Source organism: Dendropsophus ebraccatus, chromosome 15 (genome assembly GCF_027789765.1).
Source record: "Dendropsophus ebraccatus isolate aDenEbr1 chromosome 15, aDenEbr1.pat, whole genome shotgun sequence".
In the NCBI taxonomy this organism is placed as follows: domain Eukaryota; kingdom Metazoa; phylum Chordata; class Amphibia; order Anura; family Hylidae; genus Dendropsophus; species Dendropsophus ebraccatus.
The window spans coordinates 70,127,672-70,186,874 of NC_091468.1; the positions used below are offsets into that span (position 1 = coordinate 70,127,672).

At 44.8% G+C, this 59,203-nt stretch overlaps 2 protein-coding genes across 4 annotated transcripts; one reads left to right on the forward strand and one right to left on the reverse strand.

Moving 5' to 3' along the window:
• Positions 1–10,962: 10,962 nt before the first annotated feature.
• Positions 10,963–17,803, reverse strand: SOD2 (superoxide dismutase 2). Its single transcript, XM_069954342.1, has 5 exons — positions 17,668–17,803; positions 15,084–15,277; positions 14,018–14,134; positions 11,735–11,914; positions 10,963–11,303 (listed from the first exon to the last, which is right to left on the reverse strand). The coding sequence occupies exons 1-5, from the start codon at positions 17,694–17,696 to the stop codon at positions 11,158–11,160; spliced, it is 666 nt and encodes a 221-aa protein (XP_069810443.1). The 5' UTR covers positions 17,697–17,803; the 3' UTR covers positions 10,963–11,157.
• A 4,958-nt stretch (positions 17,804–22,761) lies between these two features.
• TTL (tubulin tyrosine ligase) lies at positions 22,762–47,477 on the forward strand. Of its 3 annotated transcripts, XM_069954261.1 has the most exons (8): positions 22,762–22,834; positions 23,139–23,408; positions 37,460–37,538; positions 38,824–39,056; positions 41,131–41,266; positions 41,826–42,095; positions 44,099–44,242; positions 46,943–47,477. In XM_069954261.1, exons 2-8 carry the CDS (start codon positions 23,249–23,251, stop codon positions 47,055–47,057), a joined length of 1,137 nt encoding a protein of 378 aa, XP_069810362.1. In that variant the 5' UTR covers positions 22,762–22,834; positions 23,139–23,248; the 3' UTR covers positions 47,058–47,477. The 3 variants fall into 3 exon arrangements, 2 of the variants coding, with proteins under 2 accessions (XP_069810362.1, XP_069810361.1); XR_011360224.1 differs by lacking the exon at positions 22,762–22,834 and having other exon boundaries at positions 22,953–23,408; positions 44,119–44,242; positions 46,943–47,028; XM_069954260.1 differs by lacking the exon at positions 22,762–22,834 and having other exon boundaries at positions 22,954–23,408.
• The last annotated feature ends 11,726 nt before the right edge of the window (positions 47,478–59,203 follow it).

A 59,203-nucleotide genomic window follows, 5' to 3' on the forward strand; every position in this document is an offset into this window, starting at 1 on the left:
CCGACTCTCCCATACAATTGCTGTGCTTTAAAGTCCTGCCTCCTCTGGCTATCAATCATTTTGGAGAAGACAGAGGCCTGAAGACACAGCAGCTGGACAGGAGAGCCGGAGAAGAGGATGCCAGGATCACAGCAGCAGCTGGGAAGGTAAGTATACACTGCTGTGTGATCTGGAAATTGACAGAATGGATATATGTAGATATATCCAAGCTGTTAGAGATTAGAGATTTTAGTCAATAAATTCCAAGCTATACCAAATCTTTTTCAACATCTTCTACTAGAAACAGCCCCGTACTTATAGAGTTGCAATACTTATTGCAGCTAATTGTATATTATATATTAACATCAATAGATGAGAGAGAAAGGTTAGATGAGAGTGAGGAGTAAGTGGATGAGACTTCATCTGCAGTCATAGAAAGCGTTACAGAGACTGATTGTATTAATGGAAACTAGAGACTCATTGGAAGACACAACGGCCAGCAGCGCCGCAGCCCTCCCCATTATTCACTATTTCCAGTACTTCTATACAACCTCGCAGACAGGATATCCATCGAAATTGTAATATGGAAAGACAGAGAAGAAACGGATTCTGCAAACTCTCCTGGCAACTGCGAACAAAGCAAATTCAATTGCCAGTGCGAAAAATCCAGGATATGGAGACCTGTAAAGTGACTGGCGAAGCCGCTGAACAACCTGGAAAGGTCTATACACCCCCCCCCCCCCCCCCCCCCCCCGATTCAGAGAGGATCCTGTTTAGTCTGCTCCAGACTGTTCTAGTTAATGGATCCATTTTCTGCCGTCTTACTCTTTCTGGATGTGCGGAGGGATTCTGGAAGAAAACTACAATGTCATATGATCCCCAGACAATTACGGGAGCATAATTCCCTCGAATCCAACCAAAATTATTGATTTATTTTTCAAATCAACTGGTGTCGGAAAGTTATTTTGAGTCGTAAAATTACTTCTAGTTAAAAATCTCCAGTCTTCCAGTACCTATCAGCTGCTGTATGTCCTGCAGGAAGTGGTGTATTCTCTCCAGTCTGACACAGTGCTCTCTGCTGCCACCTCTGTCCATGTCAGGAACTGTCCAGAGCAGCAGCAAATCCCCATAGAAAACCTCTCCTGCTGTGGACAGTTCCTGACATGGACAGAGGTGGCAGCAGAGAGCACTGTGTCAGACTGGAGAGAATACATCACTTCCTGCAGGACATACAGCAGCTGATAAGTACCGGAAGACTGAAGATTTATAAATAGAAGTAAATAACAAATGTATATATAAAAAAAAATGTATATAACTTTCTGGAATCAGTTAATTTGAAAGATTATTTTTTTTTGCTGGAGTACCCCTTTAAATGCCCTACTTTATAAAGCCCAATACCCCTAACTATTTGTTAGTGCATTGGAAAAGAAACAAACAAAACAAATGCAGCAGATAAGTTCTAGGAAAGTATTGGACTTAGTTTACGTAAGCTGGGTTCACACTATGTATATTTGAGGCTGTATTTGTGAGGCTGTATAGCAACCAAAACCAGGAGTGGATTGAAAACACAGAAAGGCTCTGTTCACATAATGTTGTAATTGAGTGGATGGCCGCCATTTAATGGCAAATATTTGCTGTTATTTTAAAACAACGGCTGTTATATTGAAATAATGGCCGTTATTTACTGTTATATGGCGGCCATCCACTCAATTTCAACATTGTGTGAACAGATCCTTTCTGTGTTTTCAATCCACTCCTGGTTTTGGTTGCTATGAGGACCTGACATGAGGACCAAATACAGCCTCAAATATACATAGTGTGAACCCAGCCGTAGTACATGTGTAATGTGCCATCCATATCCATATCCATATCCATATCCAGTACATATCCATATACATATCCAGTACATATCCATATACATGTCCATATCCATATCCATATCCAGTACATATCCATATACATGTCCATATCCATATCCAGTATACATCCATATCCATATCCAGTACATATCCATATACATATCCATATCCAGTACATATCCATATATAGTACATATCCATATCCAGTACATATCCATATCCAGTACATATCCATATACATATCCATATCCAGTACATATCCATATATAGTACATATCCATATCCAGTACATATCCATATCCAGTACATATCCATATACATATCCATATCCAGTACATATCCATATCCAGTACACATCCATATCCAGTACATATCCATATCCAGTACATATCCATATCCATATCCAGTACACATCCATATCCATATCCAGTACATATCCATATACATATCCATATCCAGTACATATCCATATACATATCCATATCCAGTACATATCCATATCCAGTACATATCCATATCCAGTACACATCCATATCCATATCCAGTACATATCCATATACATATCCATATCCAGTACATATCCATATACATATCCATATCCAGTACATATCCATATCCAGTACATATCCATATCCAGTACATATCCATATCCATATCCAGTACACATCCATATCCATATCCAGTACATATCCATATACATATCCATATCCAGTACATATCCATATACATATCCATATCCAGTACATATCCATATACATATCCATATCCAGTACATATCCATATACATATCCATATCCAGTACATATCCATATCCATATCCAGTACATATCCATATACATATCCATATAATATACCTGGAATAAAAAAGCTGTTATGTGGACACATACATAGTACCACAGCGCTAATACAAGAACCCTAATCACATGGAATAAGGGTACTATTACACAAAGCGATTTTTTGGCGATTAACGATCTCAATCGACCGCTATGGCGAATGCCCTGAAATTATTCTCCCAATTACACGGAGCAATGATTGTTACTTATGATAGTCATTGCGTTCGTCTTGCCGTCACCACTGTGTTCGCCGCTACTGTGAACGACGTCTTATTACATGCAAATGATTTGCGAACGATCAACAATAAAAATAGGTCCAAATTCTATTAAATGACCAACGCTTTCTTGTTGGTCGTTTAATCGTTGTCTGCTATTACACTAAATGATCATTGTTTAAATCCGAACGATTTAACGATCTTTCGAACGATAATTGTTCCGTGTAATACCGCCCTAAGTCATGTCATATATATAAGAGCTAGCACATCAAAAATGATGATAAATGGTGAGGTGCACAATAATAATAAGGGCTAATTCACACGTCTGTTGTTCTGTCCGCAATTGCGGAAAGAACATGAAACCAACGTTATACTATGGCCCCGTTCACACGTCCATACATGTATACGGGGCCGTGACACGTGGCGCAAAAAAATGGACATGTTGTAATGCGGACTGTTTTTTTTGTGGCACAGATCTCCGACCACGGACTGCACTACGGGTGTGTGAACGTGGCCTTATATATCTTTATTGAATACATAAATACAAATATAGGGACACACAATTAGGCTGGGTTCGCACTGGTTTTTTTCTATCCGTTTTTACAAAAAAAAAAAAGTTGTAAAACTGATGCATTAGTTCTGATCTGTTTTTCCATTGATTTCCACTATAAAAGAGAAGGATCAAAACCCACGTTTTTTAACGTACACAAAAACATGATCGACCACATTTTGGTTTACGCCATAGAAGATGGATGCGTTTTGATCCTTTTTAAAAAAAAAAAGGATCAGAAAAACGGATCAAAACAGATGCACACAAATAAATATATTCATTTTTCCAAATGTTTATTCAAAGCATAGTGTGAATCCAGCCTTAAAAACGCTCCTAATACAAAGTACTATGGATTGTATGCACTGAAATCGCAACTGAGACTGAATACAACAAAACCTCATATTGGTTCCTTTTCGCACAATGTCCAACGGCCAGCACCATGTATAGCAGGGATGGGGAACCTGCCGGCCTCCAGCTATTGCAAAACTACAACTCCCATCATGCCCGGACACCCACAGCTCTATAGTTTTGCCACAGCTGGGGGGCTGAGGGTTCCCCATCCCTGATCTACAGTCTGTACAAGGGAAGCCATTGATGTGTGACTGGGCCTCTAGGTCGCTCCCTCAGATGTCATTTTCAAAGAGTTGGCACAAGAGCCGCTCCTATGTGGCCCTCACTCTCTGAATAATTCCTCTGTACACGGACGTCTTTAGAAGTTTGTGAGTCCCCGTCATTCAGGATCCCTCTAATAGTAATATAATTGTCAGGAAGCCTACTGACGGCCGCCCCCCCTCCTACTCCGCATACATGTTTATATAGAATTTGTATGGAAATATGAGGTCACATAATAGACGGTGCAGCGTTCTGCTGGAATTATGCTAAAGTCTATAGTATGGTATATACATCAGTATACGGCGACATACCCCAAATGGAACAAATGACATCTCTGTATATAGCTATAGAAGGATATATAGTGAATGATATATAATAAGAATGAATATAGCTATAGAAGGATATATAATAATACTGTATATAGCTATAGAAGGATATATAGTGAATGATATACACTCACCGGCCACTTTATTAGGTACACCTGTCCAACTGCACGTTACCACAATCTCCTGCAGTTCAAACCGAGCATCAGTATGGGGAAGAAAGGTGATGTGAGGCCTTTGAACGTGGCATGGTTGTTGGTGCCAGAAGGGCTGGTCTGAGTATTTCAGAAACTGCTGATCTACTGGGATTTTCACGCACAACCATCTCTAGGGTTTACAGAGAATGGTCCGAAAAAGAAAAATCATCCAGTGAGCGGCAGTTCTGTGGGCGGAAATGCCTTGTTGATGCCAGAGGTCAGAGGAGAATGGGCAGACTGGTTCGAGCTGATAGAAAGGCAACAGTGACTCCAATAGCCAACCGTTACAACCAAGGTAGGCCGAAGAGCATCTCTGAACGCACAGTACGGCCAACTTTGAGACAGATGGGCTACAGCAGCAGAAGACCACACCGGGTGCCACTCCGCTCAGCTAAGAACAGGAAACTGAGGCTACAATTTGCACAAGCTCATCGAAATTGGACAGTAGAAGATTGGAAAAACGTTGCCTGGTCTGATGAGTCTCGATTTCTGCTGCGACATTCGGATGGTAGGGTCAGAATTTGGCGTCAACAACATGAAAGCATGGATCCATCCTGCCTTGTATCAACGGTTCAGGCTGCTGGTGGTGTCATGGTGTGGGGAATATTTTCTTGGCACTCTTTGGGCCCCTTGGTACCAATTGAGCATGGTTGCAACGCCACAGCCTACCTGAGTATTGTTGCTGACCATGTCCATCCCTTTATGACCACAATGGACCCAACATCTGATGGCTACTTTCAGCAGGATAATGCGCCATGTCATAAAGCTAGAATCATCTCAGACTGGTTTCTTGAACATGACAATGAGGTCACTGTACTCCAATGGCCTCCACAGTCACCAGATCTCAATCCAATAGAGCATCTTTGGGATGTGGTGGAACGGGAGATTGGCATCATGGATGTGCAGCCGACAAATCTGCGGCAACTGTGTGATGTCATCATGTCACTATGGACCAAAATCTCTGAGGAAGCTTCCAGCACCTTGTTGTATCTATGCCACCAAGAATTGGGGCAGTTCTGAAGGCAAAAGGGGGTCCAACCCGTTACTAGCATGGTGTACCTAATAAAGTGGCCGCTGAGTGTATAATAAAAATGTAAACAGCTATAGAAGGATATATAGTGAATGACATATAATTAGAATGTATATAGCTATAGAAGGATATATAGTGAATGATATATAATAAGAATGTATATAGCTATAGAAGGATATATAATAATAATGGCTAAGATAAGTTAAGTATATGTTCTTATCCATTTAATATCTGACATGGCCGTTGTTTTAAAATAACAGCAATTATTTACCATAAAATGACGGCCATCCACTCAATCTCAACAGTGTGTGAATGTAGCCTTTCTGTGTTTTCAATCCACTCCTTGTTTTGGTTGCAAAATACTGACCAAAATACTGTGTGTGAACATAGCCTTAAAAATGATACAAGAATGAGATTTGAACCAAAGAAAGGACTGCTGGTGGTCTCTAGACATGTGATTCACTCCTAGACCACAGCTCAAAAACATTTGGACTCTAAAAACTATAGAAACTATATCTGACTGTTTCTTTCGGACATAACCTGACAACAAAGGACTGATCTGCAATCAGAGACACTGGCTGACAGCTGAGCGAGCAGGAGGCCGGGCATCATTGATTATTCATGAAGATGGAAGAGGAAGGAGCGGTGAGGCGGCCAGAGTTTAGCACAAACAACTTCTGTTTGACTCCTCATTACAGTAGGAGACCTGAGATTGGGCATAATTGGTTGGTGTAGGAACATGTTACTGGTTGGTGTACTGGCAAATTATCGGTCGGTGTAGTGACACATTATCAGTCAGTGTAGTGGCACATTATCGGTCAGTGTAGTGACGCATTATCGGCTGGTGTAGTGACACATTGGTTGGTGTAGGAACATGTTACTGGTTGGTGTACTGACACATTATCGGTCGGTGTAGTGACACATTACTGGTCAGTGTTGGTGCACAGACACTTTTGTGACTTTTGTAAATTAACCTGGCATCTAATGCCAATATTTTCCATTTTAGTGAACACTTTACAGTGGAGTTAAATGACAATATTTCTGGCAACTATACATAAAAGTACAATAGATGTGAGACAGTGGCCCCCACGGGCAGAAGGTGCCTGGTGGGATGGAAGGTGAGAATGATCCATCCAGACACAGGTAATCTCCTGTCAGAGCAGATGTCTATCCCCAGGCCATTCATTTATTCTGATGGTGAATACATGATCGCACTATTCAGGGCTGTCACTTCCAGGATCTCACATTCTGTATCAACAAGTTTACAGTGACAACTTTTCTCACCTTGAGATTAAGGAATTTAACTTCAGAGGACCTTCTTTAAAAAAAAAAAAAAAGAAAAAAAAAAGCTGAACAGGTTGATGTATCACTTACATTGTTCTGTGCAGCTGATCCAGACATCTCCTCCTGCTGCTGATTGGCAGTTATCTATTCATGCTGTGTATAGGCAGTAAACTGTCAATCAGCAGCTGGAGGGCGGGGGGAGGGGTGTGGCAAGAATCCTATTCTCCTGCATATTAGGAGAACGGCTGAACAGATTGATGTAAGTAATACACCGATCTGTTCAGCATTTTTTTCACTAGTTTAGGCTGCTCTCATTTAAGGCAACAGAAAGCTAGTGACAGATTCCCTTTAAGCTTATATTCTGGACATTTCATTTCTTACCGTATAAAGGATTTCTTGGTGGTCTCTCCACTCATAAATGCATGTCATAGTTGGTGGACAGTGCCGTATGGGCAGGGCTTCACAGTCCCCATGCCCCATCTTCCCACCCACATCAGCACTGTGGGCCCTACCCCTAAGTGACGCCATCAATGCCTGGGCCCCTCTGTAACTTTATCAGAATGTGCCAACCTGGAGCCCTAGGCCCCACCCCCTCTGTGATGTCATCAGAACTGGCCAGATCAGCTGAAGAGGGACGTTCACTGCATGTGGGCTAAACACACGTCATTCTTCTCCACATTAAGATGCCTTGCAGGAAAAGTTGGGCGAATGTGGAGAACAACGTGTGGTGTTTAGCCCACATGTAGTGAACTTACTGAAATCCTTATTCAGCTCCATCCAGTTCTTACAACGTTGCGGAGGGGGCGGAGCCTGCAGTGTTGATGTGGATGGGGAGATAGGGAGTCAAAAGTAGCCAAAGTTGGGGTCCCACTGCCTCAGGAGCTTCTCAATACATCAGTTAATGGCAGGAGCGCTGCCGGAATTATTTGTCCTGACCTAACCCCCATTTCAATCCAACTGGCTCCTTAGGGTAGCGTTGTCTGATGAAAAGAGAATGGCCGTGACCGTAGTTTTGCTTCAAAAAAACATTTTTTTTTTTTTAAACCTGCCCATTAAAAGTAAACTTCATCAGTACAAAAATCTTTCACCATTATAAAATTTTGTGGAAATAAAAAAAAAAAAAAGGAAAAGAAAAAATGAGCTAATGGACGGCGTGTAGTGGCATCGGTCTGCCTTAGAGCGACATAAAAATTCTCAACTCCATAGCAACGAGCGTCCCTGTAAATTTTGCCTGAATGTTGGCTGTTACATACACAAATGAGTTCAAAGCTGGTAACTTCACTGGCGAGGAATTTTAAATATTTGTCCTAGTGAAGCTATTACGGTATATACTCTGGTAACTCGGGATGAAAGGAAAACAGAAGTTCCTTTGACTTAGTAACGGATATGGCCACTTTATTTTACACCTCAGAGAAAACCTGCGGCAAAGAAGTTTCAGTGGGTTTATAGCGCCACCTGGTGGCCGTACAAGCTTAGTGCTTCATTACGTTAGACTAATGCAATCTTGTAGTGGCTCTAATAATTAAAATAGACGTGAGCTAATCGGGAGCACAGCTCTGAGGGCGGCCAATGGCCACATGAGAAAACACAAGTATTATAAGTGGCTATTGGGGGCCTTATTAGAGGTTATGCCCTTGGTGTTACCTTTATGAGTATTGCCATTTCCCTGTGTAGTATAGTTTTACGCATGTTTGTACAGTAGAGAAAACACATATGCTCATTTTAAGTTTAGCTAAGGGTAAGGATTAGATGTGGAGGAAGGGAGAGTTATCGGGAATTGTAGAACTTTGTTTCCCAATATAGATCCAGTGTAAGATAAGAGTCCCTTAAAGGGTAGGTGTTAACAAAATGAGAAGGTTATATTTAACATTAAAAACATCCAAACTATTTTTTTTTTTAGGAATTTTTGGTGACTTTTTTTCCCCCTAATTTTCTATTTGTCTATCAGGATTATATAATAATCCTGAGTTTTCATTCTCAACACTGAGGCGAAAGGCCCTATTACATGAAGCGATTATTGGCCGTATTCGGCCGATAACAGTCTTGTGTAATAGAAGACAGTGATCAGCCGACATGAACGATACCGGCTGATTGTTGTCTTTCAACATGTTGAAAAACAAACGACTGTGATAGCAACGATCTGCTGCCGTCACCCTGGGGAATAGGAGCGGCAGCAGCAGACCATCACTATCTTCCATGGGCTGCCCAGATCTAGCGATCACCTGGGCCGCCCCCCTGCTCGCTGCCAAGGTGCGTAATAGTGGTGGTAGTGTGTATTAGAAAATTGGGGTTAAGGGGTTATCCAGCGTTTGAAAAACATGGCTGCTTGAAGGGTCTCTTCTCCCTGGATAACCCCTCTGAGTGATGATCAGACTGGATCAACATTCAAAACAGGAGTTTTATATAACAGTATTGTATCTTAGTAATTTTTTTAAACAGTCCTGTAGAACAAGTGACTATAATTAACCATATGCCAGGGTCCATGCCAGGGTTTCAGATCTTTTATACTTTGCAGTTTTTAAGCACAGGGACTGCCTAGAATTAGGTATACAGCTGTGGGCTATGGAGTGGCCGGGAAGATTAAAGGGGTTGTCCAGTAAACTTTTTCTTTCAAATCAGCTGGTTTCAGATAGTTATATAGATTTGTAATTTACTTCTATTTAAAAATTTCCAGTCTTCCTGCAGGACATACAGCAGCTGATAAGTACTGGAAGTGGTGTATTCTCTCCAGTCTGACACAGTGCTCTCTGCTGCTACCTCTGTCCATGTCAGGAACTGTCCAGAGCAGGAGAGGTTTTCTATGGGGTTTTTATAGCAGAAATTAGACACATGCAAGTTTTATACAGGGATATATGGATTGTGGATGGTAATAGAACTGCACATAGAGTAAGGGGGAATGACGCTATCTATTTAAAGGAGACCTGTCACCCCCCGTGCCAGGGTGACAGGCTCCCGACCCCCAACCTAGATCCCCTTATACTGACCTCATCCCGCTCCCGGGACGGAGATATCTCAGTCAGAAGCCGGCACGCGCTATGGAGATAGGTCCGGCGTCCATAGAGAATGAATGGAGCCGTGCGCGCGCTGCAGAGATGAGATGAGGCTCCATTCATTCTCTATGGACGCCGGACTTATCTCCACAGTGCGCGGGCCGGCTTCTGACCAGGATATCTCCCGTCCCGGGACCGGCTCTGGGAGTGGGACTCGGCGAGGTGAGTATAAGGGGATCTAGCTGGGGGTCGGGAGCCTGTCACCCAGGAACGGGGGGTGACAGGTCCTCTTTAAAGTATCTGCAGCGTAAAGAAGAACAAGGAGTCCATGAAGCGATATATTCTCCAAAGACCCCTGATCTCAACATGATTAAATGGGTTATACAGATTTACAAAAACATGGCGGCTTTCTTCCAGAAACAGCACCATTCTTGTCCATAGTCTGGGTGCGGTTTTGCAGCTTTGTGCTATTAAAAGTGAGTGGAGCTGAACTGCAATACATACACAACAGCGGCACTGTTTTTGCAAGAAAAAAACTGTGGTTCTTCTAATCCTGGACAAAACCTTTAAAGTGTCCCTTGTCGTTATAACTTTTAAAATCTAAATCAGGGAATGTGACATAAAATAAGTTCTCTTCCTGTCAATCATCCCCGACGAACGCGCTGACAGGCAGAGAGCGGTGACTAGACACGGGCAGGGAGCTGTCCAGATGACTACCTGCCCGCCTCTGTCTGACGCGGGCCTGGGGAATAAAGCTGCCGCTGAGGCAGCTGTGGCCGGTACGTGCAGTGAGCTGCACAGCAGCTTTATACAGTGATGCAGGGAACCAAATCAGCCCAGATTGGTTCCCTTTAAGGCACAGACTTCTATGGCAGACTTCACAGACTCCTTGTTCGCTAGCCTGTCTGTGCCGTCACTGCAGAGATCCCACCTGTAACATGGCGGAGTGTGGAGAGGCATGTGACCTTTACACACACACACCGGTGCGGTGAAGGCGGCAAAGTATTGTGCGATCACATGCCCCCGCACATGCGGCCATGTCGTGTTGCCCAATAAAAGTAACAAGCATACATTGGAGCAACATTCCACATCTAATGGCGGCCACTTTTATTATTAGCAGAAATCAAGCAAAACTCTTGACGTCTCCAGAAATGTAACAGGTGCTGTCAGTGCTCTGAATGAGAAGGCTTATATGTTCATGTAAGAATTACCAAACGTCTACAGGAGCCCAGCACCTACAATCGTAATGGGTTCTAAGTGCTGATCAAGGACGGAGCGGAGAAGTTCATTTCTTACAGGCTCGATATCTTTCCGTTACATTCTCCCAGTTGATAACGTTCCAGATTGCTTTCATATAGTCGGGTCTAACGTTCTTGTACTGCAGGTAGTAAGCGTGCTCCCAAACATCGATACCCAGAAGAGGGACGAGACCTGGAAACGAAAAACAGAAGGCAGCTGTCAGTGGACAATAAAGGATAGATTTCTACAGAAGAAAGCCAAAACTAACCATACACAATGCTATAGCATAGGAGTACAGTGACAGGTGACACCAGTATATAGATACCACAGACAGGAGTACAGTGACAGGTGACACCAGTATATAGATACCACAGACAGGAGTACATTGTCAGGTGACACCAGTATATAGATAATACAGACAGGAGTACAGTGACAGGTGACACCAGTATATAGATGAAGAACGACCTCTATAAAAGAGCATGTTTCAGTACCTGACTCTGAACAGTATAAAAATAATATTATATAATTATATATATATCTAGGTGATGTGGCCCCCTTAAAACACTAGGTAATGTTTTCATGACACAGTCTCTTTAAGATGACAACTATCTGTAAGGTCTCACCTGTTGTTCCTTGGAGAGGGTCCTGATTGGCACAGGCAGCAACCTGTAGGCGATTGGATTCTTTATTGTAACCCAGCCAGCCCCATCCTGATCCCTGGACTCCCACTGACACAGTGGACAGCTTCTCCTTAAACTTCTCAAAGGAGCCAAAGTCTCGCTTTATTGCCTCCAACAGGTCACCTGATGTAAACATAATTGTTTATTTATTGGCAGAAAGTCATATAAAACTTAAAGAGGATGTACTATCAGGTACATTATCTTTAATATGATCGAGCGATAGAACGGCGCCGTCACGGGGAAGTCTGTGCTGCGGTCCATTTTTTGAACCGCTGCCGGGTTTCCGTATATAGCGCCGTTCTATCCACGGGTATCGGGCCAGGGCTGAAGCACAGGAGGCGAGCCGGCCCGCCCCCATTTGGAGGCCCGGTAACCGTGGATAGAACAACTCCGTACACGGGAACCAGGCCGCGGTTCAAAAAATGGACCGCGGCACTGGCTTCCACGTGACAGCGCCGTTCTATCTCTGGGTTATATTAAAGAGAATGTACTTGATGGTACAGCTTCTTTAAAAAGTAACTGTCATGATGGCCCGCTGCCAGATCAGTGGCGAGTTCCTCTGTTCATCCGAATGTTTCGGTCTCCATAAATACAAATACGCAATGAGACCGAAGAGCACACGGCCACCACTGGATCCAATGGGGGGGAAATCTCACAAATTACAGTTCCTGTACGTGTGAACGCACCCTCAATGCGTGTTAGTATCTATGAAAACCCAAACTTCCGGATAAACATAAGAACTCTGCGCTGATCCGGCAGCAGGCTATCATGACAGGTACACTTTAAAGAAGTTGTCCACCCAAAACTAAATTGTCCCCCCGGCAATCTCCAGATCGGGCCTCCAACTTCTTTGTTATGAATACAGCTGCAGGTACTGCACGTGACCCATGGATCTATTCACTCCTATGGAGCCACTGAAAAGAGGCGAGTGCTGTACTGGCGGCTCCCAAAGAAATTTAGGAATGAATAGAGCAGCTGGTCACGTGCCGTATCCGTGGCTTTATTCATAACAAAGAAGCCGGGGGGCCAAACAGAGATTGGCGAGGGGTACGGAGATCAGACCCCCTGCAATCTTACTTGTCCTCTATCCTGTAAATCGGGGACAAGTTAATTTTGGTTGGACAACCAGTTTAAGGGCCCTATTCCACCGGACGATTATCGTTCAGATTATCGTTAAATCGTTTGAATCTAAACGATATCCGTTCGGTTGAAATGCAGTTAACGATCGAACGAAAAATCGTTGATTGCTTTATAAGACCTGGACCTATTTTTATCGTTGCTCGTTCGCAAATCGTTCACATTGAATAAGACGTCGTTCGGTCGTTCGCAGTAGATACGAAAGCAATAGCGAAGAAAAAACTATCGCAAATACGATCATAAGTAACGATTATTGTTCCAAGGAAATGAGTGAACGTTTTCAGGTCTTTCGCAATAGCGGTAGTTAACGATTATGCAAACGATAATCGTCCGGTAGAATAGGGCCCTTAGGCTGTGGTCCAACATACTTGGAAATCAATGCATCTGAAACCAAGCATCAAAACGGTGGAAGTCTAGTGCGGTGTCCGTGCAGCCACTGGACAATTCAGAGGGGGTTGTGGTTTCAGATGCATGCATTTGCAGCCTTAAAGTGTCACTGTCTGTTTTGTTTTTTTGCAGAAATCAATAGTCCAGGCGATTTTAAGGGACTCTGTAACTGGGTTTATTAGGCAAATATGCCATTATCTGCATTCAAAAAGACTTTCCCCAGGTCTCCCCCCCCCTCTCCTTCACTGCTCATTATCAGGAAATCTTGACTATTATACATCAGTCGAGCCCTGTGTAACCTATGGAGAGGGGAGGGGGAGGAGGGAGATTAGTCGCCAGCAGAGAACAAAGGATTACACAGCGGGAGCTGTGTGAAAGCTGGTATTCAGAGGTCAGATAGGTCAGGTGCTTACTTCAGATGAGATAGCCCGGTGATGTAGCTGTAAATTAACTCTTTGTTGTCCTGTTTTCGTGCCTCATCTCCCTCCACCCCTCCCCTCTCCATAGAAAACCATGACGACAGGGGGGAGAGTTTCAAACTACTTTTTCATGATAAAAATGCATTTTTCGGCTAATAAACCAATTACAAAGTTTCTTAAAATCGCTTGGACTATTGATTTCTGCAAAAAATTTTAAAGGGCAGTGACAATTTAAGTCTATATGGAGACAATACTTTTACATGGTACAAACACACATACTGACCTTGAGGTTCTCCACCGCCATTGGGAGAAAGATTTGTCCAGAAAATTGTATGATTTACATGTCCCCCACCGTTAAATTTAATAGCAGGCTGAAGAGCCACCTGAGCAGTCACATCCCCTGCAAATGAATTACAACAGGTTATGCTTTTAGGAAGCACATCAGAACTGGTCAATCTAAGCTGTGGTATGTAATCAATCCCAATAAAGAAAAAACTGGTAAAAAAACAAAAAAAAAATTCTGATATAAGATCAGAAGTCTCTTCTCCCAATATTGTGAATGCTAACCATAATGAAAGGCAAGAAGAGATGGCCGCTATAGTATTTTAGGGCCTGTTACACCAGGGATGGGGAATCTTCAGGCTTCTAGCTAGTGCAAAAAACAGAATTCACATCCTGCCTGCACAGCCAAAGGTAAGAGGTCACCATATTGGACTATAGATGACAGATGCCACTATATGGTATGTTTTTACCATATATCTTAGCAGCTTTCCATGACTAATCCATTAAACAGACGCCATCTTCGCCTAGTAGCAGGATATAATGGCAGCCATTCAACAAATAAATCATGGAAAAGCTGACAAGGTATCTGTTACATGGATTCCATATTAGTCGATGCATAAGGGAGGCCACTGTTAGGATCCTCTTACATGATGTGACAAGGGGCTGTGCAAGAATAGAAATGAGTGCCGATCATCAAGATCAGCTCTCGTTTGCAGTGCCTTTACCCGGCATAATTTATCGAGAAGCCAGGCCGCACAAACAATGCCTGTATCATTTGTGAAACCATTTAAAGAAGGTAAAATGACAGCACAGGTGTACATATATCTGTGCTGCCACTTTCCATACACCAACACATCAGCAATGTATACTTACCATCAGCACAGTAGCCATGTTTTTCTAACGCTGGCTAAACCCTTTAAGTGGAGGCCATAAACGTAATGCAAACACACCAAATACAAACTGAAAAACAATGCAACTGCAGCCATACCAACATGATGGAGGCTGTGATGGAGGATAGAGAATGACCCCCAGAGGGTGGTTGCCTGGATCACACAGGAGTCTCTTACCTTTTGCCAGGGCCTCAGCATATTTCTCCTCGGCCACGTTTAGGTTGTTCACATACGTGGCATGATGCTTGCTGTGGTGGAGCTGCATGATCTCCGCACTGATATGGGGCTGCAGCGCTCCATAATCATAAGGCAAGTCGGGCAAGGAATGCTTCTGTCTGGAGGCCAAAGCCGGTGCAAGTCTAAGGCTTGTCCTATATAGAAGAAACACTGGTCAGTATTACATTATCTCATCATAAAGACAAACCCATTCTGCTGTATGAGGCTGAGATACAAGTCAGATACACTGCACCAAACATTCCCAAACATCATTAAAGCTTATACATATAATGGTGTAACCAATCTCTAGTGTACAATCTGCTGACTGCATCTCAATACTTGTGTAGGGGGTACTCCGGCAAAAAATTCTATTTTTCAAATCAACAGAAAGTAATATAGATTTGTAAATTACTTCCATCTCCAGACTGACACAGTGCTCTCTGCTGCCACCTCTGTCCATGTCAGGAACTGTCCAGAGCAGGAGAGGTTTTCTATGGGGATTTGCTGCTGCTCTGGACAGTTCCTGACATGGACAGAGGTGGCAGCAGAGAGCACTGTGTCAGACTGGAAAGAATACAGCACTTCCTGCAGGACATACAGCAGCTGATAAGTACTGGAAGACTGGAGATTTTTAAATAGAAGTAATTTACAAATCTATATAACTTTCTGGTACTAGCTGATTTAAAATAAAAATAAAAAGTCAGCCAGAGTTCCCCTTTAATCATTGCTAGGACTGTAGCGTATATTACTAGGGAGGAATGTCTATTATGTTGACTGGTGGAAAGGTTTTTAAACAATCACTGCTTACCTCTCATCGTGCCAGTGAAGTCACAGGCTCCAGGATTCCCTCCAAAAGGCATTTTTCCCCCATGAGTTCCGATGACGTCACCACTAGTAGGAAAATGCCCTCAGCCAATCAGTGACTGCAGCGATGTCCCGGGCCGTCCAGCAACTAGGTCACATATCCTGTCACAATGAGCCTTCTGGATCAGTGACGAGATCCACTGCTAATCTGGGAGTTCAGGTCTCCATGAATAAGGAAAAGCAATGAGACGGTAATGCATGTGACGTCCTGAGGGTCCAATGGGGGTCATGGGGGTTCGTGGAGACCTGAACGTCTGGATAAACATCGAGATCCACTGCTAATCCAGAAGCTTCCCACTGTGACAGGAACACTTTAAGATACTGATACGATACGTTGTGGTTTAAAGTGAATGTACCATCAGTCCTGGGCTGAAGCACTGGAGGCGGGCTGACCCCCCCCCCCAGCCCCTCTATAATACAGCTCCATTGATTCTAATGGTTCAGTGTCAAAGAGGGGTGGGGGTCTCCTCCCGCTGGGGGTTCATCGGCCCGCCTCCAGTGCTTTAGCCCAGGACATTCCCCTTAAAGAAGTTATCATGGCGGTCTGGGCCTCACCTGTAATAACTGGAGGTAACTGAACTGTAATCACCTATGGTCTGTGTAAGACCGGCATCTATATGTATTTATACGGTCAGTGTGGGTGCGGTATTGGTCTGTGTATGGCGGTGTTATTCAGTCACTATGTGGTTGTATTATTTGGCCCTTATATCAGTATTATTATTGGCAATATTGGTCCTGGATGTAACCAGAGACAGTAGGATGTCATATGTATGATGTCATACTGTGTTTCCCCGAAAATTAGACAGCGTCCTGCATTAATTTTAGCTCCCAAAGATGTACTCGATCTTATTTTCAGGGTTTCCTTGAAATGAATTCACATATCACATGCACAGCAGGGACAGAGCGTACGATATGGCGACTTCCAACTACCAGGGGGAGCTCACCACAGCACACTCGTACAGCACAGCAGGGACAGTGTATGGTATGGCGGCGTATGATATGGTGGCTTCTAGCCACAGCACACTCGTACAGCACAGCAGGGACAGTGTATGGTATGGCGGCGTATGATATGGTGGCTTCTAGCCACAGCACACTCGTACAGCACAGCAGGGACAATGTATGGTATGGCGGCATATGATATGGTGGCTTCTAGCCACAGCACACTCGTACAGCACAGCAGGGACAATGTATGGTATGGCAGCTTCTGGCAACCAGGGGGAGCTCACCACAGCACACGGCAGGCTGAACCATTAGAATGGCAGCAAGCGATGGGCCTTTTGATTCCTTGCCCGCACATTTACAAGTGACGGCCACAGAAGGGAACATGGGGGTTGGTGGCAGGTGACAGTCTTCATGTCCTGCATGCAGCTGCTCGGCAATAGACAGAGACGGTAGGGGACAGCGGCGGCGGGCTACAAGGAATCCCAGCTGCATCTACACCTGCGTCTCTTTATCTATAATCACACATCAATATTGATCACCATAATGTTTGCTCTGACGTCTGTGATACACGGTCACCAGTGAGGACTATGACACCAGACATGAGGGGCGGAGGGACACAGTCCACACTTACATAACCTGCCGCTGCCCCTCACTACATACAACAAGCAGATAGGCGCCCACACCGTCTATGTGGGGGGCAGGTGGCGCACAGCTGTGGTCGGGCACGTGTAACACTCACCTGGCGCACACGCTAAGTCTACACAACATACTGATACGGCGCAAGGAGGCGACCGCAGCTCCTGTCACTGTCAGCGTGCACTGTCCGTCCTTGCCGAGGCTCCGCCCCCGTGCTCAGTAATGTAGTTCCGGGCCGCGCGCGAGCCACGCCCCTTTCCCTCGTACAGGTCTGTCTGAAGCTTTGCGCTTGCGCAGTGGTGTACATAGTATATAGTCCGTATAGCACGCGTGCGGATGCGTCAAACGTGCGGGATTGTACCGGCGTGACGTGCACAGATAACGGGGCAATGCGAGTGATGTGCTGTCTGTATACTGCAGCAGTGGTCGGGAGTTTAGGTTCCCCCCCCCCCTTTTCCTAGTCACTGCCTAGTTTGGCGTTGAGGATGGATTAGAAAGGTGTGAATAATGCCAAAAACAACAACAACCCATTGCGTTTTTTCTAAAAATAGTTTAGCAGTTATTAGGTAGGAAAATGTTCACAATGCAGCGTTTTTGGGCCAGTGTCATGCTCTTTTTCCTCCCATATACCTCATGTGTGATGGTTTCCTCCCGTATACCTCATGTGTGATGGTTTCCCCCCGTATACCCCATGTGTGATGGTTTCCTCCCGTATACCTCATGTGTGATGGTTTCCCCCCGTATACCCCATGTGTGCTGGTTTCCCCCCGTATACCCCATGTGTGCTGGTTTCCTCCCGTATACCCCATGTGTGATGGTTTCCCCCCGTATACCCCATGTGTGATGGTTTCCTTCCGTATACCCCATGTGTGATGGTTTTCCCCCCCGTATACCTCATGTGTGATGGTTTCCTCCCGTATACCCCGTGTGTGATGGTTTCCTCCCGTATACCCCATGTGTGATGGTTTCCCCCCGTATACCCCATGTGTGATGGTTTCCCCCCCCGTATACCCCATGTGTGATGGTTTCCCCCCCCGTATACCCCATGTGTGATGGTTTCCTCCCGTATACCTCATGTGTGATGGTTTCCTCCCGTATACCCCATGTGTGATGGTTTCCCCCCGTATACCTCATGTGTGATGGTTTCCCCCCGTATACCCCATGTGTGATGGTTTCCCCCCGTATACCCCATGTGTGATGGTTTCCCCCCCCGTATACCCCATGTGTGATGGTTTCCCCCCCCGTATACCCCATGTGTGATGGTTTCCTCCCGTATACCTCATGTGTGATGGTTTCCTCCCGTATACCCCATGTGTGATGGTTTCCCCCCCGTATACCTCATGTGTGATGGTTTCCTTCCGTATACCCTATGTGTGATGGTTTCCCCCCCCCGTATACCCCATGTGTGATGGTTTCCCCCCGTATACCCCATGTGTGATGGTTTCCTCCCGTATACCCCGTGTGTGATGGTTTCCTCCCGTATACCTCATGTGTGATGGTTTCCCCCCGTATACCCCGTGTGTGATGGTTTCCTCCCGTATACCTCGTGTGTGATGGTTTCCTCCCGTATACCTCATGTGTGATGATTTCCTCCCGTATACCTCATGTGTGATGGTTTCCCCCCGTATACCCCATGTGTGATGATTTCCTCCCGTATACCTCATGTGTGATGGTTTCCTCCCGTATACCCCATGTGTGATGGTTTCCCCCCGTATACCTCATGTGTGATGGTTTCCTCCCGTAGGTTGGGTCCACACCCCACGTGAATAAGTTCCGTCGGATTCTGTCGCCGGCTCGTGGCTCCGCCTCTCCACCCGTGCTTTAACCATCAATCTATGGTCCGGTGGATTCCGCTGAAAGAACGGACATGTCATTTCTTTCGTCAGATATCGGAATCTGGCCGGCCATAGAATGGTGTCTATGGAGACAGCGGAAAGATACGCTGCCGCGAACGATAACGGGCGACGGAATCCGCCAGAACTTATCCAGGCAGATTCCATAGTGTGAGCCCAGCCACAGACCTCGTGTGAAGGAGTTTCTGTTACTTGTGGTGATTTCTCTCACATTTCTCAGTAGAATCACATGACGCGGCTTTGGGAGATGCCACATACGCCGGGGTCACACTATGTTTCTTCAATGGAGTGTGAACACGGCCTACCAAAAAAGCAAAATCCGGTGCACACTAATACATCACATTTCCCCCGCCACATATAACGGGCTGCAGAAACGCAGTGTGAACGGAGCCTAACAGGTAAAGTCTTTGTCATTTTTTGGGTGTTGTAAAGCAGTAAAGTTGAAACTGGTCGGGACAGAGGGAAGGTGGGCTGACATTGTGGGCTCCCGAATGTGCCTGCGTTCCAACTCAAATAAAGTGATGTTCATCCGGCCGTTGTCTTTCCCTGTATGAACATGGCCTATGTCTGGTAATTTAAAGGAGAAGTCCGGCCATTTTAAAAATCCGTCAGGGGGGAATTTGATAGCAAGTACGAACTTACCTCTCCCCGTGCCTGTGATGAGTGGCGGGACCAGACTTGGGACCCCCGGAGCTCCGGTGCTGCACACATCCCAACTGATGGGCAGGGGTCACTCCGGTCACTGATTGGCTGGGCAGGCTGTCCATCAGACATCAGGACAGGCTCCCCCCCAAATCGTGTTGTCATCACAACTCTGGGAAATATGCCGTCCGGGGGGGTCCCGAGGCCAGTCCCGCCGCTCACCATAGACTACGCACTTGTTATCAAATTCTCTGCTGACAGATTTTCAAAATGGCCGGAAAAAATGACATCCCGTGTTAGCGCAAAACCAGGAGTGGATTGAAAACACAGAGAGGCTATGCTCACACACCGAGTGGATGGCAAATAATTACAGTTTTTAAAATACTGGTCACTATTTGTCCTTAAATGGGAGCAATAGCCTAAATCTGCATTGTGGGAACATAGCCTGGAAGTTGCATCCCTATTAGTGCTAACCTTTCCTAAAAAACTAGTGAGGTGTGAGCTGCTGCAGCCAGAAGAGGGCAGCACGGTGCAGCGACCAGGACACAGAATATCTTCCTGCGTTACTGACAGGTGGCCGCCAGAGAGGAGCGAATTTACAGTAATAACAAAGTGAAGCTCTTCATTATCTCTGCAATCCGCTCATCAGCCGGCTGCCTTATAACCGACTGCCGCTCCTCCCCAGCTGCCTTTAACTGACTGATGCTCCTCTCCGGCTGACTTATAACTGACTGCCGCTCTACCCTGGCTGCCTTATAACTGATTGCCGCTCTACCCTGGCTGCCTTAAAACTGACTGCCGCTCCTACCTGGCTGCCTTATAACTGACTGACTGCTGCTTCTCTCCGGCTACCTTATAACTGACTGACGCTCCTCTTCGACTGCCACTCCGCACTGACTGTCGCTCCTCCCTGGCTGCCTTATAACTGACTGCCACTCCTACCTGGCTGACTTATAACTGATTGCCGCTCTACCCTGGCTGCCTTAAAACTGACTGCCGCTCCTACCTGGCTGCCTTATAACTGACTGACTGCTGCTTCTCTCCGGCTGCCTTATAACTGATTGATGCTCCTCTCCGACTGCCACTCTGCAGTGACTGCCGCTCCTCCCTGGCTGCCTTATAACTGACTGCCACTCCTACCTGGCTGCCTTATAACTGACTGACTGATGATCCTCTCCGGCTGCCTTATAACTGACTGCCACTCCTTTCTGACTGCCACTCCTCTCCGGCTGCCTTATAACTGACTGCCACTCCTACCTGGCTGCCTTATAACTGACTGACTGATGCTCCTCTCCGGCTGCCTTATAACTGACTGCCGCTCCTCACTGACTGCCACTCCTCCCTGGCTGCCTTATAACTGACTGCCACTCCTACCTGGCTGCCTTATAACTGACTGATGCTCCTCTCCGGCTGCCTTATAACTGACTGCCGCTCCTTTCTGACTGCCACATAACTGACTGCCACTCCTCCCTGGCTGCCTTATAACTGACTGCCACTCCTCCCTGGCTGCCTTATAACTGACTGCCGTTCTTCCCTGGCTGCCTTATAACTGACTGACTGATGCTCCTCTCCGGCTGCCTTATAACTGACTGCCGCTCCTTTCTGACTGTTGCATAACTGACTGCCGCTCCTCCCTGGCTGCCTTATAACTGATTGACTGATGCTCCTCTCCGGCTGCCTTATAACTGACTGCCGCTCCTTTCTGACTGCCTTATAACTGACTGCCAGATAACTGACTGCCGCTCCTCCCTTGCTGCCTTATAACTGACTGTCGCTCTTCCCTGGCTGCCTTTATAACTGACTGACTGATGCTCCTCTCCGGCTGCCTTATAACTGACTGCTGCTCCTCCCTGGCTGCCTTATAATTGACTGCCGCTCCTCCCTGGCTGCCTTATAATTGACTGCCGCTCTGTGTCGCTCCTCCCCGGGGGCTGGGAAAAGCTGCATCCAGTCCTGGGAAACTTTTCCCAATTTCCCAGGACTAGTCCCATCTTTTCCAAGCACCCGGGGAGGAGCGTCAGTCAGTTATAGGGCAGCCGGGGAGGAGCGTCAGTCAGTGATAGGGCAGCCGGGGAGGAGCGTCAGTCAGTGATAGGGCAGCGACTGATGAGTGGATTGCAGATATAACAGCGTTCCTATAAATGGGGCCACATTATTGTCGGTGGGGCGGCTTACACTGTTTGCAAATGGTAACCAAGAGCCTCAGTATTTTTGTGGCATTTGTTTAGCATTTGGGGGGCTATTCTCATGTCTGTAGTGGTCTGTATCTTGCCATTGCGGTCAGCTGTTGCATTTTTGTGTTTGGTTTTTTTTAGCATTTTTATAAATTTGCTGATCTCTAGTTGCAGCGACTTCAGTCCAGACAGAGGCCAATGCGGAGCGGCTCAGTACAGTCCCGGCCCCAGAGCACGATAATAACGGCCGAAAACTTCTCCCAGAATGTTACACATAGCAACCAATCAGACGGCTTCTTTCATTTGTGGAGCGAGCGTCCATCTGGCACAGGGTGGACAGTCCCGGGCATGAGGATACATGTGGGAGAGGTTGCAGGATATTATGGAGGTTATGTATGTGTAACGGAGAAGGAGAGAAGTGTCTGGTGTGTCTGCCAGGCTGACAATAGCAGAGATCGGGGGAGGGGAGGCTGACTGCAGGGGGGGGGGGGGGGGGGGGGAGACTCAGCACAGTGAGGGATCATGGGACTTGTAGTCAGGAAATGCTGCTGAGACCAGAGGATCAATGGAGCAGAGGAAAAATATGACTGGGAGGAAAACTGTAAGAAGCCATGAATAGCTAGTTTATATATAGTATATACTCTAAGTATATATATATATATATATGTCCCTGCCATGCTGCCCGCCTCCCCTCCCATCAGCCTCTGACCTCATAGCTCAGCCTCCAGTCCCTGGGAGGGGTCAGCACAAAGCTGGATATAGAAGCTGTCTGGCAGCAGCTGCTTCTCCCTATCCGGTCTCCTCCTTATGATATTGATAAGTATCAGGTCAGACTAGATCCCCAGCAGCCGGGCGTTGCTGTCTTTCTCTCAATGATCTCTATGGATCTGTTCCTTATGTTGTAGCATGGTGCAGGCTGCATGGGATGCTGCAGGGGAGCACAACAATAGCGCACGCAGTTGATAGCCGGCTGTAGACGGAGGAGCCTGCACTTTGCTGTCCGCCCCGTGCTGGGATGATGTATACTTTTGTGGTGAGAGATGAGAACAGCACGGTATACGCCGAAGTGGCCAAGATCCTGCTGTCCACGGGACAATGGAAGCGACTGAAGAAGGACAATCCCAGGTTTAATCTCATGCTGGGGGAGAGGAACAGGCTGCCATTTGGGAGGTTGGGTAAGTCCCAGGAGACCATCGTCATCCTATCGTTATAATAATTCTTATTTATATAGCGCCAACAGATTCCGCAGCACTTTATGATTCCCGGCTTTGTATCCAATGATCGCAGTTAAAAACCTGAATGTGTGAACACACCCTGATGACAACGTACGCTGCGTTTCCATTCAGCGGTTATCACCAAAAGTGTCTGATACATGACGGTAATCCTCGTCCGTATCTGGATAGAAACAGTCATAGCAGAGAGTAATAGTAACAGTCATAGCGGAGAGAGTAATAGTAACAGTCATAGCGGAGAGAGTAATAGTAACAGTCATAGCGGAGAGAGTGATAGTAACAGTCATAGCGGAGAGAGTAATAGTAACAGTCGTAGCGGAGAGAGTAATAGTAACAGTCATAGCGGAGAGAGTAATAGTAACAGTCATAGCGGAGAGAGTAATAGTAACAGTCATAGCGGAGAGAGTGATAGTAACAGTCATAGCGGAGAGAGTAATAGTAACAGTCGTAGCGGAGAGAGTAATAGTAACAGTCATAGCGGAGAGAGTAATAGTAACAGTCATAGCGGAGAGAGTAATAGTAACAGTCGTAGCGGAGAGAGTAATAGTAACAGTCATAGCGGAGAGAGTAATAGTAACAGTCATAGCGGAGAGAGTGATAGTAACAGTCATAGCGGAGAGTAATAGTAACAGTCATAGCGGAGAGAGTAATAGTAACAGTCATAGCGGAGAGAGTAATAGTAACAGTCATAGCGGAGAGAGTAACAGTCATAGCGGAGAGAGTGATAGTAACAGTCATAGCGGAGAGAGTGATAGTAACAGTCATAGCGGAGAGAGTGATAGTAACAGTCATAGCGGAGAGTAATAGTAACAGTCATAGCGGAGAGAGTAATAGTAACAGTCATAGCGGAGAGAGTAATAGTAACAGTCATAGCGGAGAGAGTAATAGTAACAGTCATAGCGGAGAGAGTAATAGTAACAGTCATAGCGGAGAGAGTAATAGTAACAGTCATAGCGGAGAGAGTAATAGTAACAGTCATAGCGGAGAGTAATAGTAACAGTCATAGCGGAGAGTAATAGTAACAGTCATAGCGGAGAGGGTAATAGTAACAATGTGTTTGCTCAGACAATGGACCAAAAGTTACTGCAAACAAAACCAAACACAATAACTTCACAATGAATATTACGGAAGTTTTGTAGAATTCCAGCAGGGGTGGGGAACCTTGGCCCTCCAGCCCGTTTCAAAACTACAACTCCCATCATGCCTGGACATGTGAGATAAGCTTTAGCTTTGGCTGTCCAGGCATGATGGGAGTTGTAGTTTTGCAACAGCTGGAGGGCCAGTGTTCCCTACCCCTGCTGTACTATGTGCAGGGACTGCATTTGGGTGTTGCCTACTGCACCAGCGGGAGGATCTGATTCCATGCTGCAGCGCAGTCCTGTTACTTTTGACTATTCGGCCTATGGTCCTGGAGCTCCTCATCTCTGGTCTATAGAAAGGGCTCAGTCCAGGCTATTTATGAGACTGCAGCTGTCTAAGATGGACACGTGACAATATGTTGTGTATTCCGTATGGGATTGTGCGTCTAGTAACATTGAAAACATTTTCCATTGATTATAGGTGATTATAGGTATTATTAGGTGAACAACCATGGGATATTTTCATTTCACTGTAGTTTAAAGGGGCACTCCGGCAAAAAAAGAAAAATCAAATCAACTGGTGTCAGAAAGTTATATAGATTTGTAATTTACGTCTATTAAAAAAATCTCCAGTCTTCCAGTACTTCTCAGCTGCTGTATATCCTGCAGGAAGTGGTGTATTCTTTCCAGTCTGACACAGTGCTCTCTGCTGCCACCTCTGTCCATGTCAGGAACTGTCCAGAGCAGCAGCAAATCCCCATAGAAAACCTCTCCTGCTCTGGGCAGTTCCTGATATGGACAGAAGTGGCAGCAGAGAGCACTGTGTCAGATTGGAGAGAATACACCACTTCCTGCAGGACATACAGCAGCTGATAAGTACTGGAAGACTGGATTTTTAAACAGAAGTAAGTTACAAAACAATATAACTTTCTGGCACCAGTTGAAAATAGTTGGAGTACCCCTTTAAACATTGCTATCATTTATAAAAACTTTTGACCAGTCATCAGACATGTGACCTTCTGCCTTCCTGAGATACAGCCTGGGAGAAGCGCAGCAGCGTTATGCGTCATTCCCGGCTGTCAAGCAAATCCGTCTCTTTTACTTTATAATAGTTTATGAAGCCTACAGTCAGCTCTTCTTCCGGGCGCGGAGTAAAGCCCCCCCCCCCCCCCCCCCCAGCTGTAGCTCTGAATCAATGCGATCAATAACTCAATATTGTCTGATGACATGACAGAACTTATAGGAAATTACAATATAGCAAATACGCTGTGGGTTATAGGCCGTGTGCAGTTATTGATTTATTCTTCTTGTATAAGTGAACACAGCCTGAAATCTGCAGCATATACAGTGTGTGTGAACATGCTCCTAAACTACAGATCACAATAATACACGGATTATCATTTAAGGGGTATTCCTATCTCGTAAAGATGTCTTCCTGACCCCCTCAGGCATGTTGGGAAGCCAAAGATGGAGCAGAAGTCCTATTGACTAACGGGAGTACCACAAATGGCGTAGCCCCATAGCTTGAGTTAGGCCCTATTACACGAAGCGATTATCGGCCATTACGGAAGATAATCGCTTTGAGTAATAAAGCGATCAGCCGTCATGAACCATGGCGGCTGATCGTTGTCTATCAATATATTGAAAGACAAAGGACGTGGGGAACAACGATCTGCCGCCATCACTCCATGTAATAGGAGCAGTGTCAGCAGACCGCCGCTATCTCCTATGGGCTCCTCCTATGGGCTCAGCTTCCCGATCACCTCCAGGGGCCACACACAGGTCGTAGGGGGCCAGGAAGCCATCTTTACTGGATGAAAATACCCCTTAAAGTCCACTAAATGTAATGTAGAGGTGCGTCTTAAAGGAACACAAATATGCAAAAAATACTGCGGAGACACCATATTGCGTTTCTTAACGTTGGTGAGCGAGCCAGACCTTCTAACAACCAAGCCAGGTGGGGGGGTCTCAAGTCAAGGAAACCGCCTTCCAACAATCCACAGTCAAGAAGGACCTGACCTGGGAAATACCCCAGCATGGTATCCATCCACAGACGGCTGTTTCGGGGTATTTGTGCCTCATGGAGGAGCAGGATTTTGTAAGTAAGTGCATTCAAGAGAATGATGGTCGACCTCAGGGAGATCAACCATAACACCTTGGAGACACCATAACGTGTTTCCCGACGTCAGAATCACTGTCCCTGCAGTATTTTTTGCATATTTGATTTCCCAGGGGGCAATGTTCCTAGATTCAGTGACGTTCAGAAACGCGTGATGGTGTCTCTGCAGCGTTTTGGTTGATCTCCCTAAGGTCAACCATCATTCTTTTCTTAAAGGAACACGTCATGTCCTCTAAGCACAATGTACGGATGAGCTACCCACGGGAAAGCTCAGTGGTAACTGATGGGCTGTGCGGCGCCGCACTACACAGTGGATAGAGTTTGTCTCCGTACATTATATAGTGGTGGTGATGTATAACTGCAGCTCCTCTATCCTGTGGGTAGCTCATCAGAACATTTTGCCCATAAACCCCTTTAAATCCGTCTCCAGTTACATAGTCAATTATTTTTTCTTTGTAATTAACTGGTCCCAGAAAGTGCCAGAGATTTGTAATTTACTTTTATATAAATATCTCCAGTCTTCCAGTACCTATCAGCTGCTGTATGCCCTGCAGGAAGTGGTGTATTCTTTCCAGTGTGACACAGTGCTCTCTGTTGCCACCTCTGTCCATGTTTGGAACTGTCCAGAGCAGGAGAGATTTTCCTTTCCTGCTCTGGACAGTTCCTGACATGGACAGAGGTGGCAGCAGAGAGCACTGTGTCAGACTGGAAAGAATACACCACTTCCTGCAGGGCATACATCAGCTGATAAGTACTGGAAGAACTGGGTTTTATAAATAGAAGTAAATTGATTTAAAAGAAGAAAAAACATTTGGTGATCAACCCCTTTAAGAACTACAATAAATTTGGTTTGCATTAAACAGTGATAAAGCACCCCTAGTGTCTGTGGGACTATACTGTTACTTCTGTATGCCTCTGGCATTTCCTTTCTGCTGTAGTCACAAGGAATCAATCAGATTCAGATCAAATAAATCCTAGCATACTCTGTCATATGAAATATTCTCCTATAGAAGCGATTCCTGCCCCTAGGGAATCATATTTCTACAACTCTAAGCTGGAGGGACTGTGCGAGCTGGAGGGACTGTGCGAGCTGCAGGGACTGTGCGAGCTGGAGGGACTGTGCGAGCTGGAGGGACTGTGCGAGCTGCAGGGACTGTGCGAGCTGCAGGGACTGTGCGAGCTGCAGGGACTGTGCGAGCTGCAGGGACTGTGCGAGCTGCAGGGACTGTGCGAGCTGGAGGGACTGTGCGAGCTGGAGGGACTGTGCGAGCTGGAGGGACTGTGCGAGCTGCAGAGACTGTGCATCGCTCTACCATTCATGAGCTAAGGGTCATTTTCTAAGAATCCCCTAAGGTCTATGAGCTTTGCAGTGACATGTTATCCTGTGACTGTCCTCCATTCCCTGCTATTGTGGCCTGGTCATCAGGAGAAGTAAATGCAACTGTGTCTGAAAGTTATTTCTTGTTTCTTTGTCCTTTCTTACAGGTTTAAACAAATAAAATCTTTGTGAAAAACCAATACTCACATCCTCCCTGATCCCCCACTACATCTGTTCCCATAGTGCCTGGTCCTGTCTGGCAGGCACTTCCTTCCTCCTTTTATTTTGACAACCTGGAAACACCCACATCACATTTTTATATAGAAGTAAATTACAAATCTATATAACTTTCTGAAACCAGTTGATTTAAAAGACAACAAATTTCACCGGAGTACCCCTTTAAGTTATATGAGTTAAATCTTCCTATATAATGTCAGCTCTCTTGTCATGTAGAAAAAAGTCTTTTAGACGGCACTTCTGTGTCTAAGGATGGTGCTCGCAGTAAGAAAAAATTCCAACAGTATTATAAAAATTCATTCTCGGCACTCACCATCATGCTTCATAAATTTGAGTGTAGAAAAAGGTCATCAGAAAAAAAGAAATAAACAGTAACAGGACGTTTCGGCGTCAAGCCTTCCTCAAGCCTTTCTCAGTTGAGGAAGGCTTGACGCCGAAACGTCCTGTTGCCGTTTATTTCTTTATTTCTGATAAACTTTTTTCTACACTTAAATTTATGAAGCATGATGGTGAGTGCCGAGAATGAACTTTTAAAGCTCTCTTGTCATGTCTATATTAGTAAATATTTGTATTATCCGTGAAACAGCTATGCCCATCTTTTTAGAAACATAGGGCCTTTAAAATGGGTCATTTAACGCTCATTCGGCAGGGGAAAAACACCTAATCCTCAGCTGATCGTATCCTTTAAAATTTAGTGTCGCATATCTTCCTGTGTAAACAGAAGATGTGGGAGTGATACAAAAAGGGAGACTGACAGCAAGGACATGCATATGCCATCACATCAGCAGTGTATACTTACCATCAGAGCTACTGTGTGATCCGGCATCCTCACCTTCCTTCTGACAATGTGACAGATGTGCCCTGCTCCCGCCCTGCTCTCCGGCTGTATCTTTAGGCCAATCCTGCTCCTCCAAAGTGATTGACAGCCGGAAAAGTGGGGGCGGGTGATACAGTAGCCGAAGAGCAGGATGCATCTGTGACACTGTCAGGAAGAAGGTGAAGATGCCAGATCGCACAGCAGTGCTTATAGTAAGTATGATCTGCTGATTTGATGGAAACTGGAAGTGCAGATATATGCAAATCCTTGCTGTCAGTTTCCCTTCATTAAAAATGGCCGCACGAATGATACAGGCATCATCTGCATGTCCCAGCCGCTTGATAGATTGTTCCATGTAATGGCACTGAAAACGAATACTGATCCTGCTGATTGGCGCATGTTTGTGGCCGCAGGCAGCAGAGTAATCTGCGCATCTAAAAGGACCCTAAGGTTTTGCTACTGTAGGGGCACCTTACTTTGAATGGTACCGCCCAGTTGTCAATGTACACATGCATTTCCAGGGGGAACAACTGTACGGCACAATGCAGAGTTCTAGAAATGTGGGATGTAAGTATATACTACAAGAGACGTATCCAGACATCTGTCGCGTCCTTTATAACTTAATGGGGCCTTGTCACCGAAGCTAAAACGGACGTGATACAGCAGATAGTCATCCGGACTGGCGCTCAGCCACACGCTCACTGTATCTAATAATCCCAGGCATAAGGTCCCAGTGCGTCAGTGTCAAAGGTGCAGCGTTACTGTATATATTGTGTCTGATACTGAGGTATATACATCCGTTATATGTAGTGTCTGATACTGAGGTATATACATCCGTTATATATTGTCTGATACTGAGGTATATACATCCGTTATATGTAGTGTCTGATACTGAGGTATATACATCCGTTATATGTAGTGTCTGATACTGAGGTATATACATCCGTTATATGTTGTCTGATACTGAGGTATATACATCCGTTATATGTAGTGTCTGATACTGAGGTATATACATCCGTTATATGTAGTGTCTGATACTGAGGTATATACATCCGTTATATATGTGTGTCTGATACTGAGGTATATACATCCGTTATATATGTGTGTCTGATACTGAGGTATATACATCCGTTATATATTGTCTGATACTGAGGTATATACATCCGTTATATATTGTCTGATACTGAGGTATATACATTCGTTATTTGTTGTGTCTGATACTGAGGTATATACATCCGTTATATATTGTCTGATACTGAGGTATATACATCCGTTATTTGTTGTGTCTGATACTGAGGTATATACATCCGTTATATATTGTCTGATACTGAGGTATATACATCCGTTATATGTAGTGTCTGATACTGAGGTATATACATCCGTTATATATTGTCTGATACTGAGGTATATACATCCGTTATTTGTTGTGTCTGATACTGAGGTATATACATCCGTTATATATTGTCTGATACTGAGGTATATACATCCGTTATTTGTCGTGTCTGATACTGAGGTATATACATCCGTTATATGTTGTAAGGAGGTTGTATGGAGCCTTAATAGCATATTAAGTGTTTCTCAGCGCTTTGCTTTATTGTGTTTAATTGATGTTTTAGTCAACTAAAGGCTACAAAATTTATGGCTAGGATCCTATTTACCGTAAACTAGCAAATAACAGATGCCTATTGATGATCTGTTCACGTGTACAGAACGTCCCTAGCCTTGTTCTGTCTGGTTACACGGCCCTAACACCATTCGTTTCTTGTATAATAATGTTAGTGTATGTTATATTCTACGTGTAATGTATTCTAATATTGTAGAACATCAGTATGCTTAAAGGGGTTATCTGGCTAGGCATAATACTTGCTGAATCATCCCATGGACAATAACAATTCATTCCATACATGCCATTACCCTATCTGTGTCCTTACCACAGTTCTGAGCTGCTGCTTTCTGCTGAAGACACTGAAAACTATGTGTGGGCTGTTCAGTTTTGTCTCCCTCTCCTCCCCCTCCCTTCTGAGACAGCTGATGTAAACAACATCTCTGGTGGACTGTTTATACACTGTGTGAAGCTGGGAGGGTAATCTGAGGCTCAGTTTGTGACCTTTCTGTGATTAACCCTTTCTGCTATACAGTGCAGAGACAGCTGACCAGGGATGTTATTTACATGATCTGTCTCAGTAAGGAGGGGATTGAGAGCATAGATCGACTAACCAGCTCAGATACAGTTTTCTGTGTCTTCAGCAGAAAGCAGCAACTCAGAACTGTGGGAAGGAGACATAAAGTAATGAGACTGGCAGCAAGGACATGCATATGCCATCACATCAGCAGTGTATACTTACCATTAGAGCTACTGTGTGATCCGGCATCTTCACCTTCCTTCTGACAATGTGACAGATGTGCCCTGCTCTCCGGCTGTATCTTTAGGCCACTCCTGCTCCTCAGATACAGTTTTCTCTCCTCACCTTCACGACGGCACCACAGGAGTTAACTCTTGCCCTAGGGACAGGAAAAGCACACAGCGAGAGGTTAAAAGCCCCTCCCCTTCCCCTAGACACCAGTGCTTTTCCTGTCCCTGAAGGGCAGGCACGAGAGGTGTGGGGGATCCGTCGAAGGTGAGGAGATCCCCTGGAAGAAAAATTCCCCCTTACCAGAGGGATCGATCGGGTTTATCCCCTTCCTTCCCTGGAGGCAGCTGGTGGGGGTAGGGGGAGGCCCGCTCGCGCGCCATCCTCCGGTGACAGGACGAGCGGGGATTGCGGGGCTGCGGTCTCAGCTCTCCCCGTCGGCCACTCGTCCAGTTCGGGCTCCGGTGAGTGCGGCCTTCTCTGTGTACGCCGCGGCCTACTTCCGGTTACGACTAGTTCCACCGGAAGTGGGGCACGGAGTCCGACGTGCGTCCCCACGTGATGTAACGTGGCGCGCTGACGTCACACGCCGGAAGCGGATGCTCCGGCCGCCGAGAAACGCCGGGCGGTGCATTTAAAAGACAGGCTTCTCTCTGCGGGTCGCCCGTCCTGAGGTCTGCGTTCATGATGGATTCAGCGGCTTCATCTGCAGACATGCCTTCGCACCCGCCAGCGGCGGTAAGTGTGCCATTTTATGCTACACTGGGGGGTTGTGGTGCAATTCTGTTTTTCCACCTATATCAACCCTCTCTCTCTCTGGGTGCCCACCTGCTGATTCACTAGGTGTGGGGCTTCCTCCTTTCTCCTGCCATGATTCTAAAGTACTCTGTTCATGCCTAGGAGAAGGAAGCCACTCAGAAAGAGAAGGAGAAATCCAGACCTCCTCCCCCACCTGCAAGGAGATGTCTTAATTGCAACACAAGATTACCATCATCATTTAAACGGAATATCTGCACATCTTGTATAAATGAATTTATAAAGGAGGATAGATCATCTTTTCTGTCTGATATAAGGCAAATGATAAAAGATGAGATCAAAGGTTCTAATCCAGTCGCTCAGCCAGTGGCTATAGCTCCTGCCCCAGAACCAATAATAAATCCTCTCCCTCCTCCGCGGGTTGATCCTCCTGCTCCCCCGGCTGAAATCTCTCCTGCATTGGTGGTTCCAGGATGCTCGGGATCCTCAGTGTCTTCTATTACACCTAAAAGACACAGGTCTCCCTCTTCCTCCTCAATATCTGAAGTGGAATCTGGACAGGTTTCTGATTCTGGGGCTAGATCCGAGGCTTCGGACACCCAGGTATCAGGGAAAAAATATTTTTTTCCTTCTGAAAGGATTTCCCCGTTACTGAAAGCAGTCAGAACTGCGTTGAGTATCGAGGAAAAGGAGGAAGAGATCTCAGCCGCAGATAAATTATTTGCGGGTCTCAAAGCAAAAAAGAAATTAGGTTTCCCCATTCATAAAACTATAAAGGAACTAATTTCAGAGGAATGGAGAAAACCTGAGAAGAGGATGTCAGTTCCCTCAGATATTAGGCGTCGTCTTCCCTTCGATTCTGAGGAAACTGAGGAATGGGAGGTCCCCCTGGTGGATGCCCAGGTGGCTAAAGTCTCAAAGAAAACTATTATTTCCTTTGAAGACTCTACACAACTTCGCGATCCTATGGATCGGAAAGCAGAGAGCTTATTGAAAAAGTCATGGGAGACGGTGACTTTCTCAATCAAGAACAATATAGCCGCTACTTGTGTGGCGAGAGCTTCGCATGTTTGGGTCAATCAATTAGAAGAACACCTGAGGGATAATACCTCAAGAGATAAAATTATTGACTCCCTCCCTCTCCTAAAGGATGCCATTGGGTTCCTCAGCTGAAGCTATTCGGGTCGCTGCAAAAGATGGAGCCCTAATTAACTCGGCCCGAAGGGCCTTATGGCTAAAAGACTGGAAGGGAGATAATATCTCCAAATCCAAACTTTGCGGATTACCCTTTGAGGGTAAATACGTTTTTGGGTCAGCCTTAGATAAGCTTCTAGAAAAATCATCCGACAAGAAAAAGGCTCTCCCAGAGGAAAAGACCCAAAAGAAACAGGAGCAGACGCAACGTCCTAGATATCAGGACAAATATAAAGAGAAATCAAAAAGAGGCCGTTGGAGCTATTCCAAAGGGGGCAAGAATTCAAATATTTTTTTCAAGCCCCGCGATGGAAAGGACAAACAATGACATAGTTCCAGTCGGGGGGAGATTGTCCAAGTTTTGGGAGTCTTGGACAAAGATCACAAAAAATCAATGGATTATAGATGTAATCCGAGAAGGATACAGAATAGAATTTATCCATTCTCCTCCCGAAAAGTTCAGAATCTCCCAACAGTCCTCTCCATCACTTCAGTTGGAACTTACGCAAAGTGTAAAGAACTTGGTAAGCTCCAATGTAGTGATCCCGGTCCCAGTGAAGCAACTGGGGAGGGGACACTACTCGAATCTATTTTTAGTTACCAAACCCAACGGGACCTACAGGCTCATCATCAACCTAAAACCTGTAAACAAATATGTGAGATACAGGAGGTTCAAGATGGAGTCAATAAAGAGTACAACTCCACTAATCCCAACAGGCGCCATGATGGCGTCAATCGACTTAAAAGACGCGTACTACCATGTCCCGATACATCCATCCTCCCAAAAATATCTGAGGTTTGCCATCAAGATGGACGGGAGAGTACAACACTTTCAGTTTTGTGCCCTTCCTTTCGGGATCTCGTCAGCTCCACGAATATTCACCTGCATCATGAGCGAGATAATTTCCTATCTACATCTGCAGGGTATCAACGTGATTGCCTACCTAGACGATCTTCTTCTAGTGGCAAACTCTTCACGGAAACTTCTAGAAGACCTATCTCTTACCAGGAACCTCCTTCTCTCTCTGGGATGGTTCCTGAACGACAAAAAATCAGACCTCAACCCAGGTACAGAAAAGATCTTCCTGGGAATTCTGCTAAACTCAGAGAAACAGATGTCTTTTCTCCCATCAGAAAAAGAGGTCGCCATCAGGGAAAAGATGAGATTATTCCGCAGGAAGGGAGCATGTCGTATCAGGGAAGCCATGTCAATTCTAGGGTCAATGACCGCATGCATTCCAGCAGTACCATGGTGCCAGGCACACTCCAGACCTCTGCAATTCCAGATTCTCTCATCTTGGAACAAACAGAAGTGGGGATTAGACAAGATAATGAGAATTCCGCTATCAGTGCGTCAGTCCCTGAACTGGTGGTTAGACCCAGTCAATCTGAGGAAGGGTGTTCATTGGAACCCTGTTCCAAAGAAGATTCTCACCACAGACGCAAGCATGTCAGGGTGGGGTGCGAAAGTGGACTCCTTTCTATACCAGGGCACTTGGTCTCAGGAAACAGCCGAAAGATCATCCAACTACAGGGAACTCCTGGCGGTATGGATGTCTTTGCAACAGGCAAAAGATACCTTGCAGAAATCTCATCTTCATGTCCTCTCGGACAATATAACAGTAGTTGCGCACCTAAGACACCAAGGGAGCGCGAAACAAAACTCCCTCCGATATATCTCGGACAAGATATTCCGGTGGGCGGAAAACAACCTCCTCTCAATTACAGCTACTCATCTCCGGGGAATAGAAAATTCCCAAGCAGATTATTTGAGCAGGCATGTCCTATTGCCAGGGGAATGGAGGCTGAAGGATTCAGTCTTCAAAATGATTACGGAGGAGTGGGGCTCACCACAGGTGGACCTCTTTGCGAACCACAGGAACAAGAAGACAAGGAACTTCTTCTCCCTTCAACCAATTGGGGAACCATTAGGAATAGATGCATTAGCTCACCCCTGGACATTCAACCTGGCCTATGGGTTCCCACCTGTTCCCTTGATACCCAAGGTACTACAGAAGATCTTAAAGGAAGAGGTGACAGTAATGTTAATAGTCCCATTCTGGCCGAAAAGAGCCTGGTTTGGGATGCTGAAGAAGATGGCCCTGGAACCTCCTCTGCTTCTGCCGTCAGATCCGGACCTCCTACATCAGGGTCCACTTCTCCACCCAGGTCTTGCGAATTTAAAACTTTCAGCATGGATCCTGAACGGGAGATGCTTAGAAGCAAGGGGCTCTCAGATTCAGTAATTTCTACCATCCAGAATAGCAGGAAATCAGTGACCTCAAAAATCTATTTGAAGATTTGGAAAGTTTTTAATTCCTGGTGCCCGACTAAGCCACCTTTTCCTGCTGATCCCAACATTCCGCTTATTCTGGATTTTCTTCAGGCAGGCCTAAACAAAGGCTTAAAACCAGCCACCCTCAAAGTGCAGATTTCTGCTCTTTCAGCAGTCTACGACTCCAACATTGCTGACAATAGATGGGTGAAAAGGTTTATGAGGAGTGCAGTCAGACAGAATCCTCCCATTAAAAATTTACTTCCCCCCTGGGACTTAAATATTGTACTTGAAGGTCTAACTCAACGTCCCTTCGAGCCATTATCAGAGTGTGATCTAAAATTTCTATCATACAAGGTCGCTTTTCTTGTAGCAATTGTGTCAGCAAGACGAGTAGGAGAGATGCAGGCATTTACTATAAGAGAACCCTACTGCCTGATCCAGGAAGACAGAATTGTTCTAAAAACAGATCCAAATTTCTTACCAAAGGTAGTAACATCCTTTCACAGATCTCAAGACGTTGTTCTTCCCTCCTTTTGTCCTTCTCCAAAAACTGACCTGGAACAAAAGTTCCATTCCCTTGATGTAAGAAGGGCAGTCTTACATTACCTCAAAGTATGCGAACCTTGGAGGAAAGATCAATCACTCTTTATTCAGTTCCAGGGAAAAAACAAAGGCAAAAAAGTGTCAAAAAGCGTACTAGGCCGCTGGATAAAGAACGCTATAAGTGAAGCCTATAATCTTCAGAATTTACCATCCCCATTGATGGTTAAAGCCCATTCCACCAGGGCTATAGCAACAACATGGGCAGAGAAGGCATGTGTATCTATTGAACAGATCTGCAGAGCAGCCACCTGGTCTACTCCACATACCTTCACAAGACACTACCGGCTACAGCTACAACGCAACGAAGACCTTGCGTTTGGTAGAAAAGTTCTACAAGCTGTGGTCCCTCCCTAAGGTAATTGTTGGTATTACTCCTGTGGTGCCGTCGTGAAGGTGAGGAGAGAAAGACGTATTAGTCTTACCGGTAAGACGGTTTCTCCGAAACCTTCACGACGGCACCAACATCCCCCCCGGTATTGTATGTTTTTATTAATGTACGATACTCACGTGGTGCTAACATTTGGGTTATAATGCACTGGTGTCTAGGGGAAGGGGAGGGGCTTTTAACCTCTCGCTGTGTGCTTTTCCTGTCCCTAGGGCAAGAGTTAACTCCTGTGGTGCCGTCGTGAAGGTTTCGGAGAAACCGTCTTACCGGTAAGACTAATACGTCTTTCTGTGTCTTCAGCAGAAAGCAGCAGCTCAGAACTGGGGGAAGGAGACAGATAAAGAAATGAATTGTTAGTCTCCAGGAGGAGAAGGGAGGGTGATTATACATATATTTTACCTATCCGGATATCCCCTTTAATAATTATATTCAGTATCATAATGTGATAATGTCCTGGAGTAATAAGCTATCATTTTATTATCATTTTATCATATTAATCAAAATACGAATTATATATTTTTTTATTATTGTTATAAAATTTTCTTAGAATCAGCTTCAGAATAAGGCAGAAACTCTCAGTGGGACGGCCATGGGGTTCCTGAGCGCCTATAAATCTACTTCAATAATAAAGATTTACAATACAATCTACAATAATAAAGATCCTATTTTTATAATGGTGACACATAAAAGGTGGAATCCTTTCCATAGGACCTGGGATCATGTGACCATATTTTATAGAGATTGTGCTTTTTATTGGCACTTTGCAGCATTGCACAATGGGGGTCATCAGCCGATGGGTGCGGTGGGTGTGAGGACTTGTGACCCCATAACCTTATTTCTGTGTTGTTTTTCTGCAGGTCACGAGCCTGGCATTATACAGCTGGTAAATTACTATCGTGGGGCTGATAAACTTTGTCGTAAGGCTTCGTTGGTTAAGTAAGTGGCTTCCATTTGCCCATTTAGAATTTTTGAAGGAAATTGCTCCTAAATATATTCTCAGACGTTGTTTAGATCTGTATTAGATGATATCGGCGTCTAACCTGCTGATATCTCCCTATAGCGCATGGAGCACTCAGAATGAGGGTAAATTTCCTGCCTTCATCTTCAGCACCGTTTCCATTCAGTTAACGCTTATGCTAATTAGGCATTATGGTGCTCTGGAGGCGGGATTACCACCCCGGTGCACCTATCCACTCCCGGCCGGCCCACCCCTTCTAATGTAAATCAGAAGCGCAGGCCGGCTTTAGGGCGGATCGGTGCACTGAGGGGCGGTAGTCCCGCCTCCAGAGCACCATAAGGTTTAATTAGCATAAGGATTAAACTGCTAGCTCCACAGGAACTACACTGAGGATGAAGGTAAGAAGCTTCCCCTCATCCTCAAAATACTGAGCAAAAGTACTGTGTGTGAACATGGCCTAAATGTGAGTTTGTACCCCCCCCCCCCCCCCCAAATACTACAGGTACTGTTCGCTAGCTGACATAAGTCTTTCATATTGCAGGGTTCAAATTGCTCCTGGTGTCATCATTGGGGTGTAAAAATGCTTTTTTAATTTGGAGGAGGAAGGGGGGGGTCTGCAGTGTCATTGCCCTAGGTCTGTGACGCCTCTCTGGCCTTCCTCCCCATCCTTCCTTTCTTTGGTGACAATGCCGCTTTAGGTTCATACGTTAGGTTGTGAACGTCTAAACATAACCCAGACAATGAATAGCGGCCGCAGAAAACTGATTAGCACGGAACTTACGTTGTGTGAACATAGCCTTAGAGTCCTTTTACAAATACAGATAAATCGCTTAAGCTCTTGTTTAGCAAATGACGAGCGATAACTATTTCGTTTAAACGTCAGGCGTTTAAACGAGAAGATAAATCAATATGAAAAGTCGTTAATGCGATCGTAATTGCGTCTCTATATATTCTGTAAATGTTTGAATCTATATACTGTGAACAATGAATATTCATACTGAAACAATTGTGAAGGATTAATGAGGATTTCAAGGTCAGCACAAAAGATGCGATCAACAACATATGAACAAATTTTTCGCTCGTCGTTTTGATCGTTGCCGCGATTTTGCCTGGAAGATTATTGCTTAAATTTTGAGCGATTTAATGATTCCTTGCATGATAATCAGCCCATGTAAAAGGCTCTTAGAAATCAGACCGTGTGCGTGAGTTTGGGCCTGTGTGTGTGGCCCCAGCCTCATAGTGTTTTATTATCTTATTTTACAGATTAATCAAAACCAGCCCTGAGCTCTCCGGCTCCTGTACGTGGTTCCCAGAATCGTATGTTATTTACCCAACCAATCAGAAGTCTCCTGTGGCAAAAGTAAGAAATGGTCTCCAAGATCTTATTAACAGCACCCGCACAGATGAGCGAGAGGAGTTTCTAGAATCGTTCAATGGACGGAAGGAGAGCGGGAAAGGAAATGTCTGGATAGCAAAATCCTCATCGGGAGCCAAAGGTTGGTCCAGCCTCACAGAGGCCACCACTCCATCTTCTTTATCATTAGTAGTAGCCTGGTATTCACAAAGGTTCTTGTACAGGGTTTCTGTATTTAGTAAAATGTAGATTCATTTTTTTAATTACTAGCCTTCAGTATTTTTTAAATTTCCTTTCATTGCCCTGTGTATGTAGTGTGTTTTTTTTGTTTTGTTTTTTTTATCATGTCTTTTATTGTTTGTTTTTTGCTGAACAGCACATTTTTCTACTTGCAGGCAGCCTCAGATACTATTTTCATGGTGTCTTCCTGTAGTAAGCCCCCCTGTAGTTTACCTCCTCTATATATAATCCCGTTGGAGGTAAGCCACCCATACCCTGTAGTTAATATCTCCTGGACATTTACATAAGTCCCCCTTTCACCCATGTACTAAGATCCTTCCCTTTTGAAAAGAGGAAATAAAAAAATAACAAACAGACATACTCGCCTTGCTCCTGGTCATTCCCCCCCATATCTCTTGTTCCTCCAACTCAGGGAGATGGGGGAGGGAGTGGCCTCTTGTGGCCAGAGGCAGAATACTATCTGCAGCCCTAAGACTGACAGGGCCAGAAGCCAATGGCTCCCCTCTCTGTCAGGGCACTGTATTTAAATATACAGGCTCATTAGAAGCCCTTATAATTAAAAGCATAGGCACAGCAGAATGATGGAGCATATAGTTTTCTGCTGTTAAAGATGTCCGGTCTTAGGCTCTTTTTTTTTTTTCCTTAAAGGGAACCAATCACGCCGAAATTGCCCCCATTGATAAGGAAGCGTGCTGGTACATCAGCCAGCACGTTTCCCAAACATCCCCCTGTCCCCTCCGTCCCCTCTTTTGTTAGCCCGTAATCTTACTTTTTGTGATGTCCCGCGCCGTATGCTAATCAGCCCCAAGTAGTCAAGGTGGGCTGAACTAGTCAAGGTGGGCTGTACTAGTCACGGTCCTAGGCGCTGTAATCACGCCCAGAGGGGCGTGATTCAAAGACCTTCGCTCCGCCGACGTAATCTCTGGCCCGCGTTCACGTCGGCGGCGCGCCGCGTCTTTCGCATGCCGCGCATGCGCAGTATGGCGGGAGAAGACGCTGACGTACTGAGCGTGTGCGGCGTGCGGAAGACGTCGGCGGCACTTGCGTTCCAACGCCGACGTCTTCCGCCGACGTCTTCCGCACGCGCAGACTACTTGGGGCTGATTAGCATACGGCGCGGGACATCACAAAAGTAAGATTACGGGCTAACAAAAGAGGGGACGGAGGGGACAGGGGGATGTTTGGGAAGCGTGCTGGCTGATGTACCAGCACGCTTCCTTATCAATGGGGGCAATTTCGGCGTGATTGGTTCCCTTTAAAGGAGAAGTCAGGCGAAAAATTTTATTAATGTATTGTATTGCCCCTCAAAAGTTATACAAATTACCAGTATACACTTATTACAGGAAATGCTTATAAAGGGCTTTTTTCCCTGCACTTACTACTGCATCAAGGCTTCACTTCCTGGATAACATGGTGATGTCACTTCCTGGATAACATGGTGATGTCACGACTCCCAGAGCTGTGCGGGCTTTGGCTGCTAGGATGATGGCAGAGGGACACATGACACTGGAGGGACACTGAGCATCCCTCTGCCATCATCCTCTCCAGCAGCCACAGCCGCACAGCTCTGGGAGTCGTGACATCACCATGTTATCCAGGAAGTGAAGCCTTAATGCAGTAGTAAGTGCAGGGAAAAAAAGCTTTTTATAAGCATTTCCTGTAATAAGTGTATATTGGTAATTTGTACCAATACAATACTTTAAAAAATTTCTGCCAGACTTCTCCTTTAATTTCAAAAGATCTGGGGAGGGGGTGGCTGAACATAACAACATGCACCTACCTCCCCAGCTCCAGCGCTGGGGTCTGCTGTCCTCTGCTCCGGTTTCTGGTGCCCCGGGCCCTTCCTGGTCTGGGCGTGGACACGAGTCGTTGCGGGTCAGCACCGCTCAGCCAGTCAGCAGCCTTAGTGGGGTCTCACCTCGGGAAGTAGAAAACAAATATAATCTACTCTGTTGACCTTGATGTTTGTCTTGTAGGAGAAGGAATTCTTATATCCTCTGATGCAACACAACTCCTAGACTTCATTGACAATCAAGGACAAGTGCACGTGATACAGAAATATCTAGAAAACCCATTGCTTTTAGAACCTGGACACCGCAAGTTTGATATCAGGTGATAAGTTCACTTTTCATTCATCTATTTCAGGTTTGGGGAACCTTCAGCCCTCCAGCTGTTGCAAAACTACAATTCCCATCATGCCTGGACAGCCAAAGCAAAGCTTTGGCTGTCCAGGCATGATGGGAATTGTAGTTTTGCAACAGCTGGAGGGCCGAAGGTTCCCCATACCTGAACTATTTTATTGCGATGAATTGATGACATTAAGGTTACCACTGCTAGCATGTGCAATTCTGAAATGCAGGCAAGACTTGGAGTGGAACAGTCAGGTGCAGCCCAGAATAATGAATGGCTAGCACTACCCAGAGCCGCTATTGCTGGCGATTCATTCATTCATTGCGGGCTACACCTGGATCTGTCACTCTTAGGGGCCCATTTCTTCACCAGTAGCCACACAATGTTGGTGAAGAAATGGAAGACCATTTAGAACTCCTTATTTTCCCCAGAATGCTATGTATGAAACCACTCAACATGATGCGCTAACATAAAGAACCGCTGGCTCATTGGTACCGGGCTGGGTTTTATCTGATCTTGTTTCTTCATTGACGTCTTGCAGGAGTTGGGTCCTAGTGGACAATCAGTATAACATTTTCCTCTACCGTGAAGGAGTCTTAAGGACGTCCTCTGAACCCTACAACGATTCTGACTTTCAAGACATGACGAGCCACTTAACCAATCACTGCATCCAGAAGGAACATTCTAAAAACTATGGGAGATATGAGGATGGAAATGAGATGTTTTTTGAAGAGTTTAATCAGTACCTTATGACGTCTTTAAATATCAATCTAGAAAACAGCATCCTATGGCAAATAAAGCAAATAATAAGGTACGGCCTCCAACCTGTTCAGACAGAAGCTTTGATAGTAATCCATGCATCCAAAGTAGCCCCATTCTTACACTACTATGCACATTGCACGGTCTGCAGCAATGTTGACAATTTATTTCCTATCAACGTAGATAATTTCCTTGGTGTAAATGCAATAAGTGTGTGTTTGATCTCAAGCCTTTATAATAAGGTACTGTTTAAGAGATCTAGACTTACTAATCCGGGACAGGTATCTCGCAGAAATACTGGCAGATGGTCAAGAGGGCCAACAAACAAGGTGGACTGTGGGAAATTGTCTGCACTGTAACATGGCAACAGCAAGGTCACAGTTCAAACAGGAAACCAGGAAGTAATTGGATCCCTGGGAAAGGAAAACAGTACAGGGTTGTAAGTTTTCTTTTCTAAAAACAGCATATTTGTACTCCTTTACCTAAATGTATGTGGTATGGATCAGATTTTGCCAACTTTGCTTAAAGTGTTTCTATACAGGCATGTTGCCGCCCCCGAAATCGCCAGTTTGGGGGTGGCCTTTCTCCTAGTGCCGGTAGTTTGAAGAAAAACTACTTTTCTTGCTGCAGCATGGCAGGGAGTCATGGCATTGGTGCCCCAGGCCTGCAGGGCCTCTGTCCCCGGGAGAGAGAGGTACTGCAGGCCTAGGGCACACCTAATTGACTCCCTGCCCCACTGCAGCAATGAAAGTATTTTTTTTCAAAATACTGGCACCAGAAGAAAAGCCAACCCCTGAACTGGACGGGACGTGAGGACCTCTACAGCACAGTATCTGCAGTTTGGGGGTAATTACTTGCTGGTACAGAGTTGCTTTAAAGCAGAAGTCTGGGGGAATTTTTATTAAAGTGTTATATTGCCCCCCAAAAGTTATATAAATCCCCAATATACACTTATTACGGGAAATGCTTATAAAGTGCTTTTTTTCCCTGCACTTACTACTGCATCAAGGCTTCACTTCCTGGATAACATGGTGATGTCACTTCCTGGATAACATGGTGATGTCACTTCCTGGATAACATGGTGATGTCACTTCCTGGATAACATGGTGATGTCACTTCCTGGATAACATGGTGATGTCACGACTCCCAGAGCTGTGCAGGCTGTGGCTGCTGGAGAGGATGATGGCAGGGGGACACTGAGGGACACGGGGCACTGGAGGGACGCTGAGTTACATCACCATGTTATCCAGGAAGTGTCATCACTGTGTTATCCAAGAAGTGACATCACCGTGTTATCCAGGAAGTGTCATCACCGTGTTATCCAGGAAGTGAAAAAGCACTTTATAAGCATTTCCCGTAATAAGTGTATATTAGTTATTTGTATAACTTTTGGGGGGTGATACAATACTTAAAAAATAAAATTCAACGGACTTCTTTTTTAATGCTACAAAACCTTTAAAGGGGTTATCCACTGCTTCAAAGACATAGCCACTTTCTTTCAGAGACAACACAACTATTCAGTTAAGGTGCGGTTTGCAATTAAGCTCCATTCACTTCAATGGAACTGAGCAGCAAAACCCTGCGCAAGCTGGAGACTAGAGCGCTGCTGTCTCTGGAAGAAAGTGGCCATGTTTTTGTAGCGTTGGATAACCCCTTTAAGAGCACTCTCTGTATCAGCACCATCACAGAAACAATCTGAAGTGCAGAGAAGTAGTCTGGTCAGTAGGTGTGAGGGAGAACAAGTGTTAATATCGTCTGATTTAACCATGCAAATACAACATTAGCCATGGTTGATGAGCTAGCACTTTCCCTAACTCACACTCAAACAAGAGCAGCCATGCATGCATTACCTGGTCCCAGGAGAGGAAGCGCATGCGACTATTTTAACACTTCCATTTAACTCTAAAGAGACGGCACTTGCTCTTTCTTTCTTTTTGGCTAACAGAGACTTGGGACAGCTCGTTCCCTGCAGCTGTAATATGGCTGATTTGGCTGGCGCCTGTGGTGGCTGCATTGATTTCTGGGTAATGCATCTATGAATTTCATCCTATTCAGGGTCTGTCTCACTTGTATAGAACCTGCAATCAGCACCAAGCACCTGCCTTACCAGAGCTTTCAGCTGTTTGGCTTTGACTTTATGGTGGATGAAGACTTGAAGGTCTGGTTACTTGAAGTCAATGGCGCCCCTGCCTGTGCACAGTAAGTTTCTTACAGTAGGGATTCAGTGCATGGGATCATTGTGAAACCCTCTTATGGGATTGATGTCTGCAATTTACATTACGTGTACAGCTCCTAAAAATGTTAGCGCTATTTAAGGGACAGGAAATACATTTTAATATACAACATTTTTAAAAAAATCTCCCATCCCGGGGTACTTTCAAATCATCTGGTTTCAGAAAGTTGTATAGATTTGTAATATACTATATAAAAATCTCAAATCTTCCATTACTTATCAGCTGCTGTACGTCCTGCTGGAAGTGGAACTGTCCAGAGCAGGAGAGGTTTCTATGGGGATTTGCTGCTGCTCTGGACAGTTCCTGACATGGAAAGAGGTGGCAGCAGAGAGCAGTGTGTCTGACTGGAGAAATTACAAATCTACACTCACCGGCCACTTTATTAGGTACACCATGCTAGTAACGGGTTGGACCCCCTTTTGCCTTCAGAACTGCCTCAATTCTTGGTGGCATAGATACAACAAGGTGCTGGAAGCTTCCTCAGAGATTTTGGTCCATATTGACATGATGACATCACACAGTTGCCGCAGATTTGTCGGCTGCACATCCATGATGCCAATCTCCCGTTCCACCACATCCCAAAGATGCTCTATTGGATTGAGATCTGGTGACTGTGGAGGCCATTGGAGTACAGTGAACTCATTGTCATGTTCAAGAAACCAGTCTGAGATGATTCTAGCTTTATGACATGGCGCATTATCCTGCTGAAAGTAGCCATCAGATGTTGGGTCCATTGTGGTCATAAAGGGATGGACATGGTCAGCAACAATACTCAGGTAGGCTGTGGCGTTGCAACGATGCTCAATTGGTACCAAGGGGCCCAAAGAGTGCCAAGAAAATATTCCCCACACCATGACACCACCACCACCAGCCTGAACCGTTGATACAAGGCAGGATGGATCCATGCTTTCATGTTGTTGACGCCAAATTCTGACCCTACCATCCGAATGTCGCAGCAGAAATCGAGACTCATCAGACCAGGCAACGTTTTTCCAATCTTCTACTGTCCAATTTCGATGAGCTTGTGCAAATTGTAGCCTTAGTTTCCTGTTCTTAGCTGAGCGGAGTGGCACCCGGTGTGATCTTCTGCTGCTGTAGCCCATACTGTGTACTGTGCGTTCAGAGATGCTCTTCTGCCTACCTTGGTTGTAACGGTTGGCTATTTGAGTCACTGTTGCCTTTCTATCAGCTGGAACCAGTCTGCCCATTCTCCTCTGACCTCTGGCATCAACAAGGCATTTCCGCCCACAGAACTGCCGCTCACTGGATGGTTTTTCTTTTTCGGACCATTCTCTGTAAACCCTAGAGATGGTTGTGCGTGAAAATCCCAGTAGATCAGCAGTTTCTGAAATACTCAGACCAGCCCTTCTGGCACCAACAACCATGCCACGTTCAAAGGCACTCACATCACCTTTCTTCCCCATACTGATGCTCGGTTTGAACTGCAGGAGATTGTCTTGACCATGTCTACATGCCTAAATGCACTGAGTTGCCGCCATGTGATTGGCTGATTAGAAATTAAGTGGTAACGTGCAGTTGGACAGGTGTACCTAATAAAGTGGCCGGTGAGTGTATATAACATTGTGAAACAAGTTGATTTGAAAGAAAAAGATTTTCACCGAAGTACCCCTTTAGGGTGCGTTCACACCTACAGGATCTGCAGCAGATTTGATGCTGTGTTCAGTTATTTAAATGAAATCTGCTGCAGAAAATCAGCTGCAGATCCTGTAGGTGTAAACGCACCATTAGGGTGGGTTCATACTGAGGAATTCTCGCGGATAATGTCCACGGAATTCCGCTGTCTGTCCGCGCGCACGGCCGCGCCTTTCCGCCAGCTCCATAGACACCATTCTATGGGCCGGCTTATTCTGCTATCTGCCGAAAGTGACATGTCACTTCTTTCGGCGGATAGTGGAATACGCCGGCCCATAGAATGGTGTCTATGAAGCCGGTGGAAAGGTGCTCTGCTGTGCTCGCGGACAGACAGCGGTATTTGCGATCGGTTTTTGTTCGTTATTTATTCGCTATCGCGTTAATATCTACTGCGAACGACCGAACGACATCTTATTCAATGCGAACGAGCAATGATAAAAATAGGTCCAGGTCTTATAAAGTGATCAACGATTTCTCGTTCGGTCGTTAATCGTTAACTGCATTTAAACCGAACGATTATCGTTTAGATTCGAACGATTTAACGATAATCTGAACGATAATCGTCCGGTGGAATAGGGCTCTAAATAACTAAACACAGCATCGAATCTGCACCTACGGATCTGCTGCTGATCCGGTGTGTGTAAAGGCACCCTAAGGCTGTATTCACACAAAGTTATACAACGACTGTATATAACAATAATTAATTCCGGCTGAAGGTGGCGTTAAACGTCCTTTCACGCACAATGGCCGTTGTTTATACAGCCTGGCAACATAGCCTTAGAGGAACATCACACTACATATACACTGAGTTACTGTCACTATTTTTACACTTGTCTCTCTAATCCAAATGCCTGGTAATCGGATGCTCCGATTATTCTTTCTTTTACATTGGGTAAGTATAGCGGCCAGCATATTGTTATTTGTTCCTGGGTGCCGGCATGATGATGATCATCAGCAAAACAAATACTTTTTAATATTTTTTCTTTTTATTATTTTTTGTTTCTTTCTTTAGGAAGCTATATGCCGAACTTTGCCGGGGCATTGTGGATCTAGCGATCTCCACTGTCTTTCCTCCCAGTGATACTGTGCAGAAGCAGACACCGGACAATGCGTTCATCCAACTCTGAAGCCTTACCTATGTACTCACAGGCGCTGCTGCCACCTATTCCTGTCTGATAAATAATGTCGCCCACTATCATGCCAAGTAACCCGTGATTGCACTTGTCCGGATAGAATGAAACGCAGAGGATGGGGTGAAGTGAATTAGAAGACGCTTTTATGATTTTACACACTAAGCAGTTTGTTTTTTTTTATGTATAAATTATTATTTTTATTTAAATTTAAATGAAGGAGCTTTTTTTTTTTTTTTTATATGGATGTTTAGCGCTTGAATGTTTTTCTTGTCTGTACATTTTTACAAACTTATATGAAGTAAAAGCCTTAAGAAAGCAATAGGCAACTTGTATCTGACGTCTGTTTTCTATGGTGTTGTTGGGGAATCTTTTCAGGAATGCAAAACTGAAACAATGTTATTATAATAGAGCTAGTCCAACAAAGAAAAAAAACTTTTTTTTTTTTTTGGAACTAGCTGTACTTTATAATTTAAGGGGAACGATCAGCAGGTTAGATAAATCTAACCTACTGATATGTCCGTATTGCACGGGAGGCACCGAGGAGGAAGTTTTAGCTTTGCCTGTCCAGGCATGATGGGAATTGTAGTTTTGAAAGAGCTGGAGGGCTGAAGGTTCCCCATCGCTGACTTGGGATCATCTGGATCTTGTCTCTCAAAAAAATCACATGGAGTCTAAATAAGTGTGTATATTCATTCTAGGACCATGCTTGTAACCCAAATCACTCTTAAACTAAAGCTAATTGTCCCATAAGAAATCATATAAATGCAGACAATTGGTTCTACACCCCAAAAATGATTTTTTTTAAAATTCATAATAACATGTAAAACAAATTAAACAAACATTTAGAAACATCTGAATCTGTGATATTATAAATTACTGTACAGTATAGCAGCATGTGGTGTATAATGTATAGTAACTGTATAACCCTGATAACACAGTAGCTGGATATGTGATATATAAGTTACTGTACAGTATAGCAATCAGCATGTGGTGTATAATGTATAGTAACTGTATAACCCTGATAACACTGCAGCAGCTGGATATGTGATATATAAGTTACTGTACAGTATAGCAGCATGTGGTGTATAATGTATAGTAACTGTATAACCCTTATAACACAGCAGCTGGATATGTGATATATAAGTTACTGTACAGTATAGTAATCAGCATGTGGTATATAATGTATAGTAACTGTATAACCCTGATAACACAGCAGCTGGATATGTGATATATAAGTTACTGTACAGTATAGCAGCATGTGGTGTATAATGTATAGTAACTGTATAACCCTGATAACACAGCAGCTGGATATGTGATATATGTTACTGTACAGTATAGCAATCAGCATGTGATGTATAATGTATAGTAACTGTATAACCCTGATAACACAGCGGCTGGATATATAAGTTACTGTACAGTATAGCAATCAGCATGTGGTATATAATGTATAGTAACTGCATAAACCTGATAACACAGCAGCAGGTTGTAGATAGAGGATGGGACTGCAGATCCCCATAATGCAGTAGTGTAGTACAACAGGCTAGAATAGAGAAACAGGGCTGCTGTCAGAGCTATGTGTCACATTACCGCAATGGGGAAGGGATGTGTGTTCAGCATGGACCAATCAGGAAGTGAGAATCACAGAGCTGTGCAGGAGGACAGTGACAGAAACTTTTCTATACAGCAGCTGAGTGTAAATGCAGGCACATTATAGCAGCCGAGTGTCAGTGCAGCCACATTATAGCAGTAATGGAGAGGATGGGAAACACAAGGGCTGACAGAGACTGCAGGGAGAATGAAGGAATGAGCAGTCACTTTCACGCAGGCCTAATATTGGTCGAAAGAGCCCTTTATATATCTGCAGCATTACTCTGCTGCAGATCCTTTATGTGTGAATAGACTGTAAGGCCTTGTTCATACAGCATTAGTTTTCAGTCACTGAAATGAACACAGCTGTCAATGCAACAACAGCTGTAGTGTTCAGACACAGCGAGCACTATGGCTGTTGTTGACGCGGCCTTAGGAAAAAATGAGAAGTCTAGAGAGTGGTGCGAGATCAACTGCGACCTTTAGTTACAGAGGTTAACCTCGCACCCTTATACTAGAGGGAGGTGAATAGGAGAACAGACAGGAATATGTGGTGAGGTCCTCAGGTAGCTATTTCTAGTAAGTAAGACGATAAAATATGTGATGATGAAGTATTCGCCTATTTAGGCTTATATTTATTGAGTATGGGTATCATATGCAATAAAGGTAATTAAAAGCAATAAACCTTATACAATAAAACATTACATACTTCAGAGATCTCTTATTAAGAAAAAATAAATAATAAATAGTGCACTATAAAAAATACCAAAATGATGGAGGATAGGATCCTGGAGGAAAATGGAGGAAGGATAGCACCCAGGGAACCGCCTGGAAAACATGGATACAGCTATGGCGGCCAGCCTGAGGAAGGATAGCGCCCCGGGAACCGCCTGGAAAACATGGATACAGCTATGGCGGCCAGCCTGAGGAAGGATAGCGCCCCGGGAACCGCCTGGAAAACATGGATACAGCTATGGCGGCCAGCCTGAGGAAGGATAGCGCCCCGGGAACCGCCTGGAAAACATGGATACAGCTATGGCGGCCAGCCTGAGGAAGGATAGCGCCCCGGGAACCGCCTGGAAAACATGGATACAGCTATGGCGGCCAGCCTGAGGAAGGATAGCGCCCCGGGAACCGCCTGGAAAACATGGATACAGCTATGGCGGCCAGCCTGAGGGAGGATACCGCCCAGGGAACCGCCTGGAAAACATGGATACAGCTATAGCGGCCAGCCTGAGGGATACAAGTGCAGATCAGTTTTGCTTTGTCACTCATCTCTAGATGAAACTCAAATGTGAATGAGCCAAATCTAGGGATTATATTTATGACATTTGTCTTTTATTTCATGATTTACAACTAATGAATCTGTTACTATAGAAACGAAAAGGTTTTCTGGCAAAATATCTGTGTGAAGTGTTTTCAGTTAATTAAAAAAAATCGCTTGATACGCAGAATTTCAAGGGTGTGCCAGGGCGACCATAGAGAGAGAGAGAGAGCGCACATATGGGTATAAGCTGCGACCCCAACATGAATGGCACCTCAACTGCTTTTTAGCGTGTTTCTTTGTTTATTGGCCAGAAAAAACAGGAACACAGCGGATTGTAAAAAGATTGAGTGATCTGCCTGAGATTAGGACCATGGACCCCATAGGAGCCTCCCTGAGAGGGGCTGCCACTGACATTCATGACACCCAGTGCAGTGGGCCGACAGACTCTGTACATGGCAGGAGCTGCTCATTAACATATGAAAAAGGATAGGATTTTTTACTTGAAAGCAGTCACTGACTGGCTGAGCAGGTAGAAGAGGCGGGTACATGAAGTAGCTGTCTCTTACCAAGCGGCTGAAGAAGTTGGATGCAGCACCAGGGAGTCCAGCCAAACATGGATCCAGTAGCAGAGAGGGTTAGGGACATGTTCAGTTCTATAAGTAGGTGGAGAGGGATGGACTAGAGAAGGGGGGCAGCAACGTAACATAAAAGAATAAAATGTACACGCACTGATTCCCCCTTCCTCACCCACTCTCTCCATGCCTTCTTTTTCTCATCTTTTCCTTCCTTTCCATCCATCTTATCTAAGTATCCCTGGCGGAACTGCTACTGTTATAGAGCGGCCACCTCCACCTAGGCCTACCTCCGAGTGCGCCTATTGCCTACCCATCCCACCCGTGATTGACGGACCACCTTAACAGTAGATGAAGGGGAATCTTTATACATCTCTTTCCTTATAATCAATAGTCCGTTATTTTATCCCCAGTGGGGTGGGGGGGGGAGGGGGGGGGGCGGGGATCTATTATATTCCAAGGCCGACCAAATCCCCGGCCATATATACAAGTGTAGGCACTGCGGAGACAACGAGACAAACAAATATATCAATATTATTGAATACAAGTGAGATTATTAGCAGGCGCTTGGCACAATGACAAGGTAAGTCAATCAAGCTCTACTAGACAGGACTAGCCGGTGATGCCCAGCGGAGACTTTTCTCCTAATCTGAACCCTGCATAAGCAATGAATCAGCTTACCTTATGATTTATTGCAAAGAAGCAGCTTAGGAGCATGGATGGTTGTGGGAGAGAGAGGGAGCAGTTTTAGGGAGCCCGATCTAAACACTGTATGTAAACAACAAGATGAAGGGTCATTAAAGGGGTAGTTCATAAAAAAAAAAAACTGGTGTCCTGTACTTATCAGCTACTGTATGTCCTGCAGGAAGTGGTGTATTCTCTCCAGTCTGACACAGTGCTCTCTGCTGCCACCTCTGTCCATGTCAGGAACTGTGCAGAGCAGCAGCCAATCCCCATAGGAAACCTCTCCTGCTTTCCAGAATGGAATGAATACACCACTTTCTGCAGAACATACAGCAGCTGATAACTATAGGAGGGACTGGAGATTTTTTTTAATAGAAGTAAATAACAAATCTCTTGCATTTCTGGCACCAGTCGATTTGAAAGATTTTTTTTCTCTCTGCTGAACTTCTCCTTTAAGCATTACTATGAGTTGTATTAGACCACTGTCCCCTGTAGTGCTGTAACCGGGTGACAACTGCTGGTAGTGTGCACAATCCGGCTGACACACATCTGGGCTCCGTCTCCTAGGAAGCCAATTAACCTTTATGAGCGTTGTAGGAAACCTCTGGGTCACATTCACACTCGTCTGACGACAGTCGCTGTAAGTCCTTACACGCAGGGACCTGGTTACCGCATGACCTCCATTTGGTTATTTGTAATGTTACTTTTTTATTACGTCCTGAATTGTAAATGACAGCAGATTATGTTGGTGATAGATTATTATAATTATTGAGCCGCCATGCTGCCTGTAACGTCCTTATAATACCCGATGCAATGTGACACTGGTCTTACTGGTCTCACTGGGTTCCAGCTTACCACGGCTCCTGACAACAGATGTGTCCGGTTGCTGGGCCGCTGCATGTGTCCTCCACTGGTCGCCCTAGCTGGTGGCTTTGCCTGGTCCCTGCTGATGACAACAGACATTTAAAGGGGAAGTCTGACCAAATTCATAAAAGGAGGAAGGCAGGGGGGGGGGGGGGGGGGCGGGAATATTATAAACAAAGTAGACTTACCTATCCTCATGCCCTGTAATGCCGCCCCCCCCCCCCCCCCCGAGTCCAGATGACAGCCGCCCATGTCCTGCAGCTCTTCCAGCTGTGACGTCATGTACTCGGCTGTGTTATTGCCCTCTCAGCCAATCAGTGACTGGGGCGGGATACCACTGCAATCACTGACTGGCTGAGCCAGCAATCACTCAGATGGGTTGTGGTCTTGCAGCTGGAGAAGCTGGGTACGTGATGTACCCGGTTTCCAGCCAAAAATGACATCCTGTGGCCTCGGGAGACACAGGGAGGGGTGAGTTTATTTGTTTACTGTTTTCCCGCACCCCCCTGCCTCCCTTTTTTTTTATTTGGTGGGACTTCTCCTTTAACCCTTTCCAGACTTTTGGCATTTTCCATTTATTTCATCCATTTATTTTTTTCTTGAAGTGCTGTATAAATGACATGTTAACCTTCTCCTTCACGTACAATATTGGAGATTAGACAAACTAATGGACAGAGGTGGCAGCAGAGAGCACTGTGTCAGACTGCAAAGAATACACCACTTCCTGCAGGACATACAGCAGCTGATAAGTACTGGAAGACTGGAGAGTTTTAAATAGAAGTAAATTACAAATCTATATACTGTAACTTTCTGACACCAGTTAATTTTTTTTCCACCGGAGTGCCCCTTTAATGAGCAGTTCACAGTTTTATTATATAGAATCTGAATGTGCTGTGAATGAAGGGATGTGACTTATTTACTACTCTATGGTATATGTTGTGTCTTTGAGGCTGAAGTGCTCAGTAAGAAGAGCCGGGACCAGGTAAGGGCACTCTTGTATTCTTTCCCAGAAGGAGCTGTGCGGTATGGTGCTCAGCCTGGTGATATATAATCCAGCGAGCCTTCAGGTCAGGACGGCCGGTTGTCATTAGGCCGTTGCTATGAGACTGCTCGCCTCCTCCAGTCCGAGATGAGTGACGTCAAATCATGATTTATTTATATGCTGCCTGCACCTGAGCGAGGAGACGAGCTCAGCAAGGAAGAGGCACGGTAAGGAGGGCTTCTCTTTTATAACTTGTTCTATGATATTTGTTGATAATTGTTCTGTTGTCTAGACTATATGCCTGAGGACGTCCCCAGGGTAATGACTACAGACCCTTGATGAGGCACCACTATTATTATAAGAAGCCGTATAACAACAATATACAGTGCCGAACGTATGGGTAAATCCACTAACTATAATATTGGTATTACATGTCCATTCAACAAAACATGTAATAATCTTAATCTGCCCTATAATCAATTTATCAATAGTGAGAAAGCTTAAAAAAAGTATAAACAGACAGAGTGATAGATCTTGTCTTGTAATTTCCTTGCAGGACTTGAATAAAAAAGTAGACACACGCAGCAATGTCAAAAAAGGGTTAAAGGAGTACTCCACTCAAACATAACTTTTGATATGTTGCTGCCCATGGTGAGACTAACAATTCCTTTCATACTTGTTATTATCTATTCTGTCTCCTTCCCCCAGTTCTCAGCTGCTGCTTTCAGCTGAAGACACAAAAATCTGTGTGTGAGCTTTTCTCTCTCTGTCTCCCCCCTCCTCTGCCCCCCTTTTAAGACAGCTGATGTAAACAAGTCCCTGGCAGGCTTTATCTGCAACTTTGTAGCTTCCTTGTAATGCTGGGAGGGTTATCTTGAGGTCACGCTGCTAATGAACTCACTGTGATTATCCCTCCCAGTATTACAAAAAAGCTACAATATTGCAAATAAGGGAGGAGGAGGGGGGAGACAGAGAGAAAAGCTCACATATAGATTTTTGTGTCTTCAGCAGAAAGCAGCAGCTGAGAACTGAGGGAAGGAGACTGAACAGAAAATAAGTATGGAAGGAATTGTTAGCGTGCAGATTCTAACTATAACATTTCTGTGTTTTTTTGTAGGGGATGATGGATTCCTTTACTTACTGTGATATCAGCTCAGTGTTTATAACCAAGACAATTGACAGGATTATATCCCCGATGGCGGTCCAGCTCTGTCATCTCATCATCTCAATGGAGTGTGATGGGAACAAGTATGCGGTCATAAGCGGGGAGCTGGAACAATTGGCTGCAGAGTTATCCCGATGTATAGAGCATTTTGCAAACACTTCACTCAGGTAGGTGGTTTAACTCAATACACAAATGTAAAAGACATAGGGGAGGGGAAGGAGACATAGAGCTAGATGAGAGGAGAAAACTACTGAAAAGAGGAGAGGTTTTCTATGGGGATTTACTACTGCTCTGGACAGTTCCTGACATAGACAGAGGTGGCAGCAGAGAGCACTGTGTCAGACTGGAGAGAATACACCACTTCCTGCAGGACATACAGCAGCTGATAAGTACTGGAAGACTTGAGATTTTTAAATAAAAGTAAATTACAAATCTATATAACTTTCTTGAATCCTGAGCATTTTCCTGAATCCTGGATGTCTATCTGCTTAGGTTTGGGGACGAGTGTGACGACGCAACTTTGGGGCAAGAAATGGAAAACGCAGCAAAGTCTCTTCTAGTGACTGGGAAAAGCATCTTATTGTCAGTCCAGAAACTGAGCATTCAGCCGGCCATTCCGAAGCACCAGGAGGAGCTGGTTATCGCAGCACAGAATGTACTGATGGGAACCTTAAAGGTATACCATATCATATAAGGAGTAAGAATACAGCAGCATTAAATTGACATTACTACTAATTCACTGAAGAAATATTTGAAACATTTACAGTCTTCATGTATATACAAATTTTCATCTGTGAATGTTTTTTTTTTTTTTTTGTTTTTTTTTATTTCTAGGGCTATGTTCACACATAGTATTTTAATCAGTCTTTTTTCAACCAAAACCAGTAGCTGGGTTGAAAACACAGAAATGTTTCCATTATAATTTTGAATATGGTTGAAAAAAGACTTGACGGAAATCCTATGTGTGAACATAACCTAGACTTGCATAGTCATGAGTGGCTCAGACTGAAGTTCCATATGCTTAAAGGGCCGGTGTCATGAAGTAAAGACTGTATAATCAGACATTGATATGTTTCTGCCCATGGTGAGACTAACAATTCCTTTCATACTTGTTATTATCTATTAAGTCTCCTTCCCCCAGTTCTGAGCTGCTGCTGCTTTCTGCTGAAGACACAAAAATCTGTGTGTGAGCCTTTCTCTCTGTCTCCCCTCCTCCCCCCCTTCCTTCTGAGACAGCTGATGTAACCAAGTCTCTGGCAGGCTTTATCTGCAACATTGTAGCTTCTTTGTAAAGCTGAGAGGGTTAATCCTAGATCAAGTTGATGATTATTCCTCCCAGCATTACAAAGAAGCAACAATGTTACAGATAAAGCCAGCCGGGGACTTGTTTACATTAGCCGTCTCAGAAGGGAAGGGGGAGGAGGGGGGGGGGGAGAATAGCTCACACACAGATTTTTGTGTCTTCAGCAGAAAGCAGCAGCTGAGAACTGGGGGAAGGAGACTGAATAGATAATAACTAGAGTGGAGTACCCCTTTAAAGTAATTTAACATAGGACACTGTTGGCTAATATTCGAATGTATATCCTACTACACATGTGCTTATCCATCCCTATTGGTCTTTCTCATAGATACTGCAGCTAGAAGATGATGCCGGAGTTAGAAAGATCCATCAGGCCGCTGACTGGCTCCTTCAGTCTTTGACTTACTTACAGAAAGCAGAAAGCACCTGGCACCTGTCCTCCCATTTCTGGGACTTCTCGGAAGCTCTTCTCTTGTTGAACAGCCTGACGCAGATGCGGATTTTTGACATAAAAGATTCTCTGCATCAGAAACACTTGGCACAAAAATTGCAAACCCTCCACAAATGCGTCCCTATGTTATACACGGCGACACAGGGCAGCATGAAGCATCCTCGCAACGATCAAATCATTGACTCTAAGTTTTACATATTTGATCAAACGTCAAAAACAATAGAGGATCTGAAACACTTGCTGAGCACTCCCCCGGGCCGGCATGAAGCAAGGAGGCAAGGCTCATTCGCACAAGAGTTATACACTTTACACAACATATTAACAGATCCCAAGCCAACTGAGTTTCACAATAGCGACCTTGACTTTCTCGTAGGAGCCATCATATTCTACTGCATGTACGTTGCCGACTCTTCAAGACCACATATAAAACTACAGCTAGTAAAACACTGCCAAAATCTCCTGGAAAATAGGAAACGCCTATGTGACCTCTTACGAGAAACTCCTTTAAGCGGAAATCAGTTTAATCTCCAAGAACAATGTGCGTCTATGAGAGTCCAGCTTAACCATATCAATGAAAACCTGATATCTTCTATATTCTATCAGATTCTCGATGCGTTTACCGTTAAAGATCCACTAAAAAGGTTGTTAAGAGCTGCCCTTAAAATGAATAAGAAAGCGAGTCTCCACACAGAACATCTTTTTGCTTCGAGGGCTTTCCAACCACTTCTCCAAGCCTTTCAAACTCATACAGACCAGTTGTTGAAGATCTCCAGCTTTGTCTTAGCCCAATGTTCTCAAGAGCAAATCATCGATGAGATACAGAGTTCCGTCGATCACCTATGTAGAGTGAGGGATGAAGTGGTTGCTCTTGTTCTCGACACCAATAAAGCGTACTATGAAAGCAAAATGTTTGAGAAGGCACAATCCATTTATCAAAAATGGATTCAGGCTACAGAAAGCTTAATAATGAGTCTTGATGGTATCTTGACCGTCCATCAGTTCTTGGAATTGTCCATTAAAGAGATTGAGGAGAACAAGTATCGCTGTGAGAAGCTCCTGAGAAGTCAGGAACCCGACGTTTTCCAGCATCATGCTGCAGACTTATGTGACCTGGCAGAACGTGTCGCCCAAGTCGTTACGAGACACGTTGACCAGAGCAAGAGCCCAATATTCAGGAATGGCTTGAGAGTTTTAGTTAGACAATTGGAAACATCGGTGCTCGAAACCCGATCGGCTATGATACAATGCATCGAGAAGATATCCTGTTTCACAACTCAAAACCATTTCTTGGAAAAAGTAAATTTTTTGTTCAAATCTTTACATAATGTTAAAGAGGGGCTTACGGGAAGCAAACATCCAGATCTGCTTAGCCCTTTAAGAAACGAAGGCAGCCCGGTCAGTCATAAAGTTACAACAATCAATTTAAATGGATCAGAGGAGTCACAAGTTTACAAAGAGAGGAACCATACCGAGCAGCATAAAGCTGGTTTATCCTACGAAGGATACTTGAGCAAACCTGTTCCTTTAGCCAACAATGGCAAAACCATCGGAAAAAGTCTAAATATTCAAAACACAATACAAGGAACAGATTGTCAACCATTAGTTAGTAACCTTCTAAGTGCAATAAGGAAGCAGAACACTAAAGAGATGAATGAGTGCTGCTCTCTTCTACATGAAATCTGTAGCGTTTACCGGGAGGCGGCTAAGGAGGCATCCCATGGTAAGATTGATGAAAATCATGAACTTAAGTGTAAAGAAATGGAAGACCTGATATTAAGTCTCCAACAGTTTAGAAAGAAAGAAAATATAGAAACGGGACACCTCGCGAAAACCGGCAAGTTACTCTCACATCAAGTGGAAAGGATGAAAACCTACCTTGTATCCTTAGGGAGTTTGTGGTCTAATTTTTCTCACCATTTGTTCTGCAATTCTAAATCTTCCCCTGAATGTGCCGCCGCCGCCAATGTTGATACGTTTAACAGATTAATGCAATGTTTCGCAAAGATCGTACAATCGGTTAGGGAACATTTACTCGGCAATGATGAAGATTTGTCTGGAAATCAAGAATATGTGGTGAATGTTCAGGTCAAGTTCTCCAAGTGCCAGGCCGCCGCTCACCGCTTACTTACAGAAGTCCTCTGCGGCAGAATGCAGTCGGAGAATCACAAATTAGAATATGCTTGCCTCCTCTGGGCTGTGTCTGCACAGCAGTTATCTAGAATTTTAGATGTGTTTATGGGCACTAATAATTTATCATTTGCCGGACCAACCGATTGGACACAACTCAATGTTTCCGAGAGTAAAAGTCTCGTTCTCCTGTGTGAAACCTCATTGTGGCTACAAGAAGCTGCGGTTATCTCAATTCACAATTTTAATGATGAGGAAGAACAGAAAAAAGTTTTGTTACTCAAAGAAGAAATGGGCCGTCTGACCGAGGCACTGCTGAAGCTAAGAGAAGACCTCAACGCGCCTTCTCCTACTGACGTATCCTTTCACATGGACTATATGCTATTGCAGATGGAACTTACGTTAAGAACCAAACTTCTTATGGACCATGTAAAGAAGTTGTATAGGGGAAATCAAACTTTCATACAGTTTTGCATTTTCTCATGTAGTTCTAGATTTATTGCTATGAGATCTTTTGAACATAATGTGAAATCACTAGTTGACAGAGTTACTTTGGTGAAGGAGATTCTCAGAAACGCGCCTCGCGTCTCAAACAATGAAGAATTGCTGCTTCTAGTAGATCATCTGCATTCCTTTACCAATGAGATTGCAGCAAGGTCAAAGCTATTTATCGACCTTCATCAAGACTGTGACCTTTGTACGCTTGAAGCCATGCTCTTAAACTGGTCAGCTAAAGCCGACCAGTTCATTTCACGTATGGGATCTGACGCCGGTTTGGATGTGTCTGTTGTAAAGTTTATCACACAGTGCCTAACATCTAGGGAAAGAACGGAGTCTACAATGACAGATCCTAATGTCCTTTACGATGATACTTTAAGTGTGTCAGCTCAATCAATGAATATTAATGTGATGGAACAAAAAGCAGGAACAGAGTGTGAGCAAAAAGCCTCCACTCCGAGAGAACAAGATACGAATGATGGACATGGCAGCGCGGCTGTGAACAAACAAACTGCAGCTTGTGGTGACGAACAAAGTGGAATCGATGTTAGTGACAACTTTAGCTTAGACAGTGGTTTAATCAGTAAGGAACAAAGTGCAGCTGATGGAACACAGCGGAAGAAATTAGGCAATAGACAAAAGA

Excerpts from the sequence above, each read along its gene's own strand:
- SOD2 (XM_069954342.1), bottom strand. The coding sequence starts at position 17,696 with ATGTTGTGTAGACTTAGCGTGTGCGCCAG. Across the intron at positions 14,135-15,083 it reads TGCTGAGGCCCTGGCAAAAG|GGGATGTGACTGCTCAGGTG; the intron begins GTAAGAGACTCC and ends ATTCATTTGCAG. Across the intron at positions 11,915-14,017 it reads TGGCGGTGGAGAACCTCAAG|GTGACCTGTTGGAGGCAATA; the intron begins GTCAGTATGTGT and ends TGTTTACATCAG.
- TTL (XM_069954261.1), top strand. The coding sequence starts at position 23,249 with ATGATGTATACTTTTGTGGTGAGAGATGAGAACAGCACGGTATACGCC. Across the intron at positions 39,057-41,130 it reads ATCCTCATCGGGAGCCAAAG|GAGAAGGAATTCTTATATCC; the intron begins GTTGGTCCAGCC and ends TTTGTCTTGTAG. Across the intron at positions 42,096-44,098 it reads CAAATAAAGCAAATAATAAG|GGTCTGTCTCACTTGTATAG; the intron begins GTACGGCCTCCA and ends CATCCTATTCAG.